Source organism: Diplotaxodon limnothrissa, linkage group LG3 (genome assembly GCF_057381915.1).
Source record: "Diplotaxodon limnothrissa isolate DT_005_m linkage group LG3, D_limnothrissa_male_GT1.1, whole genome shotgun sequence".
In the NCBI taxonomy this organism is placed as follows: Eukaryota; Metazoa; Chordata; class Actinopteri; order Cichliformes; family Cichlidae; genus Diplotaxodon; species Diplotaxodon limnothrissa.
The window spans coordinates 63,430,333-63,502,421 of NC_140598.1; the positions used below are offsets into that span (position 1 = coordinate 63,430,333).

General features: G+C 41.9%; 3 protein-coding genes across 3 annotated transcripts; 2 read left to right on the forward strand and 1 right to left on the reverse strand.

The window, feature by feature from the left end:
- The first annotated feature begins 4,236 nt into the window (after nt 1-4,236).
- Nucleotides 4,237-5,497, forward strand: LOC146636883 (uncharacterized). The gene is made up of 5 exons (XM_085349722.1): nt 4,237-4,279; nt 4,433-4,777; nt 4,857-4,976; nt 5,058-5,092; nt 5,378-5,497. Exons 1-5 carry the CDS (start codon nt 4,237-4,239, stop codon nt 5,495-5,497), a joined length of 663 nt encoding a protein of 220 aa, XP_085205848.1.
- Nucleotides 5,498-19,923: 14,426 nt separating this feature from the next.
- LOC146636884 (uncharacterized) lies at nt 19,924-21,359 on the forward strand. The gene is made up of 6 exons (XM_085350396.1): nt 19,924-19,963; nt 20,115-20,453; nt 20,629-20,670; nt 20,768-20,875; nt 20,964-20,998; nt 21,258-21,359. The coding sequence occupies exons 1-6, from the start codon at nt 19,924-19,926 to the stop codon at nt 21,357-21,359; spliced, it is 666 nt and encodes a 221-aa protein (XP_085206522.1).
- Nucleotides 21,360-67,233: 45,874 nt separating this feature from the next.
- Nucleotides 67,234-71,192, reverse strand: LOC146636885 (uncharacterized). Its single transcript, XM_085350398.1, has 7 exons — nt 70,767-71,192; nt 70,179-70,520; nt 69,938-70,100; nt 69,471-69,811; nt 68,483-69,203; nt 68,212-68,339; nt 67,234-67,443 (listed from the first exon to the last, which is right to left on the reverse strand). Exons 1-7 carry the CDS (start codon nt 71,190-71,192, stop codon nt 67,234-67,236), a joined length of 2,331 nt encoding a protein of 776 aa, XP_085206524.1.
- Between the last annotated feature and the right edge of the window lie 897 nt (nt 71,193-72,089).

Here is a 72,089-nt window from a genome sequence, read left to right on the forward strand (position 1 = left end):
TTCTGCTTCAGAGGCAGATAAATCGGGCAGTGTCAGAGTGGAGAGAGTGTGGATCCCAATGCAAACACAACATACTGAAACTGAAAACATGTCTTTAATTGAGGCAGAGCAAACATAAACAAAAGCCCAGAAATACAATAACTAAACTAACAAAACCTAAAAAGGAAAGAAAAATATCATTAAAAACCTTTAAGAGTCCTGACTCAGTGCTATGGAGGTTTTCAAAATCTGACAGGCTCACAGGCTCAAACTGGTCAAAAACAGCAGAGCAAGGGATCGAGACAGAGGGGTCAGACTCGGGGGCAGAGATGAGAGGCTGCGTAGTTCCAACCTTCCCAATAAAAAAACATAAAATTATTAGATATTTTCAGAGAGGCCTCCAAACAGCCTGATGGATGTGTGGAGTCACGATCGTGGGCTGCACCAAAAGCTCTTCTGTTACTCATATCTCCAGAGAAGCAACCGATTCCTTCTGTATTCAGGCACATTTGGGCAACAAATGCACCGTCACACCTGGGCAGTATCAACATTGTGCTGTATAAAGGTTGTATGCTCTAGGGGCATAGTACATGAGGAAAAGCTGTTTTGCTGGATGGCAACATCTGCTCCCTGCTTCTCTCCAGGTTTTGAAGATTGAAGATCTTCTAAATGAGTGTAAACCTCATCAGATTATGCGTTATATGCTTTAAGTTGTGTGTTTAAGAGTGATACCAAAGAGTCAAGCCTACATTGTGTTATGGGCATCACTGAGACAGCCAGTGGTTACCAAAGAAAAGTGTCACTACTGCTTCAATTCAATTAAATTCTGCTTTTTAAGTTTATCTTTGTTTATACGTATCTGGAGAGGGGGTTGTAGAGTGTTGCTCATCCAATTGCGAAATAAGGTACATCAATTCAGATAGACGTTTCTGTTTTCTAGTATATGAACAGTATGATATAATATGGCTTTCCCAAACCGTACTGTAGGCCATGCCAGGCGTAATGTTTATTCTTATAAAGATATCAGTTTGTTTGGAAATATATTCCACAAACTCTTTATCTGACAAAAGAAGAGGATTGAATCCCCAGAAGTACACAAAAGGTTCATCCGGGAAGCTGAGTTCGAAACAAGTGGACTATCAGATATTACTATACTATCATATTTACAAGTCTTGATATTAGGATGAAGTTTTTTGTCAACAAAAAAGTAATCTATACGCAGTGTTGGGAAGGTGACTTTTAAAATGTATTCCACTACAGATTACAGAATACATGCACCAAAATGTATTTTGTAACATATTCCGTTATGTTACTCAATGAGAGTAAAGTATTCTGAATACTTTGGATTATTTAATATATTATCATGCTTTTTACAATTAGGTGAATATACTATTGCTGTGTGATTTATTACAATTACTGAAGGTGAATCGACATACCGATAACAACTGGATTTTTAAATCTTAATATAAAATGAGTAACAGTAGGGTGGACATTAGGTAAGGCTGCACTTTTTGCAGCGATCTCGTATAGAAAACTATTCCACGCGTATATAAAACAGGTCCGCGGCTCCGAACTGTAGTAAAGGGACCTCTGGCTAATACGTCGGGTTCCGTGTTGGGCTCTTAGATGAAAACTAGCTTTACTTTGTTGTCTGGTTCAACTTTGCTAGCGAGAGACAGAGAGAGGAGTTGAAAGGCTGCACCAACGGAACTTATTGCTTCGGAGGAAAACACGAACACGGTGTACAGTCGAGTCTTAATAGCTTACTTACAACTGGACTACACTGCCCATGAGGCTACATTCTTTAGGGCTATGCCTGTAACACTTTGCCTATTGCCTTCATATTAAATCAGTTTTTAAGCAATAATTTTTAAAAATATTTCTTCACGTCATTATGCGGCCGCAAGCAGAGATGACATGTAGGGGTGCAACGATACTCGTATCGATATTGAACCGTTCGATACAGTATTTTCAGTTCGAATATGTATCGAACAATACAAAATTTTTAATTTATTTTATCAACTTTCCTTCTGACAATGCTGTCTGTGTTGAGCGCTCAGTGGATCTGCGCTCGACAGTGCAGCCTAGACGGAGTAGTCGAACGCAGATTCACTGAGCGCAGGGCAAGCTAGCGAGACAGAAGTTAAGCTCTCCTTGCAACATGGCAAATTGAACCTCCCCCACCCTCATTCAGATCTGGCGTTTGGAACTATTTTGGTTTTCATGTTACGTATGACCCTGAAGGTAAGCGTGTCATGGACAAAAGTAAAACAGTATGTTGGATGTGCCACGCAATGCTCAATTACATGGGTGGGAGCTAGTGTGTTAGCGCAGTTGGCTCGTTAATGTGTTGGCCGTCCAGCCCCACGCACGGAGCGATCCGTGGTAGCTCGTTAACGGAGATTTGCCGTGTTGTGGCGTTAACGTCATTTCAACGAGATTAATGCTGACAGCACTAGTGGGAACACAACGAATATGACTGCACATTTACGCCGACATCATCCTAGTGCAAAGACAAGTGGAAGCAGACAAAAACAACAAACAGGCATGCTACAAACTTTACCCGAGTCATTTAGACAGCCGTTAGCACATGATTCTCCTTATGGGGACCTGATATGTTTAATATGCTGCTGAGAATATAGCCCAGAAGAAGCGTATAGTATAGCTTTTATTTTGGAAAGAACCATTTCTCTGTAAAAAACTCTCTTTTCCAAAGATGTGTGATTTCTCGATCAGATGGATTTTTTTTATTACTTTGTTGTTTCAGCAACATTAAATTTAAAAACTGTACTTTTGAGTTAAAATATATATTTATAATTTTAATAAATGACAAATTAAAAAAGGCATGAACATTTTTTGTATCGAAAAAATATAGAACTGTGACACCAAAGTATCGAACCGAACCGAACCGTGAGTTTTGTGTATCGTTGCACCCCTAGTGACATGGGCCGCCAGATAAAATACAGGCTTTTGAGCCTCTTAATGCGTGTTCTGTTTGCGTTTCCACCAGCGTGGAATTACCAAAAATAGAGAGAGCATAGCCGAACGTATCAAACAGGAAAATACCGCCGTGTAATCCCTTTATTTCAACAAAGTAACTGTATTCTGAATACCACCTTTTTAAACGGTAACTGTAATGGAATACAGTTACTCATATTTTGTATTTTAAATACTTAACGCTGGTACATGTATTCTGTTACTCCCCCAACACTGTCTATACGAGAATATGTTTGATGCACTGCAGAAAAAAAGGAATATTGTTTAGTGGAGGGGTAGCTGGATCTTTTTTGTTTTTAACCCGAACTAATTGTTCTGCCACCAACAATCATGCCAAGGTCAAAGTTAATCAAGGTGAGTTTTTTTTCATCCAATGTTTGGCTGTTTGGATTCATGCATAAATAGACACACAGTTGACCTGAAGATTGGGTTTTTCATGGTCTGTAAGGAGTCTTAGTTTTATTGCTGATTCTTCTGATTTGTTCAGGCACAAATGGGATTGATTCAGTCAGTTTATCTGGAAAAGCTGCTCAGAGTGAATTTATTTCTACACAGTAAACAAAACTTGTTGACGCGACTTCACACTAAACCAGTCTTACATTGTTTCGCAGCATCCTGAGTACTGATCAAACTTAACTGACTTAAGACTTGCATAAACTCACATCACCCTCTGCTATAGCAAGGTTAAACTTATACTGGTATTATTCCATTGCTGTCAATTAATTATCACTTTTATAGAGGTCAGATATCCACTAAAGATATAATCATGTTGTTAATTTGCTTGTGTTATTTGTGTACATGCACTCCAGCCTGTAATTTATGAAGCAACTGGCTTTCTTATTGCATGACTGTTCTAAAATATTAACCTGAATATAAACTTTTAACTGCAGGAGCTATCTAGTTAGCTAGCTGGATACTGTACCTTTATAATGACAAAGCTGCTAGTTTAGTAAAAAAGCTTAATGACATAGACTGTGAAGTCAGTAGTTATCGTCATGTTCTGCAGTTATAAAAATCAAAGACAAAGTTAATGTGCCAGTGTCAGGAAAGGTTTACAAAAGCATTACTGAGACTGTCTAACAAACAAACCTAACAAAGAAGCGATGATATCCTGATTTTTGTTGCTGTGCTTTTCTACAAGCTCCCGTGCAGTTGGTCTGCAGTCAGTCTACACATATAAGAACAGCCCACCTCTTTATCTAGAGATCACTTTTGCTGGAGCACCATTCAGTTAGTGCCGTTGCAGTGGCCGTGTGCACAATGGTGAACTTCAACTTGCTATCATTTTTACTCTCTACTCTCAGTAAGTACACCTATCTATTTTTTATCAGTAGTTAGTTGCAATTTGTTGTTGCCATTAAATTACATTTACAAAAGTTAATTGACAACATAAGTTTTAGGTGTTGTTTCTTTCTTTGGAAATTTGTCTTTTATGAATACTTGTTGAATGTTTCAGGTTGGATATCTGTTTCACTCGCACAGTTTTACACTGTGGCGGTTGAGCCTGGACAAGAAATCACACTGCAGTGCTCCAACTTCAGCAGTTTTGCAACCCACATATTCTGGTTCAGACTGGCCGACAGACTTAATGCCAGTCGCATCTCTTTTATGCCCACTGCTAATAGTCGTGCTACCTTCTGTGACGGATTTCAAGATACTAAATTTAAGATGACATCCAACACCTCTGTGCTATTTCTCGAAATCAAACAATTGGATCCATCTGACTCTGGGTTATATTTCTGTGGAGAGTTGCACATGGGACGGCCAAGTGTTTTCACTGCAACATATTTGAAGGTTCAAGGTAAGATTGTTCTTTTACTTTAATGTTTGAGTAATTGTCAAAAAGGCAGAATATCCTATATGTGCTACTTTTTTTGTAGTTGACGTTCTTTTAGAAGATGGGTTAACCAATCTATCAACTGTGATCCTCGGCAGTTTAACTGTTTTCCTTCTACTGGTCATCATTGGTCTGGTTGTTAGCATCAGGAAACTTCATACAGGTATTTATGTGTTTGAATTTAAACTGAAATTGCAAAGGTTTTGAGTGGAGAACTGATAGATGTACTGTTTCTGCCATTTAGCTCATGACGAAATGCAGAATTTGCAGCACAGTGAGGTAATCTATTTTAACCTTGGATTCCAGTTGATTTATTGATATATTGTCTGATTCAGTTATTTAAACTGTTAGCTTCCATCAGTCAACAGCAATCCATCTAAGTTATGGTTTAATTGTTTTAGCTATGCTGAAAATGCAGAAAACAGAAAATGTTACCAAATTTCCATCTCTCCCATTTGGGCGTTACTTCAATAAATATCAGTTGGATGTCTGTGACCTGGTCGATGTCAACAGGTTAACATTTAATCCTTTGAGATTAGTGACTTCAAACATTTTCCATTACAGAATGCAGAGTCTGATGCCATGAACTATGCAGCACTGAGTTTCCATACCAGAACAAACATGAGAAGGCCTGCACCACAGAGGGAGCTGGAGCCAAATGTTTTGTACGCTGCTACGAGATAGACTCCCAAAATAACCGAACATCAGCACAAAGTGAAAGCTATCATATTTCTGTTATTTTCTGTTTGTAGAGTTGTGTACAGTTGGTGTATGTAAATCTTTACAACCACCTTTAACAAAAAAGACATTTTTTCTAATAAAGATTTAAACAAAATGTGCTGTACCTGCTAATACTTTCTGATTTTCTAGCTATATCTCCGTCTCCCACCACAGCTGCTATGACTTTATCTGAGCGCAAACCACTGTAGATGGTAGGTGATGGAGGAGTTAGTGAAGACTGATAAATAATGCAGACTATTTTATATTGAGAGTGAGTGAGACTCTTTCAATGTAATAGTGAGAGAGGCATAAAGGTGTGTGAGATGTGTTCAACAAGAAGAGACAAAATGCTCTTTTGTCTCTCATCAGGGCCACAGGCAACTGTTGTGTATGCTGCCACCACACAGGTTCAGGAGGGAAGTGATTTGCTGCTCAGAGTGGAATGAATGACGTTTTCCCCCTGCTGTTTGTGAGACAACTGTGGGTGCAGTTGTTACTTTTGCTTCTCATTTTGCACTGAAAATCCTAGTTTGTCTTTTTGGACCTTGAAAGTGCAAGAAAAAATATTCTTGCCCACACTGTATTTTAACTTGAATAATATCTACACTTAGCAATGAATCAGGAAAGTTCTGTGTTAATGTAATATTTTGCATTTTTACCCCAGAGTCACCTCAAACCTTCTGTTCTTCAGTAGTGAACGCAGCCTGTCAGTCCACTGTTCATCTCAGCTGTATAGATGACAGGTGTGCACGTTATTATTTGTAAAACTCTGTGATACAGGCCGATGAGTCCGAGAAGTTCTCTTCTGTCTGATATCAGTGACACTGAACTTTAGTGAAACTCTCTTTGAAGTGGATCCAACGTTATCAGACACCAAGCACCAAATAGATAAACTGTCATAGAGGAACAGGATGCTTGATGGTGATATTTCAACACTTTGTCAAACTTATGTTTCAGAACATCTGCACTAAATTTTTGTCTATAAAGGTGACTGTAGAGGTGACTGTTGTTGTGATTCAGGGCTATATAAATAAAACTAAAGTGAATCCGATTATTAAGTGATGACGTGACAAATCCTACTTCCAGGCCTAAAGTAGTCTGCATTTAATATGGCTTTTGTGTTGTTAACATGTTTAATGCTTTGTATTTTCTTCTATTTAATCTCAAAAAGCTCCTAAAAAAGTCAGTGATCACCTTTGACCTCCCTCGGCTTTTATTACCGCTAATCATTTATTTAAGCTCAGTTTTTAAAACCTTACGATGTAACTACAGCCCAGCCCATGCAGCAGTATATGAATGACTAACCTCGTATTGTGGATGGATTATCTCAGTTGTTCTCCTGGCTGAAGTTTGGTCCTTTTACAGCATCCTGCCATGCAATTACATTTGTTCCTGACCACCGAGAACACTCACATTAACTTTTATCGAGTGGAAAAAAAGTTAGCTTGTTTATATTATGCTAACATAGCTGTGTCGCTAGCGGTCACGTAGCAGATCATTATATACCAGCTAGTCAAACTTCAGTAACCCTACAAACGTCACTGCTGTTTAGTTTTCTGTCTTCATTTATGCTGGAAGTGATAGCAGAGCTGTACGTTTTAATTTGTTTCCAAAACCCCGCAGTCAGGACATGCTATATTGTATTTAGATTGAAGCTAGCGAGCTAACTTCCTGCTAACTTCTAACTCCGTTAAATGTCATAAATTCCGTTGGATGCCTGGATGTTAAACTCAGTTGTTACACCTGGTAGAGCAGAACGCTGATAATTTTATTAAAGATGAAAGACTTAAGACAGTGTTTTAACTCTCAGTAACGCCACAGTGATCATTTGAGATATGGACCTGCAGCAGAGTTTAGGCCCAGACACGGTTAGTGACGTCAGACTGAACGATCGGATTGAAGTGTGGTCCTAAATAAATCATGTAACGTGACCATCGCAAACTGAGGTTTTGGTAACAGTTTCGACAGCTGGTGAGAAGCAAGGATTCGATTTGCTCATGTATATTAAAAAAAACTACCCAATCTCTCACTATTTCTGCTGTGGACTCTGAAACAATATAGAAGATCAATTAACTTAAACCTTGAGATTTAAAAGATAATTAAATAAATATTGTCATATTCAAATGATTGATGTCATTTAGAGAAAGAGAGAGACATCTGGGTGAGTTCCACTGACTTTTATCAGCAGAGACAAGCACACTGCAGTATGAATTCATAAATTCATCACAGCCTACGGTTTTGAGGAGACAATAACCAGACAGGAATTTCCAGCTCTAACTGCCATCTATGTAACGTGACCATCGCAAACTGAGGTTTTGGTACATGTATACACATGTACTATTTTTTTCTACTTTCAAACAATTAATCTTATTTGCTGCATCAAGTAACTGAATCCTCACTTTAGCTCGTTATCCATATTCTGTGGGGGGGGGAATAACAGTATGAAAGCCTAAATAAACATTCAAGAAAAGCAATATCCGATAATTAGATCATCCTGTTTCTTTTTATTCCCGTTGACACTTCTGGTTTAAATATCTCTAAACAGCAGGAGAAATGCATGCAGGTTCAGCAGTTAAAACCTCAGACAGAGTGAATGCACCATGCACATGTCACATGATAAAGAATTCACAGCAGGATATGTTGCAAATAAACTTAAGGAGGGTTTTGCTCAGATTTAAAAGGTATTGGTATTGGTGAGAATTAGTCTGATAATTTTATAAATGCTGCCTTTAGCTTTTTCAAGGAAAAACACGTTTGAACTTTTGAAATGATTAAAAAAAACATACCAACTACTGGAAAACTTCAACATTAACCAAATACATGAAAGCTCTGAGAGTTTTCTTTTATTTATTTTGACCTTACAAAAAGGGAAACTGATTCAGCCTCAAAATACCTAAAAACACTTTTCTACTCTAAACATTCACACATTCATACACTATTTTTGCATCTAAAAACAAACATTTGCTCCCGACAGCATGAAGACTGGAGGAGTCACCAACCTTCTGAATGGCAAATGATTTACTCTGCCTCTGAAATGAAAACCACTGTGGCTGTGACTGTTGCTCGGGATCATAGCCAGTACCTCTGCTGTCAGGTTAGAAATGAGAAATTTAAGGCTAGAGTGAGTAACGGCTAGGTGGTTCAACTCAAAAGTTTAAGATGTGAGAAATGAAATTTGAGAAATTTAATGTGAGACAGTTTTTCCTCTTTAATGGAAAAGAGACCAGACAGGACATTGACAAGTTTTGTTATTTAGTTATTTTCAAAGTTATAATGGAGGTATCAACACTGAGTGAGGTACACATTATATATTAACAGGTGTTTTGCCTGAAATGAACTTAAATGAAAACATGAACTACTGACACATACAGTACTTTCAACACTTTCTTTGGTTGTCTAAGTGTCCATATCACAGTGAACAAGTACATTCTCACATACATTTCATTCTCCTTGTGGTTGTGCTGCTTATTTTCCTGTAGTATTTATACGTTTTGTGTGACGAATCAGAAACAGGCTGCCCCTTTACTTAGATACACTGTTACTGGAGCACAGTTTAGAGCTGCAGTCCTACTGTGTGCATCACGATAAGCCTGCTAACTGCATTTCTCAATAGGTAAGTCCAGGTGTTGTCTTCAATACAACAAACACCAATGAATACTTGCAATTTCTTTCAGATTCAGCGTTTGATACCTGTAGAATTGTCAGGTCTCAGTCTCATACAGGGAGTGCAGAATTATTAGGCAAGTTGTATTTTTGAGGAATAATTTTATTATTGAACAACAACCATGTTCTCAATGAACCCAAAAAACTCATTAATATCAAAGCTGAATGTTTTTGGAAGTAGTTTTTAGTTTGTTTTTAGTTTTAGCTATTTTAGGGGGATATCTGTGTGTGCAGGTGACTATTACTGTGCATAATTATTAGGCAACTTAACAAAAATCAAATATATACCCATTACAATTATTTATTTGTACCAGTGAAACCAATATAACATCTCCACATTCACAAATATACATTTCTGACATTCAAAAACAAAACAAAAACAAATCAGCGACCAATATAGCCACCTTTCTTTGCAAGGACACTCAAAAGCCTGCCATCCATGGATTCTGTCAGTGTTTTGATCTGTTCACCATCAACATTGCGTGCAGCAGCAACCACAGCCTCCCAGACACTGTTCAGAGAGGTGTACTGTTTTCCCTCCTTGTAAATCTCACATTTGATGATGGACCACAGGTTCTCAATGGGGTTCAGATCAGGTGAACAAGGAGGCCATGTCATTAGTTTTTCTTCTTTTATACCCTTTCTTGCCAGCCACGCTGTGGAGTACTTGGACGCGTGTGATGGAGCATTGTCCTGCATGAAAATCATGTTTTTCTTGAAGGATGCAGACTTCTTCCTGTACCACTGCTTGAAGAAGGTGTCTTCCAGAAACTGGCAGTAGGACTGGGAGTTGAGCTTGACTCCATCCTCAACCTGAAAAGGCCCCACAAGCTCATCTTTGATGATACCAGCCCAAACCAGTACTCCACCTTGCTGGCGTCTGAGTTGGACTGGAGCTCTCTGCCCTTTACCAATCCAGCCACGGGCCCATCCATCTGGCCCATCAAGACTCACTCTCATTTCATCAGTCCATAAAACCTTAGAAAAACCAGTCTTGAGATATTTCTTGGCCCAGTCTTGACGTTTCAGCTTGTGTGTCTTGTTCAGTGGTGGTCGTCTTTCAGCCTTTCTTACCTTGGCCATGTCTCTGAGTATTGCACACCTTGTGCTTTTGGGCACTCCAGTGATGTTGCAGCTCTGAAATATGGCCAAACTGGTGGCAAGTGGCATCTTGGCAGCTGCACGCTTGACTTTTCTCAGTTCATGGGCAGTTATTTTGCGCCTTGGTTTTTCCACACGCTTCTTGCGACCCTGTTGACTATTTTGAATGGAACGCTTGATTGTTCGATGATCACGCTTCACAAGCTTTGCAATTTTGAGACTGCTGCATCCCTCTGCAAGATATCTCACTATTTTTGACTTTTCTGAGCCTCTCAAGTCCTTCTTTTGACCCATTTTGCCAAAGGAAAGGAAGTTGCCTAATAATTATGCACACCTGATATAGGGTGTTGATGTCATTAGACCACACCCCTTCTCATTACAGAGATGCACATCACCTAATATGCTTAATTGGTAGTAGGCTTTCGAGCCTATACAGCTTGGAGTAAGACAACATGCATGAAGAGGATGATGTGGACAAAATACTCATTTGCCTAATAATTCTGCACTCCCTGTATTTTCATGGTGACGTCATACAGCAATGTACCGACATTAGTTCACCTGATAACATTGTTTCTTTCTGTGATGGATTTTTAAAGAATGCCAAGTTTAACATCAAACACTGTATTGCGTATCTTAAAGTTAAGTAAGTTGATTCTTAATCAGGTCTGTATTTCTGTGTAGAGTTCAATAATGGGAGTAATTGTCAGGAGAATCTAACTATAGGTTCAGGGTAAGAGTTTTATAAAGTCTTGTGTGTAATCATTGTACAACTATACATCTGTGCACATTTATTCATTTTATTCACAAATGAGAGAGTGCTATGTTAAAACTTTAATTTTAATTATCTTACAGTGGAACATCTACAGCTAAACTTTGTTGAGTCAGTATTAAAAACTAATTTAAAAACAAATAATACAGTGACCCGATATGTCTTCTGTCTTTCAGGTCTATTCAGGTGGGTTTGGCAGTTGCAGTATAGTTTTATTCATGTGATACCAATTGTCGCACAATTCACAACAACAATTGTCCCAAGATGGATCACAGTTGGAGCAGTGGTAAAAATTTCTTTGAAGGCTGTGTGGGCCTCAGAGGACCAAGTGAACGGCACCTTAGTGAAGGTGAGACAGGTGAGTGGAGGGGCTACTTGACTGTAGTTCTTGATGAACTGCCTGGAGTTGTTTCTGAGCCTGTGCAGGAGGTGCAGGCCACCGCCTTGACCTTCCTCTGATCTGTCTTCATCTGCAGAGGTTGCAGAGAAAGAAGGAAGAAATTTGCATGTGGTGTGTCTGGATCTCACCAAGACCTCACAACTCTTACCACAACAAAGATGTGTACTCAGAGCCTTCTCAGATAGCTCCAAGGTAACATCAACATGGCTCAAATGAAGATCAAGTCAAGCAATGCAGAAGCATTTCCATCATCTAGGAAAAGTTGACTGAAAAATACTTGCTTGCTTTACTCGTCACCATCAACACTGAAGCAGACAGTGGTCAGCTACATTGTACACAGGACTGGAAGCTGCTGGAGGACCTAGGCCAAAAACTCTACTTCCCCCTTGAGATTGTCTACACTGACATTGTGCTATGGTGGGCATCACTCCAGTTTGTTTTACATCATTGACCTTACTGTACCATGAGATGATGCACTGGAGGAGGACAATGAGCACAAGAAGCTAAAGTACACGGAACTGATAACAACACCAGTTGAAATTGTCTCCATAGGTTTTGCATCCATTTTAGCAGGTTGCAAGGCTTTTCCGGGAGTTGGGAGTGCGAGAGTAGATCCATCAGCAAGTGGTGAAGAATCTCTCCAGAAATGCTGATAAAGGCAGTCATTGGTTCTGGCTCAAAAGACGGAACTTTAGTTTGGTCTCAATTGTGTAAGGAACATAAACACTTGCCGGACTTCAGCCAGGCCACAACTAGATGGTAGATGGTGTTTTGGGGGTGAGCCTGGGACACTGGGATTGACCACTAAACCTTCCAGAGATGTGGTGGGCTTATCAGTGAAACATCAAGGAAAAAGGTATGGAACGCCAGGACTGCCATAATGAAATAATTACAGTAATTGTCGGGCTATAAGCCGCTACTTTTTGCACAAGCTTTGAACCCGGCGGCTTTTAGTCAGGTGCGGCTTTTCTATGGATTGTCCATGATTTTTGTCATATCGTAAGACGATTTGTTTTCTTTGTTCCGCTGTTGTACGGCACTACGTTGCCTGGCGGAAGGGCATGTGATCAGACACACAGTATCGGGGTTCAAGAGTGGTATGTTGGTCACATGTCCATCCGCCAAGCAACGTAGTGCCGTGCAAGTAGCGCGAAAAACAAACTTCAAAGTAGCGCTACGCGTTCAGCGGGAGGCGTGGATGACGAGCGGCAATAAACTTGCGAAAAGCAAGTTATGCTCAACTCCACCGGTGGAATCTGACAGCGTGGAAAAGTGTGAAAACATCCATGATCACCAACGGATTTCGAAGGGCTGGACTGCTGCATGATGGAGAGGAGGACACCGCCACGGCCCTTCTGAGGGTGTTCGACAAGGATTTGTTTGGTTTTGAAAGTGACAACGAAGGAAAGAAGCTGAGAGTGGATGACGAAGCCATCCTGAGTCTGTTCGTTTCCAACACTGGAGAAGAGGACTTTGGTGGTTTTAGTGCGCAGGAAGAAGAGAAAGATGGTGGTGAATGACTGACTTTTCTTCTTGTTAAAGACGTGTCACTGCACCTGAGCCTAGAAGGTAGTCCGAATCTATTTTTCTGGTGTGCTGTAGGATATTGTTATGTACTACATTTGTTACTCATTTATGAAGCACAGTACATGTTTCGTACTTGTAATTACCGCTACTTGTACATATACCTAAAAAGTTATGCAAATATGTACCCATAACTTGTTTTTCAAAATATTAATAAAAGGGGTGTGTCTCCAAACAGCCATCTCTTTCCTGACAATTCCCTTTGTGCATATTCTCTTACATATGATAAGTCAACATTGAAACACCTGCGGCTTTTAGTCAGGTGTGGCTAATGTATGTACAAAACAGGCTTTTCCCCTGATTTTAGCTTGTGCGGCTAATATTCAGGTGCGCTTTGTAGTCTGGGAAATACGGTAAATACACCATTAAATAATTAATTAAATGTGGCAATAATCAATTAAAATCGAAAATAATTAATTACATAAATATTTACGACACAAATTAATTAATTATTGACACATTTAATTAATTATTGACACATTTAAATAATTATTTAATAGCGTATTTAATTAATTCATTTTGGCACAGTTGACTCCTTCTCTCATGGTCTGACCAGCCCTGCTGGGCGACCTGATCATTTATGTTTGAGTTTATTTTGATGGAGCCGCGCTTCCCCGGAGGCAGGTCCGCCGACCCGGAACTACCTCCATTTGGAGCTTCGGCACACCGCCGATTAATCAACATTCGCCAGCTGCCATGAATTATCCACCATCAGACCCTGATGTATTTAACACGGTGACCAGGCTTCAGTCAGTGCTGGATCATTAGACTAAACTCGTTAGTAGTGTCTTGATAGTGTGCTCTTTCCAACTCGCTTTCGGATTTCGGATTTTTTTGTCTTTCGCACCAGGAGGTACTTGTTTTGTTATCTACTTGTTTTGATTACATAATGTCAGACTTTTCAGACTTTTAGAAGAATAATTACAGTTATTTAATGAAAGTGATTTAAACTGCAGCCATGCACCCTTTGAAGACAAATGTTGCAGGTAACGTATAAAGCCTGTGCCACAGGAAGATTTCAGCACTAACAACAAATATGAAATGACTTTATTGATTCAAAGACTAAGAGACGTTAGTTACAAAACTTTCCTCTTGCTGATCTTATATGAGTAACGCAAAAAACAAAAATGATGAAATCATAGGAGCTATGGTATAAGGTATGTTTCTCTTAAATTAATTCCATCAAGTTTTATATGAAACACAAACGTGATTTTAGTTTGAATACACTGACATTTGTAATTGTTTCACAGTTTCTATTATCTTGTATGAGAAAAGGGGGAGTTTCTTTCTTGACATTTGAACAAACAGAAAGTTTGTAGCAACACTGTTTATCAAAGGCTTTTAGCATTGCAATAAAACCACACGCAAAAAATAGCTGAACTGCTTTCACATAAAAGTTTCACATCTCTCTTTCAGCTGTTTAGGTCAACTGCTTTAATGCATTTGAAAAGGGTGACATGCTTTTAGAGAAAAAACATACTGGTCCAGTAAGAGGCTCTACTCTGAATCCAAATGCCTGGTTAGCGACAGAGTTTAGAGAAGAAAGTCCAGGCTGGTTTCATTTGACAAAAAGCAGCAAAACTAAGTTGTGCCTCTTTGAGTCCTTTAAATTGTTCCTCATACTCAATGAGCTTGTAAAGGTTAATAATTTACAACGTTACTCAGGCAAGTCTGCTGGAGACGTGTGTCCCCACGTCCTTAATGCCTATGCCCCCCAGCTGTGTGGAGTCTTCCATAAACTGTTCAGTCTGAGTCTGCAGAGGGTCTCAGTGCTGTGGATGACATCATGCCTCGTCCCTGTACCAAAGACAAAGACCCTGGAAAGGCTCATCCTGGACCAGCTCCGACCCATTGTCAGACCACATCTGGATCCCCTTCAGTTCGCTTACCAGCCCTGTCTTGGAACTTTGGATACCACCATCTACCTGCTTAATCGTGTCTACACCCATCTGGACCAGCCGGCGAGCACTGTGAAGGTCATGTTTTTTGACTTTTCCAGTGCTTTCAACACCATCAAGCCGAGCCTCCCGGGTGATAAGCTAACAACGATGCAGGTGGATGCTTCTCTGATGTCCTGGATTGTTGATTACCTGACAGGAAGACCACAATATGTACGTCTCCCACAGTGTGTGTCTGACAAGGTAATCAGCAACACAGGGGCACCACAAGGGACCGTCCTCTCTCCCTTCCTCTTCACCCTCTACACCACAGACTTCAGTCACTGCACAGAGACCTGCCATCTTCAGGAGTTTTCTGATGACTCTGTGGTGGTTGGATGCATCAGCAGGGATGATGAGACAGAGTACCGGGCTGTGGTCGACTCCTTTGTCACGTGGTGTGAGCAGAATCATCTTCAGCTCAACGTGGCAAAGACCAAGGAAACACTTGAATCCTGTTTCAATCCAGGGGGTCAGTGTTGACATTGTGGAGGACTATAAATACCTCAGAGTATACATTGACAATAACTGGACTGGGCTAAAAACACCACAGCACTTTACAGAAAGGGCCAAAGTCACCTCTATTTTTTGAGGTGACTGAGGTCCTTCAACATCTGCCAGACTATGCTCAGGATTTTCTACGAGTCTGTTGTGGCCAGTGCAATCCTCTACGCCATTGCATGCTGCGGGAGCAGATTGAAGGTTGCTGATGCTAACAGACTCAATAAACTGTTCCGTAAGGCCAGTAATGTCGTGGGGATGGAGCTGTACTCCCTTAAGGTGGTGTCCGAAAAGGCGGATGTTGTCCAAAATAAAGAAAATGTTGGATAATACCTCCCACCCACTCCATGACATGCTGGTCAGTCACAGGAGCACGTTCAGTGACTGAGAGTTCAGACTCAGAGTACCAAAAAGCACCACTGAGTGACACAGGAAATCATTCCTGCCTGTGGCCATCTCTCTGTACAACTCATCCACTTAACACACTGTATACTGCAAAAGCTACACTCTTTTTGCACACGCTCTTCTTCTTATTCAGCTATTTATCAATAAGTGACTTATATGTATATAAGTCATGTATATATTGTATATATTGCGTCCATTTCTTACTTAATGTATTCTCTGTCTTTATTAATGTTTATACTGGAGCACTGTAACCAAAATAATTTCCCCTAGGGATCAATAAAGTATTCTGATTCTGATCATATTACTGCAAGTATGTGTCAGACTGGGCATGTGATGTGAAAATAATTGACTGTTGAAGCCTTTGCAAAGACATCAATACTGCATGACCAGTCTTATCACAAGGATTGGCCAAAATTATAACAGCTCCTTTATACCCATTGTGTGGATACAGTGGGCATAAAGGAGCATTCTTTCCCATATTTGGCAATTTTCACCATCATGCTAATGCAGACCACACCCTGTCACATACCCCCATTACCCAAAAGGAGGCTAGGGAACATCCGGGTGAACCTACTCCCTCTCCCGCTTGAAGGAGTGCCCTGAACCGTTGGTGCCCCCAGCCTCCAGTGGCAGCGGTGGCACAGCAGCAGTGGAAGTGCGCTGGGGCTCCCAGCCGGCGTCAGTCCCTCCATCTCCCCAACCTCGGACCGCGCAGGTCTTTTGGGCGCCTTGACCTCAGGCTCAGGCCGAGCAGCCCCCCTGGCAAGTGGGCCTCTGTCTCCTCGCAGAGCTCCTCCACCGCTCCCGGCTGGATCTGCCCCTCGCGCAGCTCCTCCTCTACCTCTGGCAGGCGCCTCCAGCGATAGCGTGGCTGGCCCCTGCCAGGCACAAGTCGTCCCACCCGAGGACTGGGGATGGGTGCGGCAGCAGACTGGGTCCTGGCTGATTGCATCCTGGGCATCAGAACAGTCCGAAAACCCTCCACTCCCCTGCCTCCAGGAAACGCCGTTGGGGGTAGCAGCAGTGGCAGCCAAGCGCTGCCAGATTCTCGAACCTCTGCTCACCGTGCTCAAGCTGGTCTTGGAGTTCCAACCACTGCTGGCGTGACACTGGTCCTGCAATGTGGCCAGTTTGGGCCAGCTCCTTCCCTGGCAGGCCCGGTCCTGGGACGCACAGATGCGTCCATCTCACATGCAGCACTGCAGACCACACCTGCCACAATGTGGACCACCACACTCCCTGTTTCTCTGTGCCTGCTTTAGTGTTTGGTTTTTGGATTTCACTGTGTGTCATGATCCTAGGTCTTTTGACCCAGCGCTTTAAGTTTTAGTTTATGTTTGATGTTTATGGTTTATTTTTAAGTTCATTAGATTATCTAAGCTCATTTGTTTATTTCGATTCCCCTTGTGTCTTCTACCCCTGTGTTTTAGTCTCCCTTTGCCCTTTATGTGTTCAAGCTGCATGTCTTATGTTGTCAAGTTTATATTATCAAGTTTATATGTCTGCGTCTCATGTTTCCTGTTTTATTTTGAAAGTCTGTCCTAGTTCAGCGTAGTCAGCTTTGCTTCCTTTGTCTCGTTATGTCAGATTAGTCTTAGCTGTTTCCCCATGTGTTTCCACTTCCCCTAATCACCCTTTGTGTATTTAGTCTGTGTGTTTCTGTTCATTGCTCGTCAGTTGTTCCACGTCATGTTTCCAGGATTTTCCGTGTTAAGGTTTTTTTTTTGTGCAATGTTCAAGATTTTGTTCTTTACGTTTTGTGTTTAGCATTTAGTTTTCCCAGTTTGGTTCTAGTTAGGTTCTTTCTTGTGTGCATCTACCTTTTGTTTTTGTACTTTTTTATCAGCCATATTAAACGGCTCGCTTTTTGTTGATACTCAAGTTTTGGTCCAAGTTCCTTCGTGTCTGCATTTTGGGTCCGCTCTTCACAATACATAGAGTCTGCCTCTGCCAGACTGTGACACTGTGGTGGACTTGGCTCTCTTTAAAGGGAGATGGTTGGTGGGGGTGGGATGTTGGAGAGGAAAGCATGTTCATTTTTTTATAAGTTTTTTATATATGTGTATTTTTAGTGGCTAATGACTTATCAGAAGAATTAATAATAAATGCTTTCTGGAGAAAGGTCTTATGGGCATTATTTGATTATTATTTGATGTATTTTTTTAAAGAAAATTAAAATAATAAAAGTCAAATGGAAGTTGAAACCCAACTTTGTCATATAACAGCTTTCGTTGTCATAAAAGTGTTGACTTATCTTAACTCAAGGACTCTTGGACTGTGACTTTAATGGTTCCCAGTCCGTGACCCAGTGTTTCTACATTTTTTTTTTTTTAGTTCTCATTTGATATTTTCTTGTTCTTCGTACTTTAATCATGTTTTTCTAGTTCTTAGTGTCTTCTTCATTTAATCTGTTCCCTTTTGTGCTCTGGTTGTTTTGATGTCGTCTGTGTTCTCCCCAGCCCGTCATGTCTATCACCCATGCCTGTTTCTTCCCCAAGTGTCAAGCCTGTGCGTCTTGGTCTGCGTGGTTCCTGTTTTATTTTGACAGGCTCTCATCCTGTGTTCAGTTTTGCTTCCTACTGTCCTGTTAGTTTGATTATTTCCAGCTGTGTTCCCTGTTTTCCTGTGCTTATTGTCGTGTCATTCCTGCTGCAGTGTGTTTCCTTGTTCCCCTTGTTTCCATCGCTACTCCTTGTTTCTAGCTTTTTGTTTCCAGTTCTTAGTTTCTAGTTTTAGAGTTTTGTGTTTAGCTATGGTTTATAACTTTACAGCAATAAAACTCCCTTCTTTTGGGTCTACCCTTTGCCTGCCAACCAGACAACAGTGACACTATCAGCATTTTAACAACAACCAGCTTTTTAACCCTTTAAGACCTACCATAGAACCAAGTTCGCCAGAGCTTATATTATTTTACATGCTGTGGAGCCATTTTTGGGAGCATTTCAAGTTGCTATACATCAATACAACCATTATAGCCCAAACTTTAATAATATGTCTGCATTAGGTGCATAGTAATTACATAAATTGCAAAAAAGTGCAATAAACTACAAAAAAATTGAAAATCGTTTTTGTTTTTTTAACATATATTTCTAGTTAGAGAAATTTAAGAGGCTTATCCCTCAAAACTGTAAATACAAAAAAGTTACACAAACTAGTTTCCCACCACAGGAAATTTATTTTGAGTGTCTTCATAGTTTTATTTTTGAAATACACCAATTTTTATATACTGCAGGAAAAATGAAAATAAATATTATAGTGCAAATTTGCAAAATAACAGCATATGCATCAAAATAAACTATTTCCAGCAGTGCAATATGAGTCTTAAGCATCCCAGAAACGACACAGAAAGTCATAAAGTCAAACATAACTTTTTAAAACACATAACAAGTAAAACACAAGCTCATAAGGCCCCGATCGTAAAAAACTACATTTCCGCAAAATGACGTCACTTCCGGTTTCGGGCAGGTCATGCGGTCATGTGATAGTTCGCGCTGATGGACGTAGGAAGTGTTACAAACAGCTGATGGATCGGCGAAGCGTGTTTCTGGAATATCATGTTTTTGTTGCTGCAAGTGATTTTTATGCAGTTTTTGCAAAGCTATATGTGGAAGGAAACTGTGACTTAGGACAAGCTGATGGCATAAGATGTAAGTACAACTCCTCCAGTTTCATATGCAAAAAAAATTATTGCGCTAGCTTACTTGGTTGCAGAGCTACCGGGATTTAAAAATAGTTACGCAAAACAGAGCGTGCCCGCTCCGATCGGCTGTAAAGGGTTAATAATGCATGTGTTTAAAGCTGAGAAAAAATGAAACATCACTCTTCTTCTTCTTCTTTAAAGTAAAGACAAAAAATAATCTTGCAAAAAGCCCTTAAAGACTAAACACGTGTATCATGACTCTATGACCTAAACACATTTAGCTTTGAAAGCAACACAAAACTCCTCCCTCTATCACATTTATCACACTGTGGCACCCTTCCTGGTGAACACACCATCTGCGGACATTGCAGGGCAGCAGTCATGTGCAGGATGATGAACGTGATACAAGCTTTAGCCCTTGCTTGTTTCTGTAAGTTTGCTCTATTACTCTTTGACATCATTAGCTAATCTTTTATTGCATTTTTAACCTATAATAATTTAAACACATTTGCTTATTAGTAACTTTACACTCACAGGTGTAGCACCATGTAGAGCAATTAAACATCTCATTGTTTCCACAGTTTCAGGCTGGATTGCTGCCTCAGGTTCTGAGTTTCAGACCTCAGAGGTGCAGGCAGGTGAAACTGTCACTCTGCAGTGCCCCAGGATTTACACATATGACGTTACGACTTTCTGGTTCAGACTGGTCAACGGAACCACAGCCAACTCTATTGCTGTTAAGTCTGCAAGTGTTAAGTATAATGCTGAATTTCAACCTGGAAAATTTGAAATGACAGAAACAGCTTCTGATGTCGTTCTCAAAATCAAACAAGTGGATGTGTCTGACTCTGCGCTGTATTTCTGTGGATTTCTCTCAGAAGGACGTCTAAATTTAAGCGTCATGCAATTAAAGGTTGGAGGTAAGATTATTGTAAAGTCTTTGCCTCCTCATTCTTCGGTTATTACTCTTTTAATTTATATTACATATGCAATGTAATTATTGTCAACACGCTGTATACAAAGACTATGGTGGTTATAGATTAAGATAAATATAGAAATGAGGACTAAAAAAATCAAGGCTTTATTTTTGAATAGGCACTGATGAGCCTCAGGATGACATGGACTGCATCTCTAAACGTAAGTCAACATTTCTTTTATTGTGCAGATGATTAAAAACACATGAATGTGAAATAAATTTCAGCCGTGTCGCTTTTTACCTTTATTTTTGTATTAGAGGCTCACAAAGTAGCAAATCTGACGAGTGTCACCCTGGGTGTTCTGTCTGTTTTCCTGTTTATGGTCATCACTGGTCTGGCTGTTCAAAACAGGAAACTTCAGATGGGTACTTTTTACAGCTACACAATCACTCTTATAATCTTTACTCTTCACAAATGTATAATTGGTTTATGTAATAGAATAACACTAATCAGCAAATAAAGAAGAACAGAATCCGGACCACAGCACGGTGAGTCAATCTAAAAATGTACTTTTATGCTCTGATTGGCAGCGCTTAAACAAAATGTGCCTGTACAGCATTACAGTGCAAAATGACATCGTATAAAGGGAGAAATATGATTTTTAGTTTGTATGTTCCAAGTAGCTGTTGACTAATTGTCCTCTTTCCTTTAGAAATGTAACATAAACACTTCACTGTTATGGCTTATATTTGTCTATAATTATAATTAATATGTATATAATACTCATAATAAATGTGCTTTTCACAGAATCATGGATCTGATGAGGTGAACTATGCTGCAGTGACAGTTCGACCAAAACCAAAAAGAAGAGAGATCGAGCCGAATGTGATCTATGCTTCCACCAGATAGAATCAGCAGGCGACTTGAACTGACTGATGATGTTATCATGACTTAGTGTGGAAATGAAAAACTCTTGTTAAAAAAAAATAAAATTCTTTGCTGTGGTGAACCAATGCTAACTGAATTTTCATGTGTTTTCCTGTTAATTCTAAGTACTTACTTTGTCCATCAAAGTCTATTTAGCCAAACAAACATGTAGGGGAGACCGGGGATAGTTGTAACTTGGGTCAGTTGTAACACTTCTAATTTCTCCAATCAGGGCTAAGTTTAAAATCATGTGATTCACTCAATTCAGTTCTTCTCTCACTGGTGAAAAATCAGCACCCTTCGACAAACACAGACAATTTTAGAAGAAAGAAACTAATTTGTATGCTAAAAAGTAAGTTTTTTGACTTTATTTCATTTTCTAATAGCACTAACTGCTTTGCAGTTAAACTCATCAAACTTAAATTATGTTATTTGTATGTCTATGGGGATATATTCTGTGCATGTCTTTAGTGCTAATGTTTTAGGTGTTAGCTGTAATGCGAGCTAGATCGTGGCTATAGGAGTCTGGGTCAGTTGTAACAGCAACAGCCTGGGTTAGTTGTAACAACCATGCAAATGTTACAACTTACCCCACTATTACTTTAACTCATATTTTTTTGTTTTCTTTGAATTACAGTATGCCTAGGTCATGGAAAAGACAGACTGACCGAGGGGTGCCTCTCAGTATTTTGGAGAGAGCATCAAATGATGTTAGAAATCAGGGAAAGTCCACCAGATCTGTGGCAAAATTGTATGGCATTTGCCATGTCACTTTGCACCGATTTTGTAAAGAGAGGAAGAAGCTGGAAGAGCAGGGATCAATGGAACTCCCACGTGTAGGATACCATAGTGGAAAGAAGGTCTTCACTGATAAACAAGAGAAGGAATTAACAGAATACCTGATGAGAGCTGCAGATGCATTTTATGGACTATGTCCACGTGAGGTAAGCAGATAGGAAGCAATAAAGGATAAGACAAGGGAAAGTTAGAAATTTGTAATGGTAGCAATTTAAAATATAGTATATCAGAAATACTAACATATTTCGTGATTAAAATTACAGGTAAAAGAACTGGCATATCAGCTTGCAGTGAAACATAGATGCAAATATCCAAAGTCATGGGACAAATTCTCAAGGGCTGGACCAGACTGGTTCTCAGCCTACATGAAACGAAACCCAACTTTGTCCATTAGAAGTGCTGAGGCTACAAGTCTGGCACGGGCCACCAGTTTTAATCAACACAATGTAGCAATGTTTTTCAAAAAATTTGATGAAGTGCTAAAGAGACACACCTTAACAGCAAATGACATATGGAATATTGATGAGACTGGCATAACAACTGTGCAAACCCCGGACAGAGTGATTGCAAAACGTGGCACTAAACAAGTTGGTGCAATGACATCAGCAGAGAGAGGTTCACTGGTCACCCTTGCATGTGCAGTTAATGCCATTGGCAACACAATTCCTCCAATGTTTGTGTTCCCACGCATACGTTATGCAGACCACTTTGTCAGAGATGGGCCAGTAGGAAGTATTGGCAGTGGAAATAAGTCAGGATGGATGCAAGAAACAGAGTTCCTCATCTTTCTAAAGCACTTTGCAAACCACACCAAGGTCAGCAATGAAAAAAAAGTGATTCTTCTCATGGATAACCTGTCAATTGCAGCCATTGACTTCTGCAAGAGCAATGGAATTGTGATGCTCACATTTCCCCCTCACTGCAGTCACAAACTCCAACCACTTGACAGGAGTGTTTATGGCCCACTGAAAAAGATGGTGAACAGTGCAAGTGATTCCTGGATGAGAATGAATCCAGGAAAGACCATGACAATATATGAAATACCAGGTCTTGTCAGGACGGCACTTCCAGCAGCAGCTACACCAAAGAATATACAGGCTGGATTCCAGTGCTGTGGAATTTGGCCATACAATCCAAACATATTTGAGGACAGTGACTTTGCTCCATCACAGGTCACAGATCGTCCTTCTCCAGCAGTCCATATGGACATTTCTCCAGCTGACCAACAGTCCGCTCCTCTTGCTGCTCATCTCACCAGTCCTACAGCTGACGACATGACCACTCCTCCAGATGCTCACATCTCCAGTCTCCCAACTGACCTCCAAGCTGCTCCCTCATCAGGCTGTGATGAAAACCCACAGACCTCCTTGGGCTTTAACCCAGAACATGTGCGACCCTTACCAAAAGCTGGACCTAGAAAAACCCCTTCAATGGGAAGAAAAAGGAAACAAACAGCAATACTCACTGATACACCAGTTAAGATGGCCCTTGAAGCAGACCAGAGAAGCAGGAAAATAAGTTTTCCAAAGAAGAGGCTGTGCCAGAAACAAGGCAAATCCACTCCCACAAACCTAAAACAATCCAAACTTTCCACATCACGAAAGAAAAATCAGAAAATGAATAACACTGAACAGGACAACACAGATTCCTCAGATGCTGATGAGAATTTCTGTATTGTGTGCATGGAAAACTTCAATAACTCAAAGCCAAAAGAAGCTTGGGTTAAGTGCCTGACCTGTGCACTATGGGCTCATGAGGCCTGCACTCCAGGACAGCCATACATCTGTCACCACTGTGATTCTGATGGTGATTAAAAACTTGACAAAAACACATACAGTTCATTTGATGAAGCTGGTGCACAGCTACATTTTTTCAGGTTAATTATTATGTTCAAATGTGGCAAGAGTTGTCGGTTATAATCCCCACCGAGCCAATGAAGACTCAATGAAGGCCAACCAAAATTATTGAAAAATTCAGTTGGTGAAAAGTTGTCTTTTTTTGTTACAGTATGTTCAAAATCTATATTTCTGCACTCTGTCACACACTCCTACACACACTCACAAACACACAAATAGCTACATAAATGTTTATAAGTGCATTCAGGTGTTGAATAAAATAGATTACATTTTAAGATTTTGTCAGTACCCTTATTTCATTGTGTTACATCTCACCCCGGGGTATGTTACAACTAACCCAGACTATGGGGTTAATTGTAACATTTCACTCTTTGTGTTTGAGAGCATACCATGCAATGGGTAATTGTGCTGCAGAGAAAATAGCTGCACTATTTAATAGCAGAGACATGTAAATACTTTGGATTACATTTTGAATCCACTACCTTAAAAGAGCTCCAAGCTACAGACAGAAATGTCAAAAATGTTACAACTATCCCCGGTCTCCCCTAACGTGATTGTTAATGAAATGGAAATCTGCACACGACCTGAACAGAAACAGTCGATACTTGATGACTATAAATCTCAAATCAGATTCATGGCTCTGACGGCCCAAAATATGCTGCAGCGACATTTCAACCAAATGCAAAAAGAAGAGCGATCGAGACAGACACGATCTATGCTGCCACCAGACGGACTCACTATGTAACTGGAAATGATGCACTATCATATTAATGATATGATGCAGCAATTCTAACTCTGCAGTGAAGAAACAATGCTACTGTAATTGTACATTTGTGTGTTCTGTTTTCTGCTTCTCTTTACAGCTCCTCACTCCACCAGGGCTGTTTGGCACTTTCTGATTGCGCAAATGTGACGTATGTACTGCGGCAGTCATACAGACAAGTGGACGGTCCAAAAGTTGGCCTACCTATTACTGGCTGAGGTTTTAGTAGAGTTGTGGCTGAACCACATAAAAATATATAATTAATTTTAATCTCCCCAATCAATGATAATGTTATGTTGGAATGTTGTTAAAGAGGGCCAAAAATGTTTCAACCCAGTTTGTTTTGCAGATTCTGTAAAGCAGCTTTAATATAGGGAGAACACAACTTCGATACTGTGTGAGTAAAATTAGTTTTTTTTCTCTTTGTCAGTTTAATAGTTTCTGTTTTGCCTGTCACTGTTCCCTGTCTGTTTTCTTACCTGGTTCTTCCTGACCTTGTACTTTCTCCTCACGTTCCCCTCTTTCCACTCTCCTTCTTTGGACTGACAATCATACACCAATAGATTGTATTCAATTAGATGAAAAATTACATTAATATGAAAAAATTCTATTAAGATCGCTAACAAAAAGTCCTCTCTCAGTGTACTTTCAACCAAAAGGAAAATAACCAAACCACATGAACATCTAATAAAAGATATAAATATTGAAACACTGATCCAACATTATTCTTGATTGATGGATCATTTGATTTTACACTTTTACCTGAATGTGGCTCCTTTTTTTGGAAAAACTTCCTTATATCCATTATGAACCTGGCTGTCTCTGTACACACACACACACACACACACACACACACACACACCAGGAGTTATAAGGTTAATGGGCATTCAGTCACTTAGCTAGTTAGTATCCATTTCAAACAGGACAGTGGTAACAACAGTAGGCTGCCGACAATTTAAAGTTTTAGATTTTAAATAGGCTGTATACATTTCAATGGGAGCAACGGGACAGTCAAATGTCGCTGATTTTACTACAGAGCAGGACGGATTGTAGGGTAGCAAACATCGTCCGAAAACACGTTTTCAACACTGCAGATTACCTGGGTGTAATGCTTTTCAGCTAAAAAGAAACATGGTCTGACTCCTACCTAACTATATAAAGGGTAACTGAAGGTTAAATGCAGCCAACATGTCCTGTTTTAAGCCAGGCACTTACACCTCCGCTCCGCTGTGTCTCAGCCACCATCGCTCTGGCAGAAAGGGTGCAAGAGCCAGAGCAGGGGAGAGCTGGAACAAACCATTTTGGGAGGGGGGGAGGTTATCTATACTTTTGTTGTTAAAATGTTACGTCTCAACCAAGTTCTGTATGCTTTTTATATGTTTAGTAGTGTGTCACACAAACAGCAAATATTGTCAAAAAAAAGGTAAGAAATCTTCGGGGGTGCTTTGATTCATTTTTGGCTAAAATCGCCCCTGGGGCAGGTAATGGCGGACATGCGATCGTTCGCGCTGACATCTTTTTCAATGTAGGAAGTGTTATGAACAACTGATCGGATCGGCAAAGCGTGTTTCTGGAATATTATGGTTTTTTTGCTGCAAATGCTTTTTAGACAACTTTTGCAAAACCATATGTGGAAGGAAACCGTGACCTAGGACAACCTGAATGCATAAATTGGAAGTACACTTCCTCCGGTTTCAGATGCAAAAATTTTTTATTGCGCTTGCTTATGTGGATGCAGTTATACCGGGACTTAAAGATAGTTACATAAAATGGAGCGTGCCTGCTCTGACCAGCCATAAAGGGTTAAGCAAAACTGGGAGGAAGGTCCAAAAAAATTATATTCAATACATTCTGAACCTGAGACCAAAAAGAATCACAAGGTCCGCTTGGACCAAACACGATCACCTCTGCTTGAATAAATGACATTTTAAAAAGTTTAGGGCCATCAAAGTTTTGATATCTTCTAGACAAGTAGAAATATCTTTCTGCTTCAGAGGCAGATGAATCTGCCATTGTCACGTCTGCCATATAGTAGAGAAAATGTTGACCCTAATGCAACCACTGACAACATACTTAAACTGAAAACATGCCTTTAATTGAGGGAGAGCAAACATAAACAAAAACTCAGAAATACAATAACTAAACTAACAAAACCTAAACAGGGAAGGAAAATATCATTAAAATGGCCTGTATTTGTATAGCGCTTTACTTAGTCCCTAAGGACCCCAAAGCGCTATACACTATATTCAGGGTTAGGGTTAGGGTTAGGTTAGATTCTGGCCCAGCAATGGGGAGGTGTCGTTTTTGGTGGCCGCCTGCGCATCCAGTACTGCCGGTGTCGTAGGTTTGGGGCCACCCGCGTATCCAGTGGCAGCGGCGGCACAGCCGCCGTAGAAGTGCTCTGAGGCTTCCAGGTGGTTCGGCCGGTGTCATGCTGCATCTCCCCAACCTCAGACTCAGGCCAAGCAGCCCTCTGTGGGACGTGGACCTCCATCTCCTCGCACAGCTCATCCACCACTCTCAGCTGGAGCAGCCCCTCACACGCCTCCTCCACCATCGGCTGGTCCAGTTCTTCATCTACCTCCGGCTGGAGCAGCTCCTCCTCCACCTCCAGCAGGCGTAGACCCTGACGCACCTCCACCTCCAGTGACTGCGTGGCAGGCCCCCGACAGGCACAAGCCACTGCCAGGCACAAAAGGAGTGCGGATGGGTGCAGCAGCAGGCTGCAAACTAACATCTTGTTGTTTCTACTGCTTCAGGCTGGATTTTCTGTCTTGGGTTGTAAGTTTCAGACCACAGTGGAGTGGGTGTGATTGGTTGTCCATGATGGAGAACCGTTTTTTCAGTTACCTTCTGTCCTTTGTAGGTTGCATTATTTGGTTATTATTTGATGTATTCTTTAAAAAAATACAAGTACTATGGCCCATGAAGCTGTAAATCAAATGGAAGTTAAAACCCAACTTTGTCATATAACAACATGTCTTTTGTTGTCATAAAAGTGTTGACTCAAGGACTCTTTGACTTTTACTATCTTTCATGGTTCCCATAACAGATAGTAAATGTTTCTTAGGTCTCATTTGATATTTTGTTTAGGTTGCTTGTTCTTCCTAGTTTAAACATTTAGTTTTCAAGTTCTTAGTTTCTTCTTCATTTCATTTGCTCCCTTTTGTGCTCTGGTTGTCTTCGTGTCGTCTGTGTTCTCCCCAACCCGTCATGTCAATCACCCATGTCTGTTTCTTCCCCAAGTGTCAAGCCTGTGCGTCTTGGTCTGCGTGGTTCCCGTTTTATTTTGACAGGCTCTCATCCTGTGTTCAGTTTTGCTTCCTACTGTCCTGTTAGTTTGATTATTTCCAGCTGTGTTCCCTGTTTTCCTCTACTTATTGTCGTGTCATTCCTGCTGCAGTGTGTTTCCTTGTTCCCCTTGTTTCCATCGCTACTCCTTGTTTCTAGCTTTTTGTTTCCAGTTCTTAGTTTCTAGTTTTAGAGTTTTGTGTTTAGCTATGGTTTATAACTTTACAGCAATAAAACTCCCTTCTTTTGGGTCTACCCTTTGCCTGCCACATAGCCAACCCTGACACTATCAGCATTTTAACAACAATGCATGTTTTTAAAGCTGAGAAAAAAATGAAGCATCACTCTTCTTCTTCTTCTTTAGAGTGAAGACAAAAAATAACCTTGCAAAAAGCCCTTTAAGACTAAACACGTGTATCATGACTCTATGACCTAAACACATTTAGCTTTGAAAGCAACACAAAACTCCTCCCTCTATCACATTTATCACACTGAGCGCACCCTTCCTGGTGAACACACCATCTGCGGACATTGCAGGGCAGCAGTCATGTGCAGGATGATGAACGTGATACAAGCTTTAGCTCTTTCTTGTTTCTGTAAGTTTGCTCTATTACTCTTTGACATCATTAGCTAATCTTTTATTGCATTTTTAACCTATAATAATTTAAACGCATTTGCTTATTAGTAACTTTACACTCACAGGTGTAGCACCATGTAGAGCAATTAAACATCTCATTGTTTCCACAGTTTCAGGCTGGATTGCTGCCTCAGGTTCTGAGTTTCAGACCTCAGAGGTGCAGGCAGGTGAAAATGTCACTCTGCAGTGCGCCAGGATTTACACATTTGACGTTATGACTTTCTGGTTCAGACTGGTCAACGGAACCACAGCCAACTCTATTGCTGTTATGCCAGTGTCTAAGAATGTTAAGTACAATACTGAATTTCAAACTGGAAAATTTGAAATGACACAAACAACCTCTGATGTCTTTCTCAAAATCAAACAAGTGGATGTGTCTGACTCTGCGCTGTATTTCTGTGGATTTCTCTCAGAGGCACGTCTAAATTTAAGCATCATGCAATTAAAGGTTGGAGGTAAGATTATTGTAAAGTCTTTGTCTCCTCATTCTTCGGTGATTACTCTTTTAATTTATATTACATATGCAATGTAATTATTGTCAACACGCTGTATACAAAGACTATGGTGGTTATAGATTAAGATAAATATAGAAATGAGGACTAAAAAAATCAAGGCTTTATTTTTGAATAGGCACTGATGAGCCTCAGGATGACATGGACTGCATCTCTAAACGTAAGTCAACATTTCTTTTATTGTGCAGATGATTAAAAACACATGAATGTGAAATAAATTTCAGCCGTGTCGCTTTTTACCTTTATTTTTGTATTAGAGGCTCATGAAGTAGCAAAGCTGACGAGTGTCACCCTCGGTGTTCTGTCTGCTTTCCTGTTAATGGTCATCACTGGTCTGGCTGTTCAACACGGGAAATCAGGTACTTTTTACTTCAACTCTGTTTTTCTCTTATTTGGTGAAACGTCAACTATATGAAAAAATACAATGTTGCCACAAAGTCTTAGCTTTTAATGTCACTGTATTGTTCACTGAATTGATGATCATGTCTTTGAATTATCAGCTAACGAACCTGAAAATAAGAATCCAGAACAATTTGAGGTGGGAGCCTTTTTATACAGTATGCTGCAATGTTTGAATATTTTGATGCTTGCAGCTTTAAGCCAGTTTAGTTATTTTCTTTCTGTACTTTTAATTACAGAGTCTGGACCCTGGCACCCTGAAGGATCCAGCACTGCAATCAGCAGTAAAAATACGCAGGAGGCCTGCAGCAGAAACTCATGTTATTTATACTACCAACAGAAAAAACTAATTTCCCTGCTGCTTCCTGTTTTTATTTCTATTTCCTCTATACTTTCAGCTGCATCTTCACGCCATCAGCCCCTATTTGTTTTTGTGGTATTTAGAATACAGTTACTTTGTTGAAATAAATGGATTACACGGCAGTATTTTCCTGTTTCATATTGTGGTGGGTCAGGACTGTTTAGGTTTTGTTTGACAGCTACGTTCTGTTGTGCCAGGCGGCAGCGTTACGGTTGCCATATTTACAGGACGACGCTCTCTCTCTGCGACTGTGTGTTTCCTGGGTGAGAGAGCACCTTTTTGTTGTTGTTGTTGTTGTTGTTGTGCTAAACTATGCCGAGCAGTTTGGTAACAGCGGTGTGTTTCTGTTGGAAAATAAACGGCTGTGCTCCCTGGCAACTCAGGGTAGCAAGACCAAACGACACCTCTGTCTCCTCCTTGTCTGAGCTTGCCACAGTATGTTTGGCTTGTTTCCTCCGAAACAATAAGTTCCGTTGGAGCAGCCTTTCAATGCCTCTCTCTGTCTCTCGCCTCACAAGCAAAGTTGACCCAGACAACAAAGTAAAGCTATTTTTCGGCTACGAACCCGACGTATTAGCCAGAGGTCACTTTACTACGGTTCGGAGCTGCAGACCTTCAGTAATAGTAATAAATCACACAGCAATAGTACATTCATGTAGTTGTAAAAAGCATGATAATATATTAAGTAATCCAAAGTATTCAGAATACGTTACTCTCATTGAGTAAGCAACAGAATACGTTACAAAATACATTTTGGGGCATGTATTCTGTAATCTGTAGTGGAATACATTTTAAAAGATACCTTCCCAACACTGATTACATAATGTCAGACTTTGCGGATTTTTAGAAAATAATTACAATTATTTAATGAAAGTGATTAAAACTGCAGCCATGCACCCTTTGAAGACAAATAAATGGATAAATGGACAAAGTCTGCACCACAGGAAGATTTCCGCACTAACAACAAATATGACATGACATCATTAATTCAAATACTAAGAGAGACATTATTTACAAAACTCTCTTCTTGCTGGTGTAACCGGTGTGTTTCTGTGTTGTGTCTGACAAAGAAGGGTAAAAAAAAGAAAGACCTCCAAGTAAATAACTTGCTCGCTCCAGCTCCTCTCCCACAGGGGAATTGTAGAAAAAGGGGAGAGGCCAAAGGGGGACACTGTATTCATAGGGTTGCACCAAAGAAGAAGAAGAACAATGAGGAGGGGCTCTAACTGATAATCAGTGTTGGTCAAGTTACTTGAAAAAAGTAATCAGTAACTAATTACTGATTACTTCCCCCAAAAAGTAATCCCGTTACTTTACTGATTACTTTTTTTCAAAAGTAATTAATTACTTAGTTACTTAGTTACTTTTAAAAACACGATTTACAACCTGAAGAGGTGATAAAGCGATAGATCTTTCAGCCCAATTCTACTTTTTCTACATAATCCATCATATAAAATGTAATCAAATGGAAGTCTATTTTTTTAACTTGTTTTATCAGTTTTAATCTTTTAACTACGGAGCCCCACAGGGGACATGGGAGAAAAAAAAATTAAGATGGACTTTTGCGAGATCTCGCAATACTTTTGCGAGATCTCTCAAAAGTTTTAGCCGCATTCTTCCCGTTAGCTTGAAGCTAACGGGAGGAAGCTAACGGGAGGTCGAGACCTACTACAGCCGGGTGGAACCTTTCCCGGCACATCGTGCCTCGACCTCCCGGTTGGCTTCGAGCCGGCGTCCGAAAAATGCGGCTAAAACTTTTGCGAGAACTCGCAAAAGTTTTGCGAGATCCCGAGTTTGTTTTGCGAGATCTCGGAAAAGTTTTGCGAGATCTCGCAAAAGTCCGTCTTAATTTTTTTTTCTCCCATGTCCCCTGCGGGGCTCCGTATTTAACTTTATGCATCAAGCAAAAATTTAATTATATGCAACATTCTCTGACTTGAATAAATTAGTTTAACATTTAAACCTATTTTCTACACATTCCAGCACATAAAATAAAATATTTTTTTGTGTTTACACTCACTCTTTCAAATAGATGCAAGTAAAACACAGCAGAAAATAAATAAAGTCAAAGACTCAGCGGTCCTGTTGCTCTATTTTCACCTGTAAAGCAGGACTGGGGTAGGCGGAGGTTTACCCTGGTGCAGGTGTGCCGCGGTCAGTTGAAGAATCCGCGAGTTTCTCTGTGAATTTCCCATTACATCGTAGCGCACTCGGTGCTTGCTTGGAAGTTTAGGGGTTTTTTTTGCTGTAAAAAGTTTTCTTCCCACGCACAACGGACGCTAATGTTTTTGTCACTTTTTATGGAATCAAACTCAAACTAAGGTCAGTACTTCCACGCTTTAAACGCTGCACGCTCATACTCTCTCCCACAATCGATATGTGATCCATTGTTGATCTGCACACAGCTGTTGTCACCAACTCGCTTTGAAGTCCGAAACAGCACCACTGCACAGAAGACCCCACCCCCTCCTGGTGACCAGGTGATGACTCTGTCCCCGGACAGCGTGAGGAGATCCCTCAGCAGGATCAATGCACGTAAAGCTCCGGGTCCTGACAACATTCCTGGTCGTGCACTGAGAGACTGTGCAGTGGAACTCACTGATGTCTTCACAGACATCTTCAACATATCACTCATCCAGGCTGTCGTCCCCACATGTTTTAAAGCCACCACAATCATTCCGGTTCCAAAAAAGTCATCTCCCTCCTGCTTTAATGACTACCGTCCTGTTGCACTTACTCCCATCCTGATGAAGTGCTTCGAACGACTAGTCATGCAGCACATCAAGACTGTCCTGCCCCCCTCCCTGGACCCCTTCCAGTTTGCGTATCGGCCCAATCGCTCAACCGATGATGCCATCTCCACTGCACTCCACTCAGCACTCACACACCTGGACAAAAAAGATTCATATGTTCGAATGCTGTTCATAGACTTCAGTTCAGCATTCAACACTATAATCCCCCAACAGCTCACTCAAAAACTGGTCCAGCTGGGGCTCAACACCTCACTGTGCAACTGGCTGTTGGATTTCCTCACCGGAAGACCTCAAGCAGTACGGGTCGGCAGTAATACATCCAGCACCATCATTTTAAACACGGGGGCCCCGCAGGGATGTGTGCTGAGCCCCCTCCTCTTCACTCTGCTGACCCATGACTGCACTCCATCACACAGCTCCAACCTCTTCATCAAGTTTGCGGACGACACAACGGTGGTGGGTCTCATTAGCAACAGGGATGAGACCGACTACAGAAGTGAGGTGAGACGCCTGGCCACGTGGTGTGCTGACAACAATCTCTCTCTGAATGTGGAGAAGACGAAGGAGATTGTTGTGGACTTCAGGAGAATGCACACCCAACATGCTCCTCTGACCATTGACGGAGCGTCTGTGGAGAGAGTGAGCAGCACCAAGTTCTTGGGTGTGCACATCACAGAGGATCTCTCCTGGACGTACAACACCACAGCACTGGCCAAGAAATCACAGCAGCGTCTCTTCTTTCTCCGCAAACTAAGAAGAGCAGGAGCTCCAGCCCCCATCATGTACACTTTCTACAGAGGCACCATCGAGAGCATCCTGTCGAGCTGCATCACTGTGTGGTTTGGAGCCTGCAATGCGTCCTGCCATAGAACCCTCCAACGCATAGTGAGAGCTGCAGAGAGGATCATTGGTGTCTCTCTCCCCTCCCTCCAGGACATTTACAGCACCCGTCTCACTAAAAAAGCCCTTTGCATAGCGGCTGATCCCACGCACCCAATGCAAAGCTTCTTCAAGCTGCTGCCGTCAGGGAGGAGACTGCGGAGTCTCCAGGCCAGGACCAGCAGACTGAAGGACAGCTTCATCCATCAGGCTGTCAGGAAGCTAAACTCCCTCCCGATTCTGCCCCCCTCTCCCCTCTTCTCCACCACGGTCTCACTGAACTCTGTCACACACACACACACACTCACTCTCTGACGCACTCACTGGCCTGCTCCAGTCACTTTGTGGAGCATTGGACTGCTTAAGCATTGGACCTCATAAGACTTTGTTGTTACACTATCTCTTACCGTACACTACTAAATCCCCATTTGCACTATTTGCCTATTTTGCACCACTATGCCTTCTTACTTGAATATTGTATATTGTATATTGCATAGCTTTTTTTTGTTATACGTAAAATTGTATTGTATTTATTTAAATTTTTACTTTTTAATTATTTTATTTGCATTTTTCTAATCACTAGGGTTTGAGAGTAACGCAATTTCTATTCTGTGTATGTCCTGTACATGTGGCAGAATTGACAAATAAAGTTGACTTGACTTGACTTGACTTGATTGATTGATTGAATCTTTATTTTGAACATGTTGAAAAAGTATAATAAAAAAAAAAAATAGAATTAAAAGAGACAAATGAACAAAGCAAACAAAAGGAAAACGAGCAACCACAACTCCAAATAACGTCCATGTTCAAAAAGGAGCAGGAAGAAGCACTTGACTTGACAACGGCGCACTCGCTTACGTCACTGTCATGAGACATTCTCGCAAAAAAATCACGGTTTTAGTAACGCAGTAACGCAGCGTTCCTACGGGAAAGTAATGGTAATCTAATTACCGATTTTGCAATAGTAATCCCTTACTTTACTCGTTACTTGAAAAAAGTAATCAGATTACAGTAACGCGTTACTGCCCATCTCTGCTGATAATGAATATAACTAAAGGCTTGAAGGTCCTAACAGTCAGGTATAAAGAACAACTACTGTGTAATTATAACAATATGTAATCTATGACTGGGTTACACTGGTCTTATATGCAAAAGCAAAAAAAAATTTATCATTGAAGCTATAGTGTAAGGTATGTTTCTCTTAAATTAATTCCATCAAGTTTTATATAAAACACAAACATGATTTTAGTTTGAATACACTGACATTAGTAATTGTTTCACAGTTTCTATTATCTTGTATGAGAAAAGAGAAGTTGTCTTTCCTGACATTTGAACAAACAAAGTTTGTAGCAACACTGTTTATCAAAGACTTTGAGCATTGCAATGAAACCACAAGCAAAAATAGCTGAACTGCTTTCACATAAAAGTTTCACATCTCTCTTTCAGCTGTTTAGGTCAACTGCTTTAATGCATTTGAAAAGGGTGACATGCTTTTAGAGGAAAAAACACTGATCCACTAAGAGGCTCTACTCTGAAGGCCAGGCTGGTTTCATTTGACAGAAAGCAGCAAAAACTAAGTTTGGCCTCTTTGAGTCTTTTAAATTGTTCCTCATACTCAATGAGCTTGTAAAGGTTAATCATCATATTTAGAGAGGATTACCGCAAGTACGTGTCAGACTGGGTAAGGCATGTGATGTGAAACAAATTGACTGAGAACTAAAATCAAACTGATTTTCAGATATTTATTGAAAGATTGTTGAAGCCTTTGTAAAGACATCAATACTGCATGAACAGTCTTATCACAAGGATTGTGACAGCTCCTTTATACTCATTGTGTGGATAGAGTGGGTATAAAGGATCTTTCTTTTCCGTGGTTGGGAATTCTTACCATCATGCTGATGCTGGTGGTGGATTTCCACAGGTGCAGACCCACCACACCGACACCAGTGAACATCTGGGGAACTGACAGTGGGATAGTGGACTGATGCTCATTAATTGAATGGTCAGAGCTGACTCTACCTGCTCAGGAAGCTTTTGGAGTGTAGCAGGTGCTCCTGAAGACCTTTTCTGACTCTGTGGTGGCATCAGCCATCTTCTATGGTATCTGTTGAAACAGCAGCTTATCTGCAGCTGAGAGGAAGTGGTTGGATAAGCTCATCAGGAAGGCCAGCTCTGTCATGCCCATTGACTCAGTGCTGGTGGTAGGAGACAGAAGACTGGCAATTAAATCATCAATGTCTGCACTACATGCATGAATCTGTTGGAGACCTGGAGAGCTCCTTCATTGACAGACTTGGACTTTATAATTATCACTGCTCCCAGCAAACACATGACAGGGGAAGAAACAATCAGTCACATTTATCTCTGAAGGAGTAAATACACCCTGTGGGGGTTCAAAGCATATTGGACGCCTCGCAAAATCACTTGTGGGAATGAAATGACCACAGAGAACTGGAATTTAGTGTGGTTGATATGACAAATGAACTCACAGCAGTAATTGTTATTGTTATTAGGGTTGATTATAAGTAGGTCTACTTGCCATACAGAGAATTCACTAAGAATTTATTAGTGAAGTAGTTGTGAGATTCACATAGTGTAAGCACAATTTTATTTGGATAAAATTTAGGACTAGAGAAGAAGCTGAAACTCTCAGGAAGAAAGCACCTTGAGTGATTCTTCAAGCCTTTCCAGCGTTTGTGTTTATGTGGATGTTGATATATGTGAAAATGATCACAAATCACAGAAAACACAACACAACTGAAAAACCTCTCAGGTAACACCATCCTAAACAGGTATTGTCTGTGTTTAGCTGCTGATACCTGGTGACAGACTTTCCCCCCGTGTGTCACATAGTTGGAGCTTGATAAGCTCTTGTTGGGGCACTTTGTCACCCATCACTCTGACTTTAGTTCCAACGCAGCTGTAGATTGAAAGGGCAAAGCATGTTGATCAACCTTGTTGTCTTCCTCAGCATCAGTGTGCAAATCTTTAAAACTCTGAGTAGGTTTTGTGGTTCTGGAATCCTCTTGTAATTGCTGGCATGAATCTTGAGCGGTTCAACTTTGACTTTAACCTCAGTCTGGGTTCACAGAAGTATCTGGAATCGTCTTTGAAGATCTCTTATCACTTTTCTGGTTTGTAAGGGTGTGGGGTTTTTTATGCACATTGTGCCTTAACCTACTGTTTCAAAACTAGTGCTGAGCTTATCTGGAATTCGCCACTTTGAAAGAGTTTCTTTGAGCAAGGTTTTTGCATCTTATTTGCAAGAAAGGAAATCTGCTGCTTATTTTGAAAACATCTCAGCAAACACCAAGCATGTTTCTTTACATTCACATGGCCTGAGTTCAATGTCAAAGTCCATGTGTAGATGATAAAAAGACTTATCTGGGTGTGGATGTGCTGCCTGTAGCCTTTGAATGCCTGTATTATTACTTGCACAAATCATACAAGAGTTAAAAGATTATTGAAAGGGTAATTACAGAATCTCTTTGTAAACCACTGTTGCTGTATTTGTTGTAAAATCCCTCCTTTTAATAGATGGTTCTTTCCATGTGTCAGTGTAGCATGATAAGAGCATCATCTCTATCTCATCGTGTCACATTAAGCTGGCTGGTGTTCTTCGTGAGCCTTTGGTCAGTTCACTGCTCTTGACTCTTGTACTGCTGGACTCCTTTTCTTGGCTGTTTGTGCTGTCTGGATTCTGTTGGTTCTCAGCAGGGGCCTTGGGCACTGGTCTTCCTGTATGTTTCAGGCTTGGCGTACTGATGGCATGCACTGCGGTTTGGTCTTTGTTTTTGTTGGGGCCACCTGGGGTTTCTGGGCTCATCTGGGTTTTTGTTAACACTTTATGTGTTGGTGTTCAAAGTCTAGTGATTTGAGAAGCCTTGATTCGTGTAACAAAACTATGACAGACCCATCCACATGTTCATGCTTTTCAGAATCTCACACACTTTATTAACACTCAATGTTGCTGTTACAACACGGCTGCAGCTTTCCAGCTGCCAGCAGCGCATCTCGCCTGCAGCTGCATTGCAGATCACGCCCCGCTACATACCTCCATCATCCGACTGAGGCTGAGGAAAACATCCAGGTGAACCTACTCCCTCCCCCTGCAAGTGAGAGACTGAATTGGCCCGGACCGTTAGCGCCCCCAGCTTCTGGCCCAGCAATGGGGAGGTGTCGTTCTTGGTGGCCGCCCGCGCATCCAGTGGCAGCGGTGGCGTAGCCGCCGTGGAAGTGCACTGAGGTACGGCCGGTGTCATGCTGCATCTCCCCAATCTCGGACTGCGCAGGTCCTCCAGACTAATTGACCTCAGGCTCAGGCCGAGCAGCCCTCTGCGGCACGTGGACCTCCATCTCCTCGCACAGCTCATCCACCACTCTCAGCTGGAGCAGCCCCTCGCACGCCTCCTCCATCATTGGCTGGTCCAGTTCTTCATCTACCTCCGGCTGGAGCAGCTCCTCCTCCACTCCGGCAGGCGTAGACCCCGACGCACCTCCACCTCCAGTGACTGCGTGGCAGGCCCCCGCCAGTCACAAAAGGAGTCCGGATGGGTGCAGCAGCAGGCTGCAAACTAACATCTTGTTGTTTCTACTGCTTCAGGCTGGATTTTCTGTCTTGGTTTGTAAGTTTCAGACCACAGTGGAGTGGGTGTGATTGGTTGTCCATGATGGAGAACCGTTTTTTTCAGTTACCTTCTGTCCTTTGTAGGTTGCATTATTTGGTTATTATTTGATGTATTCTTTAAAAAAATACAAGTACTATGGCCCATGAAGCTGTAAATCAAATGGAAGTTAAAACCCAACTTTGTCATATAACAACATGTCTTTTGTTGTCATAAAAGTGTTGACTCAAGGACTCTTTGACTTTTACTATCTTTCATGGTTCCCATGACAGATAGTAAATGTTTCTTAGGTCTCATTTGATATTTTGTTTAGGTTGCTTGTTCTTCCTAGTTTAAACATTTAGTTTTCTAGTTCTTAGTTTCTTCTTCATTTAATCTGTTCCCTTTTGTGCTCTGGTTGTCTTCGTGTCGTCTGTGTTCTCCCCAGCCCGTCATGTCTATCACCCATGCCTGTTTCTTCCCCAAGTGTCAAGCCTGTGCGTCTTGGTCTGCATGGTTCTTGTTTTATTTTGACAGGCTCTCATCCTGTGTTCAGTTTTGCTTCCTACTGTCCTGTTAGTTTGATTATTTCCAGCTGTGTTCCCTGTTTTCCTCTGCTTATTGTCGTGTCATTCCTGCTGCAGTGTGTTTCCTTGTTCCCCTTGTTTCCATCGCTTATCCTAGTTTCTAGCTTTTTGTTTCCAGTTCTTAGTTTCTAGTTTTAGAGTTTTGTGTTTAGCTATGGTTTATAACTTTACAGCAATAAAACTCCCTTCTTTTGGGGGAGTTCTTTTGCCTGCCACACAGCCAACCCTGACACTATCAGCATTTTAACAACAATGCATGTTTTTAAAGCTGAGAAAAAATGAAGCATCACTCTTCTTCTTCTTCTTTAAAGTAAAGACAAAAAATAACCTTGCAAAAAGCCCTTTAAGACTAAACACGTGTATCATGACTCTATGACCTAAACGCATTTAGCTTTGAAAGCAACACAAAACTCCTCCCTCTATCACATTTATCACACTGAGAGCACCCTTCCTGGTGAACACACCATCTGCGGACATTGCAGGGCAGCAGTCATGTGCACGATGATGAACGTGATACAAGCTTTAGCTCTTGCTTGTTTCTGTAAGTTTGCTCTATTACTCTTTGACATCATTAGCTAATCTTTTTTTGCATTTTTAACCTATAATAATTTAAACACATTTGCTTATTAGTAACTTTTCACTCACAGATGTAGCACCATGTAGAGCAATTAAACATCTCATTGTTTCCACAGTTTCATGCTGGATTGCTGCCTCAGGTTCTGAGTTTCAGACCTCAGAGGTGCAGGCAGGTAAAACTGTCACTCTGCAGTGCCCCAGGATTTACACATATGACGTTATGACTTTCTGGTTCAGACTGGTCAACGGAACCACAGTCAACTCTATTGCTGTTAAGTCTGCAAGTGTTAAGTATAATGCTGAATTTCAACCTGGAAAATTTGAAATGACACAAACAACCTCTGATGTCTTTCTCAAAATCAAACAAGTGGATGTGTCTGACTCTGCGCTGTATTTCTGTGGATTTGTCTCAGAAGGACATCCAAATTTAAGCGTCATGCAATTAAAGGTTGGAGGTAAGATTATTGTAAAGTCTTTGCCTCCTCATTCTTCAGTTATTACTCTTTTAATTTATATTACATATGCAATGTAATTATTGTCAACACGCTGTATATGTTACAGGTACCGGGTGGCAGCACCTGTAGACAGCTATATATGTGTCCTGTAAACAGGAAAGAAATGATCAGACAGGGAGACGTGGCTTGCCGTTTCCTGAATACTCCGCCATTATTTATTCAAATTCACAATTATGCACTCCTTTCATTACTTTTACAGTATTACAACTGTGTATTTACTTATTCTTAACATAGCTCACACACACATTCTCCATAACACATTCCAATGTTATAAACATGACCAATTTTCTTGTAAGACTTGGTTCAAAATGAATTCCAACAAGACAAATCTATAAATCTCAAATAGCTTGAAAGAATGGTATAATCAGCACCATCTTGACATGTGCACTGAATTCACGGAAACACTTTATGGCAGAAACAAGATACTAAAACAATACAGGATAACGGTGGAGCCGATCACTAACATCACAGAGCATAGGAGGTGTGCGACCCAAACTAACATGCTAACCTTAGCATGCTGCTAAAGCCGTAAACAAATACTTACAAAAGTGTAATTTACTGTACTACACAATGTTGTACGCTTTCACTTTCCAACCGTAATGGTTAGTCTATGCTATATAATGGATGTGATTGCTATTATATTCTATTTCGGGCAAGATACGAACCTGTAAACAGGAAAGAAATGATCAGACAGGGAGACGTGGCTTGCCGTTTCCTGAATACTCCGCCATTATGAGAAAACAGCGCGGAGCATGCGCTTCAGGCTGCTAACAACAGGCCAAACCATGGTCTCACACTGCCACCTATTGGTATAAAAATGAAGCGTCCACTACAAATATCCCAGGGTAGTTACCAAGTTTCCTGTTACAATTACTGTAGTTATTTAGGGCATTTCCAAATGGAAATATCACTTACATTGAAAGTGAAATTACTTAAATTAATTCACATAAATGTGATCACACATTAGTGGGTATCACACACTCCCTGACAAAAATAAAATGGCTCCCAACATTCACAAAATCATGACATTTTGAACTTTTGCTTCTCAAATTCTTATTAACTCTTATCAGTCCAAGAAGTAGTTATGAAACAAGCAGTGGGGGTGGTGTGTATGCAGATGGGGTCAGTGATGCGTGATACTGGTATGGTGAGTATGGTATTGGGGTGCAGTACATTGGTGACTGTGACATACACATGGGCGGCACAATTGCCAATGGTGGGTATGGAAATACAGTGTATGATGGTATGGTTGTGGCAGGTAACTGTGGTGCTGTGCGTTCCCCAACTAGATTAACTGCCGCATGTGACTGCACTGAGGGTTTACCCAGTGATTCATAAGTCAGAAACTGTCGTGGTTTCCTGTGACGGGTAGATCTTCTAATGTCCGTACAAGTATGTCCCGGTGGTTGAACCTGTACGTTAGACTGCGAATGAGTTTCACACTCCTCACCAGACCCTCTGGGTTCAGCTAGGTTGTCACTACCCACTTCCATTTCTTCCATCTCCTCTCTCAGAGAACATGGCAGGTGTGAGCATTCTCTCCCAGTTTCCTCTTCGAATTGTTCAATGCTGACGGATGGTGAATGCTCAGGCATAGTCAGTATGTCTTCCATCGTCTGCACAGGTGAATGTCCATTTTTTGTGTTTGTTGTCACTCTAATAGGTTCTTTGGTCTGGTATGACTGAGATGCAGGGTGTTGCTCATGGTCCAGGTTCCTTCTCACGGTCCTTTCAACAGGTGCTCTTAGCCAGTACCCCGAGCAATCACTCTCAGAACCGCTGTCAGAGTTATCCCACATGTCTGTTTGTCTTTGTGCATCTGCAGATCTTTCCATCCTTCGTCTGTTGCGTGTTGTCTTTCCAATCGCAGGCTTTGCCAGGGGGGGAGTGACTTGAACAGGTAAGTCATTTACAAGTAACAGCAGATTACGATGCAATGTTCGGGTTCTTTTTGGGTCTCCAGCTTCAGGATGGACTACGTAAACTGGGCTATCTGCTAGCTGCTCTTTTACTATATAAATAGTCCTCTCCCAATATGATCTCAACTTGCCAGGTCCTCCCCGCTCACTGAGGTTTCTGACCAGAACTCTGTCTCCTGGCTTAAGCATGACTCCTTTTGCCTTTTTATCATATGTTATTTTGCCTCTTGCACTAGACTTCTTGCTATTTTCACTAGCAATCCGATAAGCTTCCGACATTCGTTCGGCCCATTTCTTGGCATATCCTGTAGGTGAGTATGTTTCATTCTCCCCCTTCAATCCAAACAGCAGATCAACTGGTAGATGCGGGTGTCGTCCATAGAGGAGATAGAATGGTGAGTAGCCGGTGGACTCATGTCGAGTACAGTTGTACGCATGTACAAGATGTGGGAGGTGGTCTTTCCACTGTACTTTTTCCTTTTCGGTTAATGTTCTCAACATCTGGAGTATTGTCCTGTTGAGACGTTCTGAAGGGTTACTTTGAGGATGGTAAGGTGATGTTCTAGAATGTCCGACACCAGATAATTTCTGTAGTGTCCTGAACAGTTCATTCTCAAATTCACGACCCTGGTCGTGATGTAGTTTGGATGGGTATCCAAATCTGGGTATGAAATCCTGGAAAATCCGTTCAGCAGCTGTTTTTCCACTCTTGTTCCTTGTGGGGTATGCTTGAGCAAATCTAGTGAAATGGTCAATTACCACGAGAATATACTCATACCCTCCACGGCTGGCTTCCAAATGCAAAAAGTCAATACACACCAGTTCTAAAGGGTAGTCCGATCTTATACTACCCATGGGAGCCCTGACGTGTGTTACTGGTTTCTTGGACATGATACAGGGACACTTCTGGGTCACATAGGCTTCAATGTCCTTAGCCATAAAGGGCCAATAGAATCTGTCCCTTGCGAGATGTAGCACTCGGTCTGTCCCAACATGACCCATCATGTCATGTAAATGTCTTAATGCTAAAGTCCTGTACTTGGCAGGAAGCACTAATTGTCTTCTGTCACTGGTACATCTATACAAGAGGTCATTTTCAAGATGTAATTTACCCCACTCGTGGAGGAGTTTATGGGCAGTTCCTCTTACCATCTTGCGTATTTCATCTGTCAGTTTTGCTCCATCTAGTTTCAGCTTGAGGATTTGGCCAATGGCTGGATCCTCTCTTTGAGCTTTAACTAGATCATCATGGCTGATGCTCAGCGAGTTGATATGAGGCTGCTGATGGGGGTCCAGAGAAGAGATATTGAGCATGGCTACCCAAGCAACATCTTTCTGTCTGGCCACCTGGCTTCCATCCCAGACTGCCTTCACTGCCTCATCTGGAAATCCCTCTGTACAAGCAGTTTCATATTTCTCTATATCCAAGGGGAGACGAGAAAGAGTGTCTGCGTCTACATTTGACTTTCCTGGCCTGTATCTGATGTCGAACCGGAAATCTGAGAGCTCTCCAACCCACCTATGTCCCACTGCGTTTAACTTTGCGGTACTCATTACATAGGTTAGGGGGTTGTTATCTGTATAAACTGTGAAGTGTGGGGCATAGTACAGGTAGTCACGGAATTTTTCACATACAGCCCATTTCAACGCAAGGAACTCTAATTTTCCACTATGCAGGTGGTAATTGCGTTCTGCTTGTGTCAGAGTCCTAGATCCATAGCCAATTACTCTCAATTTCCCATGTTGACGCTGATACAGGACAGCTCCTAAGCCCTGGTCAGATGCATCTGTATGCAATGTGAAAGGCAGGCTAAAATCAGGATATGTCAGAACAGGGGGGTTGGTGAGGAGGGTTACCAACTGTTCTAACGCTCTCTGGTGTTTTAGAGTCCACTCAACGTGCTCTCGAGAGGACAGCTGTGAGTGTTTGCTGTTTCTCACAGATTTTGGACACTGAGTTTTGCCTGGCTTGGTCTGAAGGAGTTCATAGATTGGTTTAGCTATCCGGGAAAAATCCTGGATATACGAGCGGTAGTAGCTTAGAAAGCCTGCCAGCTTCCTCACATCACCAACTGTTTGAGGTGTCTTAGATGTCAGGGTTTTGACAGCCTCCAGGTCTGCCGGGTCTATTCTTTTTTTTTTTTTTTTTTTTTTTTTTTTTTTTTTTTTTAAATGACATCAGAAACAGCAGTATGCGACATTACGTGATGGCAGAGCTTCAGTTCATCCTTTGTCTTTTTTTTTTTTTTTTTTTTTTTTTTTTTTTTAATAAATAGGACAGGGGGAATGAATGAGAGAGAGAGGGGGAGAGAAAGAAAGAAAACCCAAGGGGAGAAGAGACGGTGAGAAGGGGGGGGAAGAGAGACAAAAAAAAAAAAAAAAAAAAAAAAAAAAAAAAAAACAAACTCCTGGGTCACCTGTATGGAGAAAAAAAAAACAAACAAACAAACAAACAAACAGAGGAGACAGCAAACAACAAAGAGCAACATAATAATAGAGAAAACAAAGCACCATCACAATAAACTAGCTAGTCATAGATATCAGTATTTACTAAGTAATAAACGATATTGTGCAGCACGCAAGATAGACAGCGCACAGTGTGCTTTGAGGCAGCAGCCAAGAAAGCTTTAGTCCGCGTCTGTGAATACCCATGTGTGCATACCTGTGTGGATCAGCATGCTTGCATTCCAAAGGTTTCTCCATGTAATGATCTGCTAGGGAGTGTGGGGGGGCCACAGCCCCGTCCTCCAGGGTGTGAAGCGGGTATGGAGGAGATCAAAACTCCAGACATCCAGAGGCCCCCAGAACACAAGAGACCATGGAAGACCAACAGAGGGGCAGCCGCGCCACTGTTCCAGTAAGAGCTGAGGAGAGTCCCAGATGAGGGCTCACTCAGCAGCCGCGGAGCAGAAGCCAGGGGGGGTTGCAGTGACGCGCCCGTGAGCTCCGCCGGCCCCCAGCTGCGCCTGAGTGACCGAGCCCTAGGCCGAGAGGCCGGGGGCACCCCACCTCCAAAGGGGCCCGAGCGAGCCCCAGGCCCCAGGCCCCGACAAGCGGCCGCCAAGGAGTGAGCCGGTGTGTACCCGGACGCCCACCCCCAGACACAAAGAACCACCAACACACCGACACCTGAGGGAGTCCGCCACCGGCAGGGGAAGTGGTGGTGGGTGGAGATAGGCCTCCAAACCTTGGAGGGCCTGAGGTGTCCCCAGAGAGGTGGCGTCTGATACCCAACCTGACATATAGACACAGACATACAGGCACACACAGACACAAACATCCATTCCCACCCTCATGCTCTCATATGCACTCACTCTACACTCAACCAACGTGGAGACAGACATAAAGAGACGCTGTACACACAATCACACTCCCCAAGCGTACTCTACAAACCGGGTCTAGGTACCCTTGCCCCTGGAGGGGGGAATTGCACCCAGACCCAGGTGGTGTTACCCTTTTCCCTGCGGTGGGGAGAGGCAGACCACCCCGACTCCGCAGCAGCAGGGAGGCCCCACACCCCAGACCGCAGTCGGACGGCCAACTCCTCCTACTAGCCCTCCCGCTCCAGCAGGCCGCAGAGAATGGGGGTGGGAGAAGACTCCAAACCTCCCTCCACCCGCTCATTGTAGTGTTGATGCATATGTGTTCTAAGGTGCAATTAAAACCCAGGAGGGCATGGAGCTACCTGCCGGGTCTATTCTGACTCCTTCAGCGGACACAAGCCGACCCACATATCTGACTTCTTGTTTGAAGAGGTCACATTTCTCCGGCCTCAATTTTACTCCATGTTCTTGGAGTGCCTGGAGAACCTTGCGGAGGGTCTCAACATGGTCTTCAAATGTTTTTGCATAGCAAAGTACATCGTCGAGGTATGGGATGCAACATTCATCTCTAAGAGAGCCAAGCATCTCTTCCATGCTCCGCTGAAAAGCAGCTGGGGCATTTGTGAGACCAAATGGGATGCGAACCCATTCATAAAGACCCCATGGTGTTATGAAGGCAGTGAGGTGGCGAGAGCCCTCAGCTACAAAACCCTGGTGGTAAGCTTTTCCTTGGTCTAAGATGCTAAACCACGAGTACCCACCCAGAGTATCAATCAGATCCTGTATCCTGGGCAGTGGGTGTCGATCAGGAACAGTCTTTTTGTTCAGAAGGCGATAGTCTATGCATAAGCGTAAACTGCCATCTTTCTTTCTGACACAGACGACTGGGGCGGCGTACGGGGACTGAGACTTTACTATCCAGCCTTTTACCAAAAGTTCTTGTATGTACTCTTTAACCTCTTTAAAAAGTGGCTTAGGGATGGATGAGTAGGTTTTCTGAACAGGGATATCATCTTTCAAGTTGATTGCCATTTGCAAACTGGGTATGCATCCTATATCACTACTGTCACGAGCAAAAGCCCCAGCTTCCTCGCAAAGCATTTTGTTAACTTTTGCCTGTTGTTCCTCATTAAGATGGCTGATGTCGACAGGAGGCTGCCATAGGGGTAAGTTGGTATGAGTAGATGTAGAGGTGGCACTATTGGCTGTCACTGTGGGCTTAGATTCTCCTAGTGAGTCCATTGTAATCACCTTCTCAACAGAATGAATACTGCCAAGGGCTGTTTTCCTTGGTAGTGTGATGTTATGTTTTGTGTTGTTGCCCACAGGTACCTCTACAAAGGGCCTCTTGGTGCTTTGCACTTCAAGCAGTCCTTCACAGACATCTAGCTCAGCAAGCTGTGTGTTGTTATCATCAGGCTCAAAGAGGAAAACAGATTCGGACAGGTTCATGGCAGGTGAGACTGGACACTTAACCCAAATCACCTGACCCGCTGGAATAAGGGTGTCATACCTGCCAGTCCGCAGGCGTCCACATTGTGCAGGGGCTTCATCAGCCTTGATGAGGTTTACCAGGAGCTCTGCCTTTTCTGTTGGTATTGACATGGCATTGCAAAGCAGGGTGACGAGAGTTGGCATGAACCGTCCTGGTTGTTCCTGCACAAGTTCCTCCATCACATTGAAACCCAGCAGCGGTCTCTCCAAAACAAAACTGCTTGCAAGAAAAGGCACAGTTATTGACAAATTAGGGTCTTCATTCCCTCTCAAATTAACTGTGATTGGCACCCAGCCATCAAATGGGAGAGTGTCACCATTCACAGCACGGACTTTTAACTCTTCTTCATTATCAATGACTTCATCAAGTGACCTTACAGGTGTATCTGGTAGATACTTATTTTTCCACTCTCTGTCAATCATGCTCACTTGAGCTCCCGTGTCCAACAAAGCACTAACTGCTAAACCATTTAGATGGCACTGGGTGAGCGCTTTTTTTCCAATTAGTTTGGCTAATTTTTCACTTTTACTGTTGGGTGAACTGCCAAGAAGTATAGCAGATTTATTTTCTTGGTTATTCTGTCTCTGGGTTGGCACTACATTATGTTTGGTGTCAGCGTCACACTTTGCCAAACTTACAGCAACAGTCTCACTAGTACTACATAGGTCAGATTGGGACGGAGAGTGGGACACGGTCACTGTTTGTCCCGTGACAGGGACCGGCTCCCGTTTCCCTGACGTATTGTTTTCTTCATGCAGCCAACTGCGCGGTGGCCTTCCTCACCACAGTGAAAACAGTGGGGACAGTCGGGGCGGTCTTGTTCTATGCACTTTTCACAGCCATACTTTCTTTCTCTGTGGTGATCGGTTTTGATTTTCTTGTACTGGCTGCTCTGTTCAGCTGTTATTTGTAGTGACTGTGTCATTTGTTCAACAATGCTTGCAAGTTTTTCGACTTTCTCTGACAGCTGCTGGATCATATCCACCTTAGGTCTTTTTCCTGCATTTTCCTCTTTCAATACAGGACACTGCATACCGTTAATCTCAACTTGTGTGCTGTGCACATTGGTGTTTCTCTGACGGGTGACTGATCCTAGACGACGCTGTCTTTCACTTTCATCACTCATTACTTTCTTCATTTGTTTAAGGATAGTCTCATCTGTGACATTGGCATCTGCAAGGAGTGGCTTTAACTCTCTACGAATGTCACTATGTTTGTGGCCCAGTCCTTGATACACAGTATGAAGAAATACATCCTGAACTGTACTGGCTGAGTACTTTACATCTGAGTTGGTATGTTTCGAGGTGAGCAAGATCTTTTGTTTGAGACCTATGACTCGATACAGAAACTGTTGTGGTGTCTCACTGTCACTTTGTTTGGTGCACATGAGTTCCTGGAAGAGTTCTGTGTTGTTTTGCTCACCAAGGTGAGAATGGAGGAAGTCTTTAAGCTCCTCTACTGTCAGTTCATCCTTGTTCATTAGCATGTCTTTGAAATTACCAGGTTTGATAACTCTCATGACAGCCCTCACAATTTCGGCATCATTAAACTGTTCTTTGAGACCCTCTTCAATCTGGCGGCAGATGCTGTTATAACTGATGTCTGATCCCTGGTCTCCAATCTGGCCCCCGTGAATCTTAAACTCCCTGCGATGGAGGTAAGACAAGTCTCTTAGGGACACCACCTTGTCATGTCTCATGGGTGCTTGAGTTTCAACTAAGCTGTCATTGTGTGGTGTGCTTCTACAATGAGCCTGTGATGGTGTCTGAGAGGTGAGTTGAGAACCTGATGTGGGCATGTACTGCTTAATTTTCTTAGAGAGCTCTTCGTAACTGAAGAGTATTTTTTGTAGTTCTATATCACGTTGGGAAACAGCAGTAGAGCTGGTATTCTGGGTCACACTGTCAGTTACTTCTGTACCACTATTATGACCATCTTCTAAAAACATTGCATTAGTTGGACTCATTTCAACACTGACATCATGAGGCTGAGCATTTGGACATAGATCACATGAATCATTACCAGTGGCAGCCTGTATCTGCAAATCAGAAACATGACCCTGGGTAACAGCATCAACAACATCTTTCAGTGACAATAAGTGTGACATGCCCTGATCTTCTGACTCTAATAAAGCCTTACTGCACATGAAACCACTGATGTACTCGAAGCAGCTGTCTTCATCCCCTGACTTAAGGCAAGACTGATCCACTCCTGGCACTGGACCCAGAGACTTGGCAATCTGGAACAGTTCATCAGCAGAGAGGGTGAGAAGGTCTTTCTTGATGGCCCACACCAAGCTCCTCCTCTCACCTTCCGCCATGGTTGCTTCCCTATCCCTTGCAGTGGGTCACACAATGTCAGCTTTCGTACAGTTTTTGCCTTGATGGGGGATGGTCCGAGCACCAAGCAGCACCAAGCAGCACCAAGCAGTCCTTATTTATTTTTTTTTTCCTTACTACTTGTCCATTGCGCTAGTTGTGACACATGGCCAATGCATTTCCTGCACAATCAGTAGCATCTATTCTCCATCAGGCAGCAGCAGGTGTAGGTAACAACCAGCAGACTGGACTTGTCGGTGTTTTCTTGCCACTCTTGGCCCAAAGTACCGGTATTACTGGATCAGCTCCCAGCCTCAAAGGCAGGACTGATCCCGGACGAGCCCCCAGAAAACTGTTACAGGTACCGGGTGGCAGCACCTGTAGACAGCTATATATGTGTCCTGTAAACAGGAAAGAAATGATCAGACAGGGAGACGTGGCTTGCCGTTTCCTGAATACTCCGCCATTATTTATTCAAATTCACAATTATGCACTCCTTTCATTACTTTTACAGTATTACAACTGTGTATTTACTTATTCTTAACATAGCTCACACACACATTCTCCATAACACATTCCAATGTTATAAACATGACCAATTTTCTTGTAAGACTTGGTTCAAAATGAATTCCAACAAGACAAATCTATAAATCTCAAATAGCTTGAAAGAATGGTATAATCAGCACCATCTTGACATGTGCACTGAATTCACGGAAACACTTTATGGCAGAAACAAGATACTAAAACAATACAGGATAACGGTGGAGCCGATCACTAACATCACAGAGCATAGGAGGTGTGCGACCCAAACTAACATGCTAACCTTAGCATGCTGCTAAAGCCGTAAACAAATACTTACAAAAGTGTAATTTACTGTACTACACAATGTTGTACGCTTTCACTTTCCAACCGTAATGGTTAGTCTATGCTATATAATGGATGTGATTGCTATTATATTCTATTTCGGGCAAGATACGAACCTGTAAACAGGAAAGAAATGATCAGACAGGGAGACGTGGCTTGCCGTTTCCTGAATACTCCGCCATTATGAGAAAACAGCGCGGAGCATGCGCTTCAGGCTGCTAACAACAGGCCAAACCATGGTCTCACACTGCCACCTATTGGTATAAAAATGAAGCGTCCACTACAAATATCCCAGGGTAGTTACCAAGTTTCCTGTTACAATTACTTTAGTTATTTAGGGCATTTCCAAATGGAAATATCACTTACATTGAAAGTGAAATTACTTAAATTAATTCACATAAATGTGATCACACATTAGTGGGTATCACATATACAAAGACTATGGTGGTTATAGATTAAGATAAATATAGAAATGAGGACTAAAAAAATCAAGGCTTTATTTTTCAATAGGCACCGATGAGCCTCAGGATGACATGGACTGCATCTCTAAACGTAAGTCAACATTTCTTTTATTGCGCAGATGACTAAAAACACATGAATGTGAAATAAATTTCAGCCGTGTGGCTTTTTACCTTTATTTTTGTATTAGAGGCTCATGAAGTAGCAAAGCTGACGAGTGTCACCCTGGGTGTTCTGTCTGTTTTCCTCTTAATGGTCATCACTGGTCTGGCTGTTCAAAACATGAAACTTCAGATGGGTACTTTTTACAGCTACAAAATCGCTCTTATAGTCTTTACTCTTCACAAATGTATAATTGGTTTATGTAATAGAATAACACTAATTTGTTTTTTGTGGATTAGCAAATAAAGAAGAACAGAATCCGGACCACAGCACGGTGAGTCAATCTAAAAATGTACTTTTATGCTCTGATTAGCAGCGCTTAAACAAAATGTGCCTGTACAGCATTACAGTGCAAAATGACATCGTATAAAGGGAGAAATAAGATTTATAGTTTGTATGTTCCAATTAGCTGTTGACTAATTGTCTTCTTTCCTTTAGAAATGTAACATAAACACTTCATTGTTATTGCTTATATTTGTCTATAATTATAATTAATATGTATATAATACTCATAATAAATGAACACTGAATGTGCTTTTCACAGAATCGTGGATCTGATGAGGTGAACTATGCTGCAGTGACAGTTCGACCAAAACCAAAAAGAAGAGAGATCGAGCCGAATGTGATCTATGCTTCCACCAGATAGAATCAGCAGGCGACTTGAACTGCCTGATGAGGTTATCATGACTTAGTGTGGAAATGAAAAACTCTTGTTAGAAAAAAATAAAATTCTTTGCTGTGGTGAACCAATGCTAACTGAATTTTCACATGTGTTTTCCTGTTAATTCTAAGTACTTACTTTGTCCATCAAAGTCTATTTAGCCAAACAAACATGTAATGTGATTGTTAATCAAATGGAAATCTGCACATGACCTGAACAGAAACAGTCGATACTTGATGACTATAAATCTCAAATCAGATTCATGGCTCTGATGGCCCAAAATATGCTGCAGTGACATTTCAACCAAATGCAAAAAGAAGAGCGATCGAGACAGACACGATCTATGCTGCCACCAGACGGACTCACTATGTAACTGGAAATGATGCTGTATCATATTAATGATATGATGCAGCAATTCTAACTCTGCAGTGAAGAAACAATGCTACTGTAATTGTACATGTGTATGTTCTGTTTTATTAATTCTTAATATTTTCTTGCTCATTTAAAATCTTTGTCGCCAAACAAACATAATGCTAAATGTCTTGAACAAACATAACATATATAAATAAAATAGAGTCCAGTTAATATAAATACATCTGAAACTCTTTCATCAGACGATACAACATAAGGTCTCATATATCTGTCAAGGCTCGCGGGGCAACCTGTGTGGAATTATTAAAGGACCCAAGATGCAGGCACTTCTGATGTGAGGGAGCTTTAGTAATGGAGGTTGAAAATACAAAAAGGCAAGGGTGGCGAAAAACAGAACAGAGCCTGGACCCAAACTGGGAAAACTACACATTAAACAAACCTGAAACCTAGAGACACAAATGGAGATGCAAGGAGACGTAGACAGATGCAGGGAAACCACTTCAGATGACGGAGGGGGATAACACAGATGAACCAGCAACTAACAGACGCAGACACAAGGCTTAAATACACAGAGTGATAACGAGAGAATGAGACGCAGAAGGAGGGCACAGCTGGGAGTAATCAGACACGACGGGACAGGGGGAAACGTAAACACACTGACATCAGACACGGACCTTTAAAGTAAAACAGGAAACACACACACGCAAAGACACAGACTCAGATGCGGGCTTAACACAGAGACCTGACTACACTAGAGGGGACACACAGGCAGGGATGACACAAAACAGAGGGAGCACAGAATAAACACTGGGAAACCAAAACACCAACAGTCATGATTCATAATAAAATCAAAAGTAAAAGTACAAAAAACAAAAACACTGGGTCTCCGAGCCAGGACCTTGGCAATATCACCCTTGTTGCACATTGCTTTTATATTCATTTGTACATAACATTGATTCCTGCTTTAAAATAACAGCACAATTCTGAAGTGTTCATTAGTGGTCATTGCTTTCCAACAGTTATAAAGTGTTTCATCTTTATAACAACTTTACTCTTCTTAAGCTTCAGTAACTTTTTGTCATGAATTATTCTCAAGTGTATAAATTCTTCAGTGCTATTCATGCATCTTTTGGTGATTTGAAAGTAAACTGTTTTTTGCGTCTGCTTTTTCAGACTGTACATCTGTGTCAGCTCCATGTGGACAACAAACTGAAGCGCTCAAGAAATCAGTACAAACACACAAACTGCTTGTGTGTAGTTTGTCACAGTGTATCTGCTTGTAAAAGGTACAGCTGCTGCGTTTCCCAGGGAGAGAAAAAAGTGTGAGATCATTTTACTCAGACATGGTAAATGGCCTGGTTCTTATATAGCACTTTTCTACTCTGAGAACAAGTGCTTTGTACAACTTGCCTCATTCACACATTCAAAAAGCACTTTTTTATAAGCTTCCTCCAGGTAAGTTCTTTCTATCTAACATTCATATACATTCATACATATACACACACAGAGCAACTTGGCCAAGGATACTTGGCAGAAGAGGAATATGTGAGGTTATGTTTAAAGGTAAGGATGGCTTAGTGACATTGGATAATACATCATTTTTAAATCAGGTATTGAATCTTTACAGTATGTGAAATTACGTCTTTTTCATATTGTAAAACATCCAAAGAACAAACTGAGGTGTATACTTTGTATGAAACAGGAGCATGGATTATTGTTACAAAATGAGGCCTGGATAAAATAGGTCTTACCTCTGCCAAATGCCTTAAATGATAAAAAGTGGACTTGACAGTAGAGATGGACCGATCCGATATTACGTATCGGTATCGGTCCGATACTGACCTAAATTACTGGATCGGATATCGGAGAAAAATAAAAAATGTAATCCGATCCATTAAATATCACGAAAGCACCTCACAAAACTTGCAACACGCCGTAACTCGCCTCAGAACGACGTTAGCACGTCGGAGCAGTATGCATCACGTGATAGAGCAGCTGTGGCATGCAGGACCTGTCGGTGGTCTGGATAGCATGTGGAGCTTCGCTAGCAACCTGGCATTTCATCTCCGACAAAGTTATCCCCGAGAGAAGTAAAGCAAGTGTGTAAGTCCATCTCTGAATGTTTGTAAAGCATTCCCACGTTAAGCTTAACGAGCGACTGCCTCTCGCTCTCCGGCTGCTACTTCAATCGTGAAACTGCTAATGATCAGCTGATCGGCTTTTCTGTGGCGAGTCCGTCTCTCTTGTTTGTTTTTGGTCCACTTTGCACCAGAAAGAGGAAACCAGCGGCTGAACAACAGCAGCACGTTTAAGCTTGATCAGCTGTTGTTAGAATTTATTTAATATTACTTTCTACACCAGGATCTTTTTCTATGTAGCTGACGGCTGGTAACTGTGCAGGGGCGGATCTAGCAAAGTTTAGCCAGGGGGCCGATAGGGCATTAACTGGGAAAAGGGGGCACAAAGACATACTTTTCTTTCTTATTCTCATTTAAAATGTCGAGCTTTTAATAAATAATTATCTGACACCCAAAGTTTTAATTTGATGTAAAATGAATAGAAGTCAATTACTGTATATAGTAACTATTAAGTCTAATATATATACCCTAGTAAGCTATAGTACTTTTTCCTTTGGGAAGGTACCATCTGTGCAGTCTGCAATTTTGTTGAAGAAAGATGTTGAATCTATTTAATATTTCTTGAAAAATAATTGATTTCTGTGCATTTTTTTTTTACACTGCATCAAATTAAGGTTGATTACGTCGATTAAGCATCATGAGGTGGCGCGTGAGGGGTGGTTCCCTATTTTTTATTTATTTATTTTTGTTGTTGCTGGGAGTTGGAACCCTATTAGTTAGGTTGCTTAATATTTACGCTAAGTACTCTTTAAAATACCAGAATAGGGAGGATGGTGTAGGTCTAAGTTTATTAGATTGATCAGTATTGCTGAACTATGAAATATTTTTTTTGTATACAGGTATAACAGAATAGCTTTAGTGTAGTTGTTGTTTTAAACTTGAGTATGAACTTGCAGACTTGCAAAATGCAGCAAGATATTTTAAAAAACAGTTTTGTTGATTAAAAAACACTATATCGGATTCATATCGGTATCGGCAGATATCCAAATTTATGATATCGGTATCGGTATCGGACATAAAAAAGTGGTATCGTGCCATCTCTACTTGACAGTAGCCCTAATTCCAGTGTCCAGTTTAAAATCCCAGTCCATCTTAAAACTCAGGTTAGTAACAACAAGTTTAAAATACTCTGCCAGGGGTCCAAAATCAATAGAGAAAGAATCACAAGGTCTGCAAGGACCAAACACGATCACCTCTGTTTTAATGAATTACATTTGAAAAAATTTAGGGCCATCAAAGTTTTAATATCATCTAGACATTCCAGAAGTGGTTTAATAGACAAGCAGAAATATCTTTCTGCTTCAGAGCCAGAAAGATGCCTCTGAAGCATTTTCCGCAAAAATGACGTCATTTCCGGTTTCGGGCAGGTAATGGCGGACATCAGACAGATCGTGCTGACATTTATTCCAACGTAGGAAGAGTTATGTATAGTTGATCAGATCGGCAAAAGGTGTTTCTGGAATATTATGTTTTTGTTGCTGCAAATGCTTTTTAGACAATTTTTGCAAAGCCATATGTGGAGGGAAACCGTGACCTAGGACAAGCTGAATGCATAAATTGGAAGTACACTTCCTCCGGTTTCATATGCAAAAAAAACTTTATTGCGCTTGCTTATGTGGTTGCTGATAGGTTTGTAGCTTAAACCTATTCACTGGAACATTCAAGATAATTTAATTACACAGCAAAAGCATTGAACACCAAGTAGGCAAAGTTCTTCATGTTACTCATGCATCCACCCACTTGACCTCTGTCAGATTCTCATCTGCTCCCCCGTAACACTGCTCTTTTATTCAGGTTACATGAATAAGCATAGGTTCATTAACATATGACGTCTACATACAAACTGTAGCTCTCTTCACGACAACACAGACACAGGTCGGTTCTTTGAAATGGGCGTTTATTACTTGGGCCTTCTCTCCTCAGCTTCACCATCACCAGTACGCCGATACGCCATTACGCCAATACGCCGTGAGAACTGGTCACGAGCGAACAGTACAAACCAATTAGCAACTTTACAGTACACATATTAAGTCAAACACAAATAAAAAAACATTTCTCAAATGACAAATACCTCGTTGGCTGCTTGTCCTGAAAAGAGGTCCTTAAGTCCTTGTATTGCCTTTTCTTTTAGCAAACTTTTAGCTTAAAATCGCTTCATGAGAGACATCTGCTCCCTCGCAGTCCATGAAAAGTCTTGTGTACTCTCGTTAAGGGTATTCTCATGAGACACTAGCTCTTACACTTTACACATGTACATTTCAAATAAAGACATTTCAACACAAACTATATATATTCATGAAATTATGTAACTTATTATAAATCAGTCATCTACATCATGAAATCTACACAGAACATTTTAACAGCATTTACACAAACAAAGAGCAGCTTGCCTGTGCGTTGTGTAAGTGTGCGTGTGTGCGTGTGTGTGTGGTCAGAGTGTGACCCCATAAACGACTTCCCTAAACCTGCTGGTCTGGAAGTCCAGCAGTTCATCTAAACAAAAGGCACTTAGACTAAAACAGATATAGCTACGTTTATCCTACCATAAAACAATAAGAGAAGGTATGCCCTCTCCCATGCTCCCAGGATGTGGGTGTGAAAGCCAGAACACTCTGGAATGCACACAAAACCTTTGCAGACTATTAAGGATCACACATCCTATCACTACACAATTGATTATACACCTCTAAGCATATATGGTTAAATATTTCTAAGCATAAATGACAATAAAAAATACAAATCTAACAGTTGCAGTTCTACCGGGATTTAAAAATAGTTACGTAAAATGGAGCGTGCCTGCTCTGACCAGCCATAAAGGGTTAAGCAAAACTGGGAGGAAGGTCCAAAAAAAATTTATATTCAATACATTCTGAACCTGAGACCAAAAAGAGGCAGATAAATCTGCCATTGTCACGTCTGCCATATAGTAGAGAAAATGTTGACCCTAATGCAAACACTGACAATATACTTAAGCTGAAAACATGCCTTTAATTGAGGGAGAGCAAACATAAACAAAAACTCAGAAATACAATAACTAAACTAACAAAACCTAAACAGGAAGGAAAATATCATTAAAATGGCCTGTATTTGTATAGCGCTTTACTTAGTCCCTAAGCGCTTTACACTACATTCAGTCATTAACCCATTCACACCCATTAATAACCTTTAAGAGTGCTGACTCAGCACTATGGAGGTTTTTTCAAATCTGATTGTCACAGGATTACTTTCAAGCTTGGGTTCAGATTCATGTTCATGTCACTGTTGTCATAGTTAATCCTTGCTTCCCCAGTTTAGGTTATATTTTAGTTTTGCCATTGCCTTTTTGTTTCTATGTTTCTCTGTCAGTCTTAATTAAAGGTTTGCTTTTTGTTAAATTCAGTTATGTCCCTCGTGTTTTCCTGCTCTTGGGTCTGCACCACAAACACACCGGACATCCCGGCAATAACAGTAGAGCTCGAAAACGAATCAGCATTATCAGGCTTAGCAGCCTAATTAAAGGAGGGTACGATAACTGACCTTTTTGCTTACATTCAATATATTCTTATTTTGTGCTGTTTGAGTTTTTCTTGACCCTATTGGCAAACATCTGTATTTAGAACGTGATAACTGAAATAGATTCATCTTGGGAAATGAAGTGAAATTAAATGAAGATTAAATTAAATTAGCTGTTACTTGTTAACAGTAATGTGTGGGTTCATGTTACTATCTATAAAATGGCTGAACAGGAATAAACACTGTCTGAGTGAGCCAGTTTGAAATTATTTAAGCACCGGGTGACACTCCGCCTCTATTGCCTTCACAGTAGGAAACTGAGAGCAACCTTTCTAGTGAACACACCAACTGCGGGCTTGCAGAGCATCAGACACACAACGATGAACTTCAGCTTTATAACAGCTTTAAGTCTCTGTAGCTTCTGTAAGTATAGTTTCTTAACTTGATCATCAACTTATCATTGTTTGTTTAACCCATCATCAACTACATTTGCTTATTACCAACTTTACTATTTAGAGATATCGAATTCCCCATCATGTTATCTTACAGTAAGTCTCTAAGGAACATTTTGTCTATTTTCTTTTTCATTGTTTCAGGGGGGATTTCCATTTCAGCTTCTGATTTTCAGACCACAAAGGTCCACCCAGGTGAAGATGTGACTCTGCAGTGCACTAACAACTCCAAAATGGACTCTATGACTTTCTGGTTTAGATTGGTCAACAGTACCACAGTCCGATATGTCTCTCGTTTGGTAAATTCCAAACGTGAGGCTACATACAGTGATGGATTTCGAAATGGAAAATTTGAAATGACAACCAACATCTCCACTCTTTTCCTCAAAATCAAGAAAGTGGATCAATTGACTCTGGGCTGTATTTCTGTGGATTTCACTCAGATAGACGTCTGCTTTTCAGTGTGACGCGTTTAAACGTTGGTGGTAAGATTATTGCATTATTGTTCTGTAGACTATTATTGTAGTCTTTGGTTTGTTTTGGTTCCCGTGGTTTTGATACTTCTTTTTATAAATATGCTACACTTCCTGCATTGCATATACAACAATTTTCTATAATTTGATTATTATTGAATCAAATTGAAACAAATTCAGTGTCTTGTTTTTGAAAAGACACTGATGAGCCTGCGGATGGCATGGACAGCAAATTTAAACGTAAGATTTTCCTAAAAATGTATTTTATTGTGCATGTGCACATGATTTGAAAGCCATAAAACAGTTTTGGAGGTTTTAATTTTCTGGATTTTTCTAGCAGAAGAACCTGACATTGTAGCTAAGCTGACGAGCGTCACCTTTGGTGTTCTGTCTGTTTTGCTTTTTGTATTTAATCTTTATTATGTGCTCTACTGAACAGTCAGAGTAACTGTGTTGTTTTTGCCTTCTAGCTTTTAAAGACCAACAAAATCTGGACCAAAGTGAGGTGATTAAATTTAAAATGCACTTTTGTACTTTCACAAGGCCCAAACAAAACTAGCTCATATACCACAAACTAACATTTGATGTGTTGCTATATGTATTATGTTAAATCTATTTGTGTATGTCTGTATGTTGTATTGCTCATGTTCTTCTAAGCAAAACTTAATGGATGTTTATCCATCAAAATAATAATTACTTTATAAGTAATTATTATTCATTGTGAATGTTCTTTTCACAGAGTCGAGACAATGATGACTTGAACTATGCTACAGTAACGTTTCAGCCGAAAGCAAAAAGAATCCAAATGGAGTCAAATGTGATCTATGCTGCTACCAGATAGTCTCTAGTTTCTCAGCTTTTTTAGTGGCACTTTTTTGGTGCATGGTTTAAACACAACTGAGATGAAAATCCTGACACCTGTTAAGTTGCATCTTTCTTGTTACAGAATCTCTAATGAAACAGTAAATACCGCCTATATTTCTGAACAACAGGGAGTATTTCGTTGTGGAACCTGGATCAAACTTTGAATTGTATATTGTTTATATCATGTGTGGAACCATATGGTAAAAGTTTATATGTTACCAAATAATACAAACGCATGTGAACCGATGAGGTAACACACAGCACTGTGTTTGAGTTAGATATATATCTTTGTTCGTGATTGGAAAGATTTAATGCTGTCTTTTATAGTTTGACTCATACACTTAGTTTGTTTATACCTAGCTTGTTAAAAACAAATTATCTTTCTATTTTTCCTTAAATTGTTTAAACATGCTATGTTTCTGTGTTCTGTTGCAAATAAAATGCTGTTTTATGAGATTTGCAAGTTATTGTACACTTTTTTAAAAATTTATATTTGAAACATATAACTTGGTTTAACATAACTGAAACATACTAGTGCTGTCAACATTAACGTGTTAACGCAAATTAATCCTCCATCATGGTCAACGCAATTAAAATTTTTAACACAATTAACGCATCTGGAGTGCAGAATGACTCAAAATCCGTGGATGTTACTGTCAACGCATTTCCGGCAGTTTGTCCAAGTAGAGTTGCCTTCACACATGCGCAAATGGGTAGTTGATCTGGTAGTGACGGGCAACTGAATCAATCAACTCAGTATGGAAGATGATAAACGCACATTGGAAATTTGAGTATTAAAAAAATTACAAGACGGAATAGTCGACTGACATAAAATATTATGCACATTGTGGAAGAAGGAATTTTCTTTTCACCAAAGCACTTCCAGCTTGAAATATCACATTGACGCGATGCATACGTTAGTCCGAGATGCCGCTAGGACTTTGAGTAATGCTTCACCCAGCTTGCGATAAACCACTCACGGAGCATCGGGGACTCAGTAAGTCTACCATGGTCATATTTACTGACACAATGCCAAGTGGATTACAACAAACTACGGACCTATTAATATCATTGACAAGACGCGCTTTACATAGCTTTGATTCCTCGTTTCAAGGACTTGAAGTGCCTCCCCAAGACTTAAGGAGAAAAAGCGGATAAATGAAAGATTTCTTTGTTAGCATGAATGTTCAAGATGTTCAATAAACATGTTAAGTGTGTATGTTTTCCCTTTTTTCTCGAGACTGTTTGCTCATGCAAATTCTGTTTGTTATTCAATTTCTGTTTGAATTTAAGCATACATTCTTTGTGTTTATTCTGAATTAACTTCATTATATTGCATAAATGTCAGTTACAAGCTTAAATATAAAGTTGAAAAAATTTAATTGCAACCAGGATATTGATCAAGTAAATGCGATTACTCGCAATTAATTACAGAAATTGGACGATTAATTACTTTTTAAAAAATTGTACTTTTCTTTTTTTTACTTTTTTAAAAAAAATAAACGATAAAGTGACCTTTTATCAAAAACCACAAAGAGAACCTAAGGCTAGAGTGAGTGACGGCTAAGAGGTTCAACTCACCAGTTTAAGACACAGGCGTCGAACTCCAGGCCTCGAGGGCACACACACACATATATATACATACATATATATATACATACATTATATATATATATATATATATATACATACATTATATATATATATATATATATATATATATATATACATACATATATATATATATATATATATACATACATATATATATATATATATATATATATATATACACATACACACATATATATATATATATATATATATACACATACACACATATATATATATATATATATATATATATATATATATATATATATATATATATATATATATATATATATATACACATACACACATATATATATATATATATATATATATATATATATATATATATATATATATATATATATATATATATACACACACATACACACATACATATATACACTCAACAAAAATATAAACACAACACCTTTGTTACTGCTCCCATTCCCCATGGGATGGACGTAGAGACCTAAAATTCATTCCAGATACACAATATAACCATCCCTCCCAAACAGTGGTCACAAATCAGTCCAAATGTGTGGTAGTGGGCACATCTGCTATATTGAGATAATCCATCCCACCTCACAGGTGTGCCACATCAGGATGCTGATCTGACATCATGAGTAGTGCACAGGTGTACCTCAGACTGCCCACAACAAAAGGCCACCCTGGAATGTGCAGTTTTGTCTCACAGCAAAATGCCACAGATGCCACAAGCAATGAGGGAGCGTGCAATTGGCATGCTGACAGCAGGAATGTCAACCAGATCTGTCGCCCGTGCATTGAATGTTCATTTCTCAACCATAAGCCGTCTCCACAGGCGTTTCAGAGAATATGGCAGCACATCCAACCGGCCTCACAACCGCAGACCTCGTGTAACCACACCAGCCCAGGACCTCCACATCCAGCAGGTTCACGTCCAAGATCGTCTGAGACCAGCCACCCAGACAGCTGCTGGAACAATTGGTTTGCACAACCAAACAATTTCTGCACAAACTGTCAGAAACCGTCTCAGGGACGCTCAACTGCATGCCCGTCGTCCTCATCGGGGTCTTGACCTGACTCCAGCTCGTCGCCGTAACAGACTTGTGTGGGCAAATGCTCACATTCGATGGCGTCTGGCACGTTGGAGAGGTGTGCGCTTCACGGATGAATCATGGTTCACATTGTTCAGGGCAGATGGCAGCTGAGAATGTCCCAGTTCTTGCATGGCCAGCATACTCACCGGACATGTCACCCATTGAGCATGTTCGGGATGTGCTTGACCGGCGTATACGACAGCGTGTACCAGTTCCCACGAATATCCAACAACCTCGCACAGCCATTGAAGTGGAGTGGACCAACATTCCACAGGCCACAATTGACAATCTGATAGACTCCATGCGACGATGTGTTGCACTGCATGAGGCAAATGGTGGTCACACCAGATACTGACCGGTTCTGGGTCCCCAGACCCCCAATAGCGCAAAAAACTGCACATTCCAGGGTGGCCTTTTGTTGTGGGCAGTCTGAGGTACACCTGTGCACTACTCATGATGTCAGATCAGCATCCTGATGTGGCACACCTGTGAGGTGGGATGGATTATCTCAATATAGCAGATGTGCCCACTACCACACATTTGGACTGATTTGTGACCACTGTTTGGGAGGGATGGTTATATTGTGTATCTGGAATGAATTTTAGGTCTCTACGTCCATCCCATGGGGAATGGGAGCAGTAACAAAGGTGTTGCGTTTATATTTTTGTTAAGTGTATATACATACACACACACACACACACATATATACATACACACACACACACACATATATATATATATATATATATATATACGTGTGTGTGTGTGTGTGTGTGTGTGTGTGTGTGTGTGTGTGTGTGTGTGTGTGTGTGTGTGTGCGTGCTTTGGACCTTTGCCTCTTTCCATGAGGTCATGTCTCATGTGGCCACTAACCTCATATGAGGTTCTGGTCACCAAGTTGGAGAAGCTGGAGCAGCTGCTTAGCTATGATATATTTCCATCTCCAAAAATCTTAGCCAGTGGTATGGAGGAGATTCACATGCTTGCTTTACTCATCACCATCAACACTGAAGCAGACATTGGTTAGCCAAGTGGTACACAGGACTGGTAGCTGCTGGAGGACCTGGGCCAAAAACTGTACTTCCCACCTGAGATTGTCTACACTAACCTGACATTGTGCAATGGTGGGCATCACTCCAGTTTGTTTACATCATTGACCTTACTGTACCATAAGATGATGCACTGGAGGAGGCCGATGAGCAGGTTGCAAGGCTTTTCCGGGAGTTGGGAGTGTGAGAGTAGATCAGCAAGTGGTGAAGAAACTATCCAGAAGTGTTAAAAATAAAGGCAGTCATTGGTTCTGGCTCAAAAGACAGAACTTTAGTTTGGTCTCCATTGTGTAAGGAACATAAACACTTGCTGGACTTCAGCCAGGCCTCTACTGGGTAGATGGTGTTTTGGGGGTGAGCCTGGGATTGACCGCTAAACCTTCCGGAGACGTGGTGGGCTTATCAGTGAAACATCAAGGAAGGAGGGTGCCCACTTGATAATCAAAAAAGACTCCACCACTCAGTCGACAGCTCCATAGTCTAACTTGCAGGTTTCATGTATACAGTTTAGTGATATAAATAATGTACCTAGTCCTTTAAACAAACAATAAAAAAAATGTAATTGAATTTAACTGAACTGAATTAATTCAGTGATAACTTTGTATGTATTTATTTTTTCCGATATTAGCACTTTGAACAGTATTTTTTCCATCTGTAAGTTAAATTTCAGGCAATCATTTCATAAATTTTGATAATTATCTCACACTTTGCTGTACAGTGGTTTAGTTATTGCCTCGCAGCAAAAAGGTCCTGAGTTCGATGTTCTTCCCGTGGTTGCATGGGTTTTCTCTGGGTCCTCAGGCTTCCTCTCACAGTCCAAAGACAGTTAGTGGGGTTAGGTTAATTAGTGAATGTATGTTAGTGTTGTTTATCTGTATGTGTTAGTCCTGTGACAGACTTTTCAGAGTGTACATTGCCTCTCGCCCTATGTTAGCTGGAATAGGCTCCAGCTCCCTTGCGAAATGGAAAAGAATGGATGGATGGATATCTTAAACTTTCAGGTTGGGTTTCTTGAAATTCCTTCTTGCCCAGAAGTTTGTGTGAGTAAATAAAAATTGTGAGATCCCTTAAAGCTGATGAGTGTTAAGCTGAGTGGTCTGACTATTTTCCTGTTAACGATATGCGCTGGTTTGGTTGTTTAAACAAAGAACATTCAGACAGACACTTTTTAGATCTACAACCTACAACTGGAAAAAGTATGAATGTTGCTGCAAAAACAGACCAAAGTTTTATCTTTTAATGTCACCACATGGCTCTGTTAACTCATCAGTTATACTGTCTCTTTAGATTAGCAACTAAAGAAGAAGAAGAAGACAAGTATCTGAAACAACAGTTGGGGTCCATTTTATACTGGTTTTAATGTTTAAATATTTTGATGATTGTACCATTAGTCCAGTTCAAGTCAGTGTAAATTCTTTTATATGTATAGTAGTATAGTCGTTTTATGACTGTGCATAAACATTTTTTATTTTAAAATTCATTGCCATGTTTTGGTGTAGCTAATACTAATTTGGTAAATGGACTGGTTCTTCTATAGCGCTTTTCTACTCTGTCCGAGCACTCAAAGCGCTTTATACAGCTAATTCATTCACCCAATCACACCCATTCACACAAGCACTTCTTTCTTTTTTTTTCTCAAATCTCTTTATTTGGTTTTCCAGTGTTCTTTATCATAGAGGCAACTAAGATTCAAATATAAATGATTACATATATACAATAAAAATTAAACAAAGTAAAAACAAAACAAAACAAAGAAAGCAACAACAAACAACGAAAGAAAGTTGGACAGAGGATGCTATTTATCGAACTACCAATGAGGCTCAGTGATCATTTATATCTGTACAGTATTGAAGAGATCTATAAAAGGTTGCCAGGTTGAATGGAATTCCTCCAACCTCCCCTTTAGTAGGAGTTTAATTCTTTCCAGTTGCAAGTGTCTCAATACATCTTGTATTAACGCTGATGTGGTAGGAGGCACCTTTTGTTTCCAATTTAGTAGAATCAAATGGCGTGCCAGCAGCATCACAAAACGTATCACATTATTTTGGGTGGCTGATAGGTCTACAACAACCAGCTTCACTCCAAATAAAGCACAGATTGGGTCTGACTTAAGTGGGGTTTTTTTAGAATTTTAGACAAGATGTGAAAGACATTATTCCAATATGTTGCTATACAGGGACAATTCCAAAACATATGCACCAGTGAAGCAGGTTGCTGTTTACATCTTTCGCAGGAGTTTACATTGGGGAACATTTTTGACAGTTTCAACTTTGATAAATGGAGTCTATGTAGCACTTTAAACTGTAAGAGTCCATGACGAATGCAAACAGAGGAAGAGTGTACCTTTTCCTGGGCTTTTGTCCATTGATTGTCTGTAATTCTCGTACCAAGGTCACACTGCCAGGCCTCTTTCAGATAGTCAAGTGTGATAATTCCATCCAGTTGTGACAATGCGTTACACAAGCACTTCTAAGCTTAAGTGCTAAGTATCTAACATTCATACACATTCACACTCCGATGGATGCATCGGAGAGCAACGTGGGGTTAGTATCTTGCCCAAGGATATTTGGCATGCAGACTGGAGCAGCCTGGGATCGAACCACCAACCTTCTGGTTACCTGACAAGAGAGTTATATAGCAAGCAGGTCCTCAGCTAGTTTTTAAACTTTATCTCAGCACTTCTTCTGCTAATTATTTAGCACAGTGTGTTTCGGCTGCATCTGCATCCCATCAGCCCCTATTTGTTTTGTTTCTTACATAGACTGCCTGCCACTGTATGCAGGAAGCTGCTGTACACTGTCCTTTAACAGATATGATCAGGCACTTTTTTCAGTATGTGATTCTAGATTTTTTGTTGTGTTTACCTCAACCTCGAACCAACAGGAGACAGAGAGCCTGCAGCTGAGAGAGAAGTAAAGTTCATGTTGCTTAAGCTGCCAGCAGATAGTAAAGTGATAGTAAAGTTTAAAAAGAAGCTGTGAAACCTCATCTACTTGTTTTGATTACATAATGTCCAAGATTGCAGACTTTGAGAAGAATTACAATTTTTTAATGAAAGTGATTAAGACTGCAGCCATGCACCCTTTGAAGACAAAGGTTGCAGGTAACGTATAAAGCCTGTGCCACAGGAAGATTTCAACACTAACAACAAATATGAAATGACTTTATTGATTCAAAGACTAAGAGAGAGGTTATTTACAAAACTTTCCTGTTGCTGGTCTTATATGAGTAACGCAAAAAACAAAAATAATGAAATCATAGGAGCTATGGTATAAGGTATGTTTCTCTGAAATTAATTCCATCAAGTTTCATATAAAACACAAAAGTGATTTTAGTTTGAATACACTGACATTTCTATTATCTTGTATGAGAAAAGAGAAGTTGTCTTTCCTGACATTTGAACAAACAGAAAGTTTGTAGCAACACTGTTTATCAAAGGCTTTTAGCATTGCAATGAAACCACACGCAAAAATAGCTGAACTGCTTTCACACAAAAGTTTCACATCTGTCTTTCAGCTGTTTAGGTCAACTGCTTTAATGCATTTGAAAAGAGTGACATGCTTTTAGAGAAAAAAAAACATACTGGTCCAGTAAGAGGCTCTACTCTGAATCCAAATGCCTGGTTAGCGACAGAGTTTAGAGAAGAAAGTCCAGGCTGGTTTCATTTGACAAAAAGCAGCAAAACTAAGTTGTGCCTCTTTGAGTCCTTTAAATTGTTCCTCATACTCAATGAGCTTGTAAAGGTTAATAATTTACAACGTTACTCAGGCACGTCTGCTGGAGAAGTGTGTCCCCACATCCTCAAGGCCTGTGACCCCCAGCTGTGTCTTCCATAAACTGTTCATTCTGAGTCTGAGTCTGCAGAGGGTCTCAGTGCTGTGGAAGACATCATGCCTCGTCCCTGTCATGAACTGGCTGTGTGGAGGCAGATGAGGACCCAAACGCAAAACTCACGGAGGCAGGAACTGAACTCAAAATCACTGCTTTATTGCAGGTTTCACAAAGGAACAGAACTAAACTGGGAATACTAACAGAAGACCGTGGGAAGACAGAAAGACACAGGTTCGGGGAGAAGACATTGACGACGCGACACTGACCTGATGGAGACATGCACATAAATACACAGAGGGTTAACGAGGGAAGTGGGAGCACACGGGGAACACAGCTGACACAGATAATCATAACGAGACAGGGCAGGAGTGAACACAACATGACGCATACTGACGAGAGACTGTCAAAGTAAAACAGGAAGTACACAGAGGTTCAGACAGGAGGAGAGAGAGCACGGGGAGAACACAGACATAACAGGCTGGGGAAAACATGGAATAAAACACAAGGAGAAACAAGGGCTCACAGATACACAGGGGCACACAGGAGGTAACCAAATAAGGAACATCTTAACTAAATAACCTAGGAACCAAGGCATAAATAGGGAACAAAATACAAAAACACACAAAACTAAGAACACTGGGCCAACATGGCCCAGGACCATGACAGTCCCTGTACCAAAGACGAACCTGCAGCGGCATTGCAGACCACATCCTGCCACATACCCCCATCACCCGACAGGCTAGGGAACATCCGGGCGAATCTACTCCCTCTCCCGCTTGAAAGGAGTGCCCTGAACCGTTGGTGCCCCCAGCCTCCAGTGGCAGCGGCGGCACAGTAGCCGTGGAAGTGCACTGGGGCTCCCAGCTGGCGTCAGTCCCTCCATCTCCCCAACCTCGGACCGCGCAGGTCTTTCGGGCGCCTTGACCTCAGGCTCAGGCCAAGCAGCCTCCCCTAGCAAGTGGACCTCTGTCTACAAAACACAACAGGTGATAAGATGTACCACAATCTAAGGAGTGCTCTGACACGTTGATAAATATATTTTTTTGCTTTCTCGCAGTCGATTAGATGAGATGATAAGGCAGTGTGAAAAAATGTTCCTATTAAGTTGGAGCAGCCCCTCGCGCAGCTCCTCCTCCATCTCTAGCAGGCGCCTCCTGTCATGGTCCTGGGTCGAGCGACCCAGTGTTTGAGTTTTATGTATCTTTTGTATTCATTTGTGCCCTAGTTTAGTTCATCTAGTTTCAGATGTTTAGTTCTTTGTTTAGTCCTTTGTTTCTTAGTTGTTTATGTCATCTCCCCCTGTACTCAGTCTCCCTGGTTCATGCGTCATGTCTGCGTGGTTATGTTTAGTTCATGTCATGTCTAATCCTCATGTTTCCTGTTTTACTTTGAAAGTCTGTATTCAATGTCAGGGTATTTAGTTTCACTTCTCCTGTCTTGTCTTTAGGTTCATGTGTGTCAGCTGTGCTCCCATGTGTGGCCACTTCCCCTGATCATCCCTTATGTGTATTTAGTCTCTGTGTTTCATGCACTCTGTGTCGTGTCGTCTGTGTTCTCACCCACCATGTTTGTAGTCATAGTTTTCTGTGGCATCATAGTACCAGCTTCCCAGTTTAGTTTCATCACTGTGCTTCTGCCTTGTTTGACCCCCATGGCATCAGCCAAAATAAAGGCTCGCTTTTCGTTTGAACTCAGCTTCGTGTCTTCGCCTGTGTCTGCACCTGAGTCCTCCACACACTCTCCACTCGGCCTGCCACTGCAGATCGTGACACCTCCAGCAGCCAAGCGCTGCCAGATTCTCAAACCTCCGCTCACCGTGCTCAAGCTGGTCTTGGAGTTCCAACCACTGGTGGCGTGACACTGGTCCTGCAATGTGGCCACCATTTGGGCCAGCTTTTTTTGGATTTCACTGTGTGTCACGATCCTGGGTCTTTTGATGTTTATGGTTTATTTTTAAGTTCTTTATCTACATTCATCTTTATCTAAGCTCATTTGTTTATTTCGATTACCCTTGTGTCTTCTACCCCTGTGTTTTAGTCTCCCTTTGCCCTTTATGTGTTCAACAACACAAGCTCCAGCGAACCGAGAGAATTGTCCAAAACAAAAACACACATGCTGGAGCACGAGAACAAAACACAGTTCAGGAGGCCGGCCCGGAGGCTGACAACTCAGAAGTCCAGGACAGTTCATCTTCTGAGGCCGGCCACGTCGGCGACGTAGATCCATAAGCCAACCGAGCGGAAGGCAGCGGTGGCGGAGTGGAGGCAGTTCAGGGGGCCGACCGTGCACACGGCAGCGGCGGCGACGGGGAAACCGTTCAGGCGGCCGACCGTGCGGACAGCAACGGCGGCGATGAGGAAACCGTTCAGGCGGCCGACCGTGCGGACAGCAATGGCGACGATGACACAAGTCTGGAGGCCGACCGCGCGGAAGGCAGCGGCGGCGTCTAGGAGGTCGTCCATATTGACGATGACGCTCCACCAGCGGCCTGGTAGATGACCGCCGATGTCGAGGCGGCAGTTCGGGACCCAAAGGTGGCGTGGCCGTCGCAGCACCAGACGAGACCGAAGCAGCGGCTGGTCCAGGCGCGGCTGAAGCTGAAGCGGAGGATGGACCAGGCGCGGCTGAAGCTGAAGCGGAGGCCGGACCAGACGCGGCTGAAGCTGAAGCGGAGGCCAGACCAGACGCGGCTGAAGCAGAGGCCGGACCAGGCGAGGCTGAAGCAGAGGCCTGACCAGGCGAGGCTGAAGCAGAGGCCGGACCAGACGAGGCTGAAGCTGAAGCAGAGGCCGGACCAGGCGCGGCTGAAGCTGAAGCGGAGGCCGGACCAGACGAGGCTGAAGCAGAGGCCGGACCAGACGAGGCTGAAGCAGAGGCCGGACCAGACGAGGCTGAAGCTGAAGCAGAGGCCGGACCAGGCGAGGCTGAAGCTGAAGCGGAGGCCGGACCAGGCGCGGCTGAAGCTGAAGCGGAGGCCGGACCAGACGAGGCTGAAGCAGAGGCCGGACCAGGCGAGGCAGATGACGAGGCTGAAGCAGAGGCCGGACCAGGCGAGGCAGATGACGATGCTGCAGCCGGGCCAGGCGAGGCAGATGACGATGCTGCACCGGGCGAGGATGAAGGCTCGGAGGCTGCAGCTGGCGAGGATGATGAGGCTGCAGCAGGCGACGGCGTGGAAGCCGGAGACTGTAGCGCTGCAGGCGTGGAAGAAGCTGCTGCTGCCCGTGGCGTGGATGAAGCTGCAGCTGGCGAGGATGATGAGGCTGCAGTTGGCAGCTGGACGGGCTCCTCGGGCCCTCCAGCTGACGAGGCAGGAGGCTGGCTAGGTTCTCCTGAACCTCCAGCTGACGAGTCTTGAGGCTGGACGGGCTCCTCGGGCCCCCCAGCTGACGAGTCTTGAGGCTGGACGGGCTCCTCGGGCCCCCCAGCTGACGAGACAGGAGGCTGGCTAGGTTCTCCTGAACCTCCAGCCGATGAGTCTTGAGGCTGGACGGGCTCCTCGGGCCCCCCAGCAGGCGAAGCAGGAGGCTGGACGGGCTCCTCGGGCCCCCCAGCGAAAACAGTCTCTGGACCAGTGGGCACCGGGGCCCCTGGAACACACAGGTCAGAACCAGTAGGCGCACGGGCCTCTGGCAGGCACAGTTCAGAACCAGCAGGCGCACGGGCCTCTGGCAGGCACAGGTCAGAACCAGCAGGCACACGGGCCTCTGGCAGGTACGGGTCAGAACCAGCAGGCACACGGGCCTCTGGCAAACACAAGGCAGACTGCAGCTGCACAGAGCATTGACCCAGCTCGGGCAGCGACAGCCGGATACAGTCCTCAGCTGGCTTCTTAATCTCCAGGGGTCCAGAGTCGGCCGGGGGCTGGGACCCAGCCTCTGGGGAGGCCCTGGAGTGTGTCACAGTCTCTGGGCTGGCCAGCTTTTGAGGACTGATTACAATATTATGTGGTGTGTCTCTCTGCTTGACATGAACAGGTGAAAAATAGTTCTTTCCGGGTTGGATGGACTTAACTTGTTGTGCAGGAGGAGTTGGTGACAACGATGGCTGAATAGGTGATAATAAGGCGGATGAGTCTCTTGTCAACTGAGCTATTGACTGAGCTATGGATTGTAACCAAGTGTCTAATAGGTCTGGCTGTGACTGTAATGGGGGTGACGGTTGAGTGGCTAACTGAGCTAGTGGCTGCTGGGCAGCTAACTGAGCTACCGGCAGGGCAGCCGACTCAAAAAACACAGCCCCGGAATAAACAGACACACAGTCCAAAACAGAAAAAGGGTCCTTTTCACTCACCACAGCTGGCAGTTCCAAAGTCCTAGTCTTCGGCTGTGGGGTGATGCGCCGACGGCGCGATCGTCGCTTCCTCCCGGGCAAAACCTCCGGCGGGCCAGGCAAAACCTCCGGCGGGCCGGGCAAAACCTCCGGCGGGCCGGGCAAAACCTCCGGCGGGCCGGGCAAAATCTTCGCCGCCGGGCTGAGTTGGGAAGCGGTAGCGGCTGGTGGGTGAAGGTGCAGTTCGTTGAGTATGAAGTCCTGTGCGAGCGGGTGAAGAGAGTCCAGCAGCCAGGAGTGAGCAGAGATGAGCTGCTGTAGCCTGGCTTCTACAGCGCGGAGACACTCTTCCCCCTCATGCTCGAGCCATAGGTTAACCAACCTGGAAACAGAGTCAATTAGTTCCTCCCGAAGCTCCTCGGGAGGTGCAGATGCCGCTGGGTCCATGTTTGGTCGGCTCGTACTGTCACGGCTGGGGGAGGGAGCCGTGTGGTGTGGAGGAAAAGGAGGACCCAAAATGCAGCAAACTGATGATACGAATGACGTTTTATTTACAGGGTGGTAGTGGCAAAAACAGGCAATGAAGCACGAGTAATTACAAACGGAAACCTAAACTGGGAGAAACTAAAGAGCAAACCTGAAATCTTACAAAACGGAGAGCGGAGCAGAGAGACGCAGACCAAGGACCAGGATACCAAGAAACACAGACGAGCCGACAACGAACACAGACCGACACCCACTATATATACACACACACACACACAAGGTAATCGGGTAATCGCACACAGGAGGGAAGAACAGCTGATCTGAATACACATGATGACTGGAGGACACAAGCTGAACACAATGACAACAGACACAGACTTTCAGAACAAAACAGGAAATCTAGAACCCGAACCGGACACAAGGGGGGAGGACACAGAATAACTAGAACAGAGGGAAATAATCACAAAACACAAAACGCTGGGTCAACGACCCAGGACCATGACAGTTAGTTTGATTGCTTCCAGCTATGTTCCCTGCTTTCCTCTGCTTATTGCTTTTGTGTTTAGCTATGGTTTCTAACTTTACAACAATAAAACTCCTTCCTTTTATTAAACCCTTTGTGTTCTCAGTCCTTCATTTGGGTCCAGTCTTTGCCAGCCAAACAGCAAACCCTGACACTATCAGCATTGTAACAATAGCCAGGTTTTTAATAATGCATGTTTTTAAAACTGAGAAAACTGAAACATCACTCTTCTTCTTCTTTTTTAAAATAAAGACATAATAAAACCTTGAAATAACACTTTATGACTAAACACGTGTGTCATGACTCTATGACCTAAATGCATTTAGCTTTGAAAG

Coding starts and splice junctions, on each gene's coding strand:
- LOC146636883 (XM_085349722.1), top strand. CDS start 4,237: ATGGTGAACTTCAACTTGCTATCATTTTTACTCTCTACTCTCA. Junction 4,778..4,856: donor AACATATTTGAAGGTTCAAG/GTAAGATTGTTC, acceptor CTTTTTTTGTAG/TTGACGTTCTTTTAGAAGAT. Junction 4,977..5,057: donor CATCAGGAAACTTCATACAG/GTATTTATGTGT, acceptor TCTGCCATTTAG/CTCATGACGAAATGCAGAAT.
- LOC146636885 (XM_085350398.1), bottom strand. CDS start 71,192: ATGGACCCAGCGGCATCTGCACCTCCCGAGGAGCTTCGGGAGGAACTA. Junction 70,521..70,766: donor CTTTGGAACTGCCAGCTGTG/GTGAGTGAAAAG, acceptor TCACCTATTCAG/CCATCGTTGTCACCAACTCC. Junction 70,101..70,178: donor CTGACCCGTACCTGCCAGAG/GCCCGTGTGCCT, acceptor TGCCTGCCAGAG/GCCCGTGCGCCTACTGGTTC.
- LOC146636884 (XM_085350396.1), top strand. CDS start 19,924: ATGATGAACGTGATACAAGCTTTAGCCCTTGCTTGTTTCT. Junction 19,964..20,114: donor TTTAGCCCTTGCTTGTTTCT/GTAAGTTTGCTC, acceptor TTGTTTCCACAG/TTTCAGGCTGGATTGCTGCC. Junction 20,671..20,767: donor CATGGACTGCATCTCTAAAC/GTAAGTCAACAT, acceptor TTTTTGTATTAG/AGGCTCACAAAGTAGCAAAT.